The sequence below is a fragment of the Monodelphis domestica genome, chromosome 7 (assembly GCF_027887165.1).
Source record: "Monodelphis domestica isolate mMonDom1 chromosome 7, mMonDom1.pri, whole genome shotgun sequence".
NCBI lineage: Eukaryota > Metazoa > Chordata > Mammalia > Didelphimorphia > Didelphidae > Monodelphis > Monodelphis domestica.
In genome coordinates, this window is record NC_077233.1 from 231,153,404 (window position 1) to 231,214,351 (window position 60,948).

A 60,948-nucleotide genomic window follows, 5' to 3' on the forward strand; every position below is an offset into this window, starting at 1 on the left:
ATTAGAAGGGAAGGAAGTCCCTGTTTCTCCTAGTCAAGCAAAGCTTCATGAAGCCACTGGGCAAAAGGAATCTCTTTTTTCCCTCCTTGACTTTCTTATGGAATTTGTGGGTAAGAGTGGGGGTATTCTGAGTTCCTATTCTTAGGTCTTCCATTCTCTCAGATGAGACCTCTGCCCTCTGTGCATCAATTTGATCCTCTATAAAATAAGAGGGTTGGACTAGATCTTTTATGTCTTTTCTAGATCCAAATTTTGGTTCTACCATTGACCAATTCTGAGGCTAAGGGCATATATTGTTTCTGAATCTTAGGTTCATTGTGTGTAAAAATGAGGTGGCCTGACCTCACAGGGTTGTGTCAGGAATTCATTTTATGAACTTTAGAGTGTTATGTAAATGTTGGGTTTCAATGTGTAGTCCCATAGAATTTCTGAATACACTGAGAATTTAAGAGACTTGTCCAGGGTCAAACAGACATTATGTATGCGATTTGATTGGAACTCAGGTCTTTTCCAATTCTAGCCAGTTCTCTATCTCTAACCATTTCAATAGTAAATTAATTAATGCAGAGAAATGGCATATTTGCTAGGAGACTAGGATTATGAGTGTAAATTCTGGACCTGAAAGTCAAATTTCAACTTCATGGAGTCCTTTAATCGTAGATTCTTTACTTTTGTTCTCCTCCTCCTCCTCCTCTCCTCCTCCTTCTCCTCCTCTTCTTCCTCCTCCTTCTCCTGCTCCTCCTTCTCCTCCTATTTCTCCTTCTCTTCTTTCTCTTCCTTCTCTCTCCCTCCCTCCCTTTGTCTCTCTCCCTGTCTCTCTGTCTCTGTCTGTCTGTCTGTCTGTGTCTCTCTCTCTCATTTGTCCTAATAACAAGTTTAAGATAAAAGGACAATGGCTAGGCAAATAGGAAACTTGCCCAGGGTCATACCACTAGGAGATAATTGAGGCTAGGTCTGCCTGATTCCAGGTCTGGTGCTCTATCCACTGTACTATCTAGCTGCCCTAGTTCTTCTCTTTATTGCTTATATTATTTTGATTAAATCCCTTAACATGCTCGGACCTCAATGTTCTCTTTTGTAATATAAATAGGTTGGACTAGATGCTTCCTAAGATCTCTTTAATTTATAAATTATGTGTTGTTAAGATCTCCAGTTTCATTGGGTCTCTGTTCATTTGCTTAGTGACCACTACTTTAAGAAAATCCATGCTACAAAATTACACACTTAACCTCTCACAATATGTGGTTCTGTTCATGTTCAAGTACTCAAAGACAGTTATCATGTCCTTTTTCTTCCTGGTATTCACATTCTAGGCCACATATTCCTTCCTTTTCCATCAGAATTCATCTGGCATTGAATCCATTTTTTTTTGTCATTCTCCTCTGGACACAATCCAGGTAGATTGCACAGTAGATAGAACCCAGGGATGTGGAGTCAGAAAGACCTGAGTTAAAAGTCCAGTTTCAGACGCTTACTAACTATGTGATCCTAGATAGGTCACTTAATCTCTGGTTCCCTCAGTTTCCTCATCTGTAAAATGGGGATGACAATAGCCCCTACATTCTAGGATTATTGTAAGGATGAGATGAGATGATCATTGTAAAGCACTTAGCGCAGTGCCTGGCACATAGTAAGTAATATGTAAATGTTTGGAATTATTATCATTGACCCCCTATTACTTAATGCTAGTCATCTATGTGCTACTGAACTAATGCTCCTTATATGTGCTATGTATGAATGAATGAAAAATCATGCACGAGGTGCTTATTATAGGATAAACTTGGTTTTGTGTTAGGGTTACAAAAAGAAGAGTGTGACAGTCCCCAATCTCAAGGATCTCAGATTCTAATTGGGGGTAGAATGCACATGGGGTGGAGAGGAATAATCAACTTTTGCTCTTATGAAAAGGAATCCACCACCTTCTAAGGCAGCTCACCCCCAGTTTTTTTTTAATTTAAATTTAAATTTCTAAATTTTCCTTCTTTTACCCCAGTTTTAGATAGCTTTAATTATTTGTAAATCTTTCATTACATTGAGCTAATATCACCTAAATGATCATCGTTTTCTGCATCATTGATGTTTACAGACATCATTTACTGTGCTCTCTTTTTCATGAAGTGTAAGTTGGACCAATATTTGAAAGAGACTCTTTCCTGAACTTCCTGTACCCTGACTGACTTCTATGGGCCTTACCTTCCCCTGTTCCATAAAGATGATGTATGAGGATGGAGAGGTGGAGATGGTGTCTCCCAGCAAGAATCAGAGAAATGGCAAAAAAAAAACCAATAAAGATAGGAAAGAAAGTGAGTAGATGGGTTTGCAGCTCTGGCTGGGGCAAGGCAGAGTAAGAATGATGATTCCTTATATATATATATATATATATATTTGTACAGAAATGTGACCTTTCCAAAGAATTTTTACATTCCTTATATCATTGAACCAAGATTGACATTAACCATGTAAAGTAGACTGGGAAAAGATTATTTTATTCACTTAAAAGATGAGGAAACTAACTCTAATATTCAGATTCTTTCCACTGTGCCAAAATGAGATAGAGAAGGATAATCAATCTTTTTCTTTTTAATGAAGAGATCATTAGATTTGGAATTAGATGATTTGGGTTCAAATCTCAACTCCTCTACTTATTGTTGGTATGACTTCAGTTTGATATGTCGACCTCACTTTCCCATAAATAAAAATGAGTGGATTGGACTAGATGCTTTCTAAGATGTCTTCCAGCTATAATTTTTTTCCCTTTTAAACACTATTTTATTTGGTAATTTTCAAATGTTATTCCTTGGAAACAAAGATCATTTTCTTTTCCTCCCCCCTCCCACCACCTCTCCCATAGACGATGCGCAATTCTACTGGGTATCACATGTGTCCTTGATTCAAACCCATTTCCATGTTGTTGGTATTTGCATTAGGGTGTTTATTTAGAGTCTCTCCTCAATCATGTACCCTCAACCCCTGTAGTCAAGCAGTTGCTTTTCCTCGGTGTTTTTACTCCCACAATTTGTCCTCTGCTTGTGGATAGTGTTTTTTCTCCTAGAACCCTGCAGAATGTCCAGGGACATTGTATTGACACTAATGGAGAAGTACATTACGTTCAGTTATACCACAGTGTTTTAGTCTCTGTGTACAATGTTTTCCTGGTTCTGCTCCTTTCGCTCTGCATCACTTCCTGGGGGTTGTTCCAGTCTCCATGGAATTCCTCCACTTTATTATTCCTTTGAGCACAATAGTATTCTATCACCAACATATGCCACAATTTGTTCATCCATTCCCCAATTGAAGGGCATCCTCTCATTTTCCAATTTTTTTGCCACCAAAAAGAGCGCAGCTATGGATATTCTTGTACAGGTCTTTTTCCTTATTATCTCTTTGGGGTACAAACCTTGCAGTGCTATGGCTGGATCAAAGGACAGACAGTCTTTTATCACCCTTTGGGCATAGTTCCAGATTGCTCTCCAGAATGGTTGGTTCAATTCACAACGCCACCAGTAATGGATTAATGTCCCGACTTTGCCACATCCCCTCTAGCATTCATTACTTTCCTTTGCTGTCATGTTAGCCAATCTGCTAGGTGTGAGGTGATACCTCAGAGTTGTTTTGATTTGCATCTCTCTGATTATCAGAGATTTAGAGCACTTTTTCATGTGCTTATTAATAGTTTTGATTTCTTTATCTGAAAACTGCCTGTTCGTGTCCCTTGCCCATTTATCAGTTGGGGAATGGCTTGATTTTTTGTTCAATTGAATTACCTCTTCATAAATTTGAGTAATTAAACCTTTGTCAGAGGTTTTTGATATGAAGATTGTTTTCCAATTTGTTGCTTCCCTTCTCATTTTGGTTGCATTGGTTTTGTTTGTACAAAACCTTTTTAATTTAATGTAATCAAAATTGTTTATTTTACATTTTGTGACTCTTTCTATGTCTTGCTTGGTTTTAAAGTCTTTCCCTTCCCAAAGGTCTGACATGTATACTATTCTGTGTTCACCTAATTTACTTATAGTTTCCTTCTTTATGTTCAAGTCATTCACTCATTTTGAATTTATCTTGGTGTAGGGTGTGAGGTGTTGATCCAAACCTAATCTTTCCCACACTGTCTTCCAGTTTTCCCAGAAGTTTTTGTCAAATAGTGGGTTTTTGCCCCAAAACCTGGGGTCTTTGGGATTGTCATAGATTGTCTTGCTGAGGTCACTTACCCCAAGTCTATTCCACTGATCCTCCTTTCTGTCTCTTAGCCAGTACCAAATTGTTTTGATGAGTACTGCTTTATAATAGAGTTTGAGATCTGGGACTGCAAGGCCACCTTCCTTTGTATTTTTTTCATTATTTCCCTGGATATCCTTGATCCTTTATTCTTCCAAATGAACTTTGTTATGGTTTTTTCTAAATCAGTAAAAAAATTTTTTGGAAGTTCAATGGGTATAGCACTAAATAGATAAAAAGTTTGGGTAGGATGGTCATTTTTATTATATTGGCTTGTCCTACCCATGAGCAGTTACTGTTTTTCCAATGGCTCAAGTCTAGTTTTAGTTGTGTGGAAAGTGTTTTGTAGTTGTGTTCATATAGAACCTGTGTTTTTGTCTTGGGAGATAGATTCCTAGGTATTTTATTTTGTCTAGGGTGATTTTAAATGGGATTTCTCTTTCTAATTCTTGCTGCTGAGCTGTGTTGGAGATATATAGGAATGCTGATGACTTATGTTGGTTTATTTTGTATCCTGCAACTTTGCTAAAGATGTTGATAATTTCGACTAGCTTTTTTGTTGATTCTCTAGGATTCTTTAAGTAGACCATCATATTATCTGCAAAGAGCAATAACTTGGTCTCCTCCTTGCCTATTTTAATGCCTTCAATTTCTTTTTCTTCTCTAATTGCTACTGCTAGTGTTTCTAGTACAATGTCAAATAGTAGAGGTGATAATGGGCATCCTTGTTTCACTCCTGATCTTATTGGGGATGCATCTAGTTTATCCCCATTGCAGATGATATTAGCTGATGGTTTTAGATATATGCTTATCTGGGATTGGATTTAGGATTTTGGGGGAGGCCATAATTCACTGATTTGTAGAGGGTAAAGGTCAGTTCTAGGCTACATTGTTGTTGTCGTTTCTTAATATGTTTTTCTTCTTTTGTTTTTGTTGTTCTGGTCAGTAGTCTATTTTCATAGAAGTGCTAGTGCATAAGCAGCATCCAAGTCAGAGCCAGTCATAGGCTCCTCTGGAGGCATGGTTCATATTTTACTTCTGACATATGCCTTTTGAGGAAGTCAGCATGGTATAATGGATTAATTATGGAGTTGAAGTTAAGAAGACCTAAATTCGAACCTTGCCACATAACTATGAGCAAGTCACATAGCCTCTCAGCCTTAATTTTGTCATCTATATAAGGAGAATATTGCACTAAGTGGCCTCTAAGCTCTCGTCTAGCTTTTAATTCATGGTTCTCTTTTCCCTCTTTTAAAGCAGATAGGCTCAAGCATAGAGAGAATTTTGAAACTAGATTCTGAAGCAAATGATTCCCTTGGCTTCTTGATTATTAGGGGTGTAATGCACAATGATGGGTATGGAATCTCACCTGGGATTGTTGATTTTGGAATTCCCTATGGACTGTGATGAAGGCACTTTTGAAAGAATTTTTGCACAATGCTGGAGGCTCTTTTAGGAATGCAAACTCTAGAGAACCTTTTTGGAGAGAAGAATGAAGCTTATTATTTTTGTGTTCTGATTGAAACCCTGGAGTCTTTCCAATTCATCCTAGAAATGCCTGGAAAGGGAAGGAAATTAGTTATGAAATCCTTTACTTTGGACTAGAAACCACAGATACATGAAGTCCATCATAAAGAAGATAGGATGGAATGTGGAATATATACAAGTTGCTGAAGAAGGAGATTCTATCTTTTATTTTTTAGGCTGGCCCCATGGGTCAGGCTGTTGACATTCAAGCAGTTCAGTGAAACCAACTCCTGACAATTAGCATTTATTTTCAGAGGATCCTATCCCTATACCTGACAAAGGAAGCTTAGATACTTTGGCTAGAATGTGTCACAGATATTATACAGAAGCAGATAGGTAGTACGCTGACTACAGTTCTGGATTTGGAGTGAGGAAAATCTGAATTCAAATTCTACCTCAGATATTTACTGGCTATATGATCCTGAGCAAGTCATTTAATACCTTTCAGCTTTTATTTTCTCATCCATGAATGGTGTTAACAATAATATCTACCTAGCAGCGTTGTTGTGAGGATCTGATGAAATAGTATGTAAAAATGTTTTTGTCTATTTGGTTTTGACTCTTATTTAGGGTTTTCTTGTCAAAGTTACTAGTTTTCCATTTCCTTCTCCAGTTCATTTTACAGAGGAGGAAACTGAGTCAAACAGGGTCCTGATTTGCTTCAGCTAGTAAGTGTCTGAGGCTGGATTTGAACTCAGGTTTTCCTAACTCCAGGCTCAGTGTTATGTCCCTTTCACCATCTATCTGTCCCATTTGTAAAATGCTTTGCAAACCATGGAATTTTCTATGTGTTACCTAGTAATTGATTCCTAGAGAAATCAACCTGAGATAGTCTATACACTTTGAATATCTAATGTACTGAGATTTTAAGACTTGAATGTTCAGGAATTTTGTGGTACTCGTTGCTATATAAAGTTCTGAACTGACTCATGAGGAGGGAGAGAAGCTCTTCGGCTTTTCTCTAAGGTTGGAGAGTGTAAAAATGAAGATTTTGAACCCTAGACTTCAATCCCCAGGAGTCCTTGGTATTTCCCAGAATTCCCTATAATCTCACCTGAGTCCCTACATTGGCGAGATCACAATTGGTATTTAACTGGCAGTAATGCCTCCCACGTGCTCTTCTCTTCCTTCCTTGCAATGATGTAGCAAGAATAATGGTAAGCGAAGTGCAGAAGTGCGGGGATTTTAAATGGGCTAATCAGCCATGGGCACGTGGTTTTTATTTTGAATCCTTATTCCTTGACTATTAATTATCCTTAACAAACCTCATAAAATATAATATTTTTATTATTAGAGACATAATTTAATTTTTAAAAGAGATGAGCCCCCACTGGAATACTTTGGTCCTTCCTATGTGTCTCATATAGTCCACACATAGGAAGGATCAAAGTATTCCAGTGGGGGCGTTGGGGAGAAGACTTTCATGTGGGATCACTCCCCCTGGGGACTTTGGGAAGCCTGGTGAAGGCGATTGCCCCTCCCTCAGAAAAAAATATTGTTAAGTTCATAAAATGAAGTTGCAGAGCAAAAGAGGAGAGAATGGTTTCCATAGAGTAGCACTGCCATGGAAGGATGACAATTATGGGAGGAGAACTGATGCCAATGGGGAATAGCATAGGTGTGCAGCCCCCGTTGTCTCTAGCTTTTTGGGTATGCTGGTGGCTCAGAGGTGAAGCAGGATGCTAACTCTGATTCCAGGTCCAAAGCCACTCAAGGTTCAATCTTACATAAAATTTTTATCCAAAGAACTGACAGGACATTAAGAAAGAGACTGATCTGTCTCTAATGGGGTAGGGCAGTGAGATAGTCTAGACCACTGAAAGGAGGGGTTTCTCTAAATTGCCTAATTAGGAATGATAAATGAAAGTCTGGGATCTGGGAAACTTAACTCTGATTGTGCTGCAGTGGAAAAGCTGTTGGGATGAAGGGACACCAAGTCTCCAGGTCAGTTAAGTGCTAGCATATGTATGTCCTGGAGGCTGGGGCTAATTCTGCTGAACTAGCTGAACTAGCTAATAAAAATACTTAGACTATAAAGGAAGAGGAAGCTAGGTGACTTAGCAGATTGAGAACCAAGCCTAGAGATGGGGGTCCTAGGTTTGAATCTGATTTGGGGGCTATGTGACTATGGGCAAGTCACTTATCCCCAGTTGCCTATCTCTTACCTCTCTTCTGTCTTGGAACCAATACCCAGAATTGATTTTGAGATGGAAAGTAAGGGTTAAAAAATGAATTTTAAAGGAAAGTGATTGAATTGAGATAAAGATGTAACTTACCTTTTCTCTCTCCAAGTTCATGAATGCTTTGAAATCTCTTCATAGACTCTTTAGGGATCTGTGGATCCCAGGTTAAGAACCTCAGTCCTAGAGAGACTAGGAGCTTGGATTAAGGCTGTACACTTCTGAAACCTCACAAAAAGAGCACAGCAGAAGAGATGAGGCAGTGAAGGACAGCCCTGGAACCTATTTTCTTCCTGACCCCCTTTCCCCTAGAGCCCCTGAAGTCAAGTTAATGAAGAATCAGTTACCATACCCTGGAATGTGCTAGGAACTGATAACACCCCAGCCCCAGGAGTCCCTGTCACCCACCCTCTAGGAACTCATAACAACCCTAACTGATAAGGACCCTAGCCCCAGGAGTTCCTGTTCACTCCCTCCACCCCAGGAATTCCTGTGCACTCCCCCTACCACAAAAGTATATGAAAAGCCTGCAAGGGCCAGCTATTTTTAGAGTGCAGAGCCCAAACTGCAGTTTGTTTAATAAACTCCTTCCCATGTGTTACATTGTTGGTCTTTGTTTCATCCTTGGGATCGATAACCAGGCACTTCATATGGGGGGTCGTTCTGGGATCCCATGAAGGAAACGGAGTATGACCCACAGAGGGAGGTGTAAAGGAGAGAATTTATAAGGCATGCTTGCAAAGGACATCATCTGTCAGTCAAATGAGAATTCCATTTTTGGAATGTTACTGGGAAAGCAGTTGGAGCCAAGTCACTGGGGCAACTAGAGACTATGGGATCCGGAACACGTCACATCTCAGTGAAGGACAATAGGGTCTGGTGAGTAGTCCCTAGAGGCGTTGAATGACTGTGCGGAGAATGTTGTGTGAGAGTGAGGGGGTAATGTCTCCTGAGTCATTGACATATGGCTAAGTGGCTGACCACTGGTCACTGGCCTGGGGGTTGTACGGGACCTCCTATTGCCAAGCCGGATTCATTCAGGAGAACTGCCCACCTATTTCTGAGTGTGGACCGGGAAATTACACAGTTTCTATTTACCACAAGGGGATTAGATAGGTTGGAAATCCTGGGAAGTGTGTGGATGAAGTCTGTGACACCCTGCGTCCTTCTCCCTTGAATAGGCTGTGGGAAGGATCCCTCAGACTCAACTCCCTTAAGCAGGGTATTCTGACCAGTTGATTTTAGTTGACTTTATTTGGGGTGGTTAGAGGCCCCCCAGTTGGAATTCAGGGTGGTTAGAGGCCCCATGGTTGGAACTTGGGGTGGTTAGAGGCCCTTGTTGGAAGTAGGAAACCCAGTGGATGCACTGTAGGAAGGGGGTGTTGCCCCGGGGGAAGTCTGGCCACACTGCTATGCTTTTGGGACCACTCACCCCTAACTCCTTGGAGTGAGTAGAGGAGCACATCCGACCCAGCATTCATATTTGTTGTGTCTGTCTTGGCTGTCCAGTCCATCACATATTTCCCTGTCTGCTTTTGTCTTCACCACCTTTACGTACAGCCTACTAACTCCTTTCATTCTACAGGACATTATGGGACAGGGAGAGTCCACTCCAGAGGTTCACTCTGCTTTCCCTCATGACTACCCATTTCTCTGTCTTCAAGGTGAGGGCCCACAATCTCATTGGCTATTTTCTTCCAGTGACCTTTATAATTGGGAAAAATTGGTTCTAAATAACTTGAAAAAAAAACACCTAATTTTTTTTTAATGCTGAATGACCATGTTACACCTTCGATAAGCAAGAGGCATGGCCTATCTATGGCACCCTAAATTGTAATACCATCCTCTATGTGGGTAGTGGCTGTGTTGGACTTCTCCCTTTTCAGTCTGGGAAGCCTCAGGTGTGGAGTGGCTACCAAGCCTAGGGTCCGAGCCAGATAGGGACTAGCCAACCCACTTAAGACAAAGGGAAAAGCATGCTCACAGGCCCTTTCTGTTGGGAAGAGACCAAATCTAAGCAGCCTGAGCAAAAATTCAATTTGGTGTTTTTGTTCATTTGTTTGTTTCCTCTCTTGTTGCATAGCTGTGCAACATCAAAAAAAAATGAGGAAATTTGCTTTTTGATACCCTAAATTCTAACACCAGGTGGCAATTGGACATATTTTGAAGGAAAGAGGGCATAGTATGGACAGAAGCTCCTTACCTTTTAGTTTTATCTCCCCCCCCCCCCCGAGGCTCCCAGTTCTCCAAACTCTACTCTTTGTTTGAATTTTAAGGCAAGGGCCTACTGAGAAATCCAGGCAGAGATGATAAAAAAAGGGAAAACCGGGAAAATATCAGTTCATTGATCATATCTGCCTTCCTCCTCTGCTGCAAGGAGGAAGAGGGTTGATTCTGAATAGAAAGACAACTGGTGAGACACCCCTACTTTTGGTATGTTTCTGTTTATCGTTGTCTTTGTCACAGTCTTGTCTCTATGTATTCTTAAATTGGACACTCACAAAAAGGAAAATGGGGGAGTTGCAAGATTGAACTTCCCACAATCAAAAATCCTCAGCAGAGGACAATAGCAAATATCTATTCAATGATTTCTTCCTCTTTATTCCTTTGGATGGGCCCCCGAAGGAGAGAAAAAGAGAAAAATTCAGAGCAGAAAAGGGAGATTTTTACTCCACAGTTAGAGGCACTTTTCACTTAAGATTAATTCTAAGGGTTGATGAATGCAACTTGGGAGGATTGCTAATGATTTTGATGTAGTACAAATGTAATTTCACATATTGTGGTAACTGTTTGTCAGTTAAATGTGAAATGTTAGCCAAATTTTATTGAGCACAACAAAACTCATGATTTGGACTTTGTTTTGTTAGATCTTGCAATGCATAGTGGTTTCAGTGAATTTAAGAATTGTTTAAATATTACTAATAGTCAGCCTGACACAGAGAGTGAATGTTTTATTTTATAAGGACAGAAATTGTACTGGCTACTCTATAGATGTAAAAAGTCATCCAAAAAAGTTATGATGTTGAGAAGAACTTATTCTAGAATTTAAACTTGGGATTTCTTAAAATCAGATGTTATTTTAATGTATGTGCTGTCAGAACTAGCAACAAGAAATTATATGACACACAAGTAGGTTTTAAAGTGGTTAATCTGTGCATGGAGTTTAATAATACAAGTACTAAGAGTTTAGTCTTTTGCAAAAGAGGGAATCTCTAAACGGTGTTGTCTTTGACTAAGGTTATATGAATTTTTTTAAAAAATGTGCACAATGTATACGAAGGAATTTGTGATCTAGAAATGAACATCTATTCAGATACAAATGTATGTAATGATGAGTTAATACAAAATATGTATGCATTTGTACTATGAAGAGAATTAAGTTTTCCACCTAAATAGGTTAAGAGTATATGATATACAAACTGTATGTCCTTAACAAGACAAATTTGACCAGCCCTGAAATCAAGAAGGGCTTGTCATGAGGATTGAATAGGATTAAATATAATTCAATATAGTACCTTTCCTCTACTTAAAATAATGGTAAAGAGGAGAAGCCAGAAGAAATAAGAGTAATGGATAGATATACTATTTAATACTATGAATTCTAGTGTGAAATAGATACAACAAATTTTAAATTGGAATAATGTAGATGGAATTTAATCAGGTATGTAGCAATGTTTTGAGCTAAAAGAAAAGTAAACTGGAGGTTCTATTCTACTTTAGACAGAGGTTTGAGAGGAGTACAGGTAAATGCTTTGCACTTCAGTTTGGTTACACACTGAAAGATTGCTAAAGGACTTAATCAAAGTTATTTGGAAGTTGTGGAGTTCAAACTAAAATCCACTGAGAGTAAATTATTATGAAGGGGGTTTGATACATTCAAAATTTTAAATTGTACTAAGCTCACTTGTTAAAGAAGGATGGGACAAGGTTTTTATGTAATAAAACCCAAATCAAGCCAAGCAGCCTTAGGATAAATTGCTCAGAAGCTATTAATCCCTTCCTTGCACACAGGAAGGAGAAATAAGTGCTTATAATTTTTCCACACTGATACTTAGGGACTGAAATAGAGACCTCAAAGAGTTGAGTACCACTGTGTGGTAGAACTTAAAGATGAGTATATTTTAAGTGTATATGTAAGAGGTTTTAAGATGCTCAAGCAAGCAAACATTGCCAGCCCTATCTGACCAAGAAGCTTGTTTGAAGCTGTAGAATCTTAATGCAAACATTTCATGTCCAGAATGATAAAATGAGTTGAATGATATGTAATTGATAAGTTACCTCACATGAACTTTGGAAATATGTTGGTTGATATTTTGATTACATTTTGATCTGTATAGAGATATATGTTGTAAACAGTAGCCAAGGAGTGGGTAGGATGTTAAAAATGGCATATATGGGAAAAATGCTTGCTCAGAATTTTATGATTGTTATGTGACTTGCTGCTAAAATGATCAAAAACTTATAATTGATGAGCACTGTGCTAAAGATGCAGTGGTTCAATGATGTAATCCTTTAAATCAGAATTCTTTGGGGTTACCAATTAGCAATTGAAGTGATACCAATGGAATATTTGTTTGACTTATAATGGTAAAAGCAAGTCAGAGAAAGTGGAGAAGGTATGTTGGATTTGAATTTGGAAGAAAGGGACATTGATCTAAAGTCCATAATGCTTGAGTATGCAGATTTGTGAAGGAAGAATGGAAGTCTTGCTCTGCTTTTTAAACAGAGGGTTTTGAATGAAGAGAGAGAGAAAGAGAGGGGGGGAGGGAGGAGACACATAGGGAGGTGAAAGAGAACAGATAGATGCTCTACTCTTATAATTGGATGCTTGACCTAGGGATAATTTCTAAAATTAATGTATGTGTTGTTGGAAAATCACATATGATTCTTTGACTTCTCTGGACAGTTAATCTGAAGTGATTTCTGTATGGCCTTGTCTTAGTCTTTCAGATGGCCTAGGTCCAAGAGATGATACAGCCCTGATTCATATTACTATGGAGCTACTCAATTCAGCACTCATGTTCTTTATTTCAGGTTTTGTGACCAAAGTGTGATATGTAAATTATTGTCAAAATACATAAGAATAATTGAGTGATAAGCCTTGTAGGGATGTGAAAGACTTCTTTGAGGGTATGGAAATTTGTTTCTGGACTGAGAAGCTGACTGAAGATAAGCAGAACTTTTCTCAGCTGAAATGGGTAAGATTTGTCTTTTAAGGCAAAGAGGCTTCTGGAATCCAATGGTGATGAAGTACTCTAAGGAGAAAGTCTTAGGATGGTTGGAGAAAGCAACTCAAGGCTCACCTTGGACGGGACTTTCCTGACCATCTAGGCTGCTAATCCTTGAGTGAAATAATAATGGCATGAGCCAGTGACAGCCTTGGCTTGTACATGAAGCCACTCACTGTGTCCTTTGGGACATGAGGAAATATTTTCCTTGTCTGCCTTTTCCTCTGTGATAAATTCCCCAAATCAGCACATGATGCAAATTGTAAAATTAAAGTTTAAATTTCCTCAAAAACCTATTAGATTAATAATTGAAAATTGTTAGGGAACATACTTTGAGAAGTAGGTGAAGTTTATTAATAGATGGCTTGTATTTGTAGACTTAATTTACCACAGTTGAATTTTGGATTTTGAGCTTGGAAATATAGCTCAAAGCTTTCTTGAATTTTTCCCCAGAATCTGGGGTAAAGAAATTAATCTGTAAAATATTGTTACTCAAGTGTTTATAGATGTTTGTAGTTAATGTGTACTTTGCAAAAGAATATTCTTTAACAGAAACATCACATACCAACACTACAAACAACTCAGGAATCCAATTTCCTAAAGGTATCTATTTATTCCTGTCAGAACATGATTTCTGAAGAAGTCTGGTGGCTGAGATACCCAAATGCAAATGTGTAATATCAATTACTATCGTACTAATTTTCTCTGTTTCTATCTGGTGTTCTAGTTTTTGCCTCAGTTCTGGTTTCTACACTTCTAACTTAGGGGCTGCCTCTCCCCCTTAGAACCTGTCTGCCAATTGGGGGAAGCAGTTGCTGGACATCCTTCAGATCTCCAAGCAGGTCCCCACCTACCTAAGACCCAGGCATTCATTGAGGACACACCCCTAAAGACCCTGTGTCCATAGCCTTTCCCTCCCTGTTCAAGTTTTGGCTACTCCTCTATGGGATATGTGGACTTTGCATTTGTAACCTTGTCACTTCTCTAGTTGCTTCTATGGTAAAAGAAGTTCTGGGAGTCACCCAGATGCCACTGCAACCTTGGCAAACACTCCAGCCTACCTCTCTCCTGAAAATAGGCAGGGACAGCTCTGCAACCAGCTCTGAAGAAGCTAGAGAAGACTGAGACCATCACCCCTTTTCCCTTAGATATTTGGAGAGGGGGGAGATGACATGGGCATTGCACCCCCAGAAACTTGGGCAAACTATTGTCAGGGGGGTTCCTTTTCTCCCTTACATCCTTGTGACTCCAAGCCTAAAACATCTAATGACCCCTATAGGACCCTGAGATGATTGTACTCCTTTGATCCTCCTTTAGATTTAAGGTGGACAGAGAGATGTATCTCCAGGATACACCTGGATTCTATCAGGCTATATCTCACACATCTGTCTGTTCCCTAAAACCAAAGAATCTTTTATGAGGCTCATTCCCTATGTCTCCAGGCAGACCCCAGTCAGATGACCATACCCCTGACCAAATGCCCGAGGGTTTACTATTCTAGGTATAGGAAGGGGAACCTCCAGCCTTGCTGGAAAGGACCCTATGTTGTTCTTTGCTTTTATGCTGATCATGCAGGGCTAATTTGCCTAGTAACCTTTGTCAAGGATCACATTAATACTGTCCAGCTATGTTCCTTCACCAGCAATATCAAACTCTGACTCCTACCGAATTCCCTTATGAGGATATGGTAGCATGAGGAAGATTCTTCATGTACAGCAGAAGAAGTGGGGAATGAAGGACCATCCCTGGAACCTATTTTCTCCCTGACCCTCTTTCCCCTAGAGACCCTGAAGTCAAGTTAATGAAGAACCAGTTACCATACACTGGAATGAGCTAGGAACTGATAACATCCCAGCCCCAGGAGTTCCTGTTCACTCCCTCCACCCCAGGAATTCCTGTGCACTCCCTACCACAAAAGTGTATACAAAGCCTGCAACCCCCAGACTCAGGGCCAGCTATTTTTAGAGTGCTGAGCCCAAACTGCAGTTTGTTTAATAAACTCCCCTCTGTGTGTTACATTGTTGGTCTTTGTTCCATCCTTGGGATTGATAACCAGGCACTTCAGCAGTATTTTGTTTCAAGTGCAGACAAGATAAACATCTGCGTGCTGAGTATTGTTTGTGAAGAGAATCCACCATTAGTTTTCCTGAAGCTGAAATTCTTCAGATCAGTGTCAGAATATGGGAATGGGGTTAGGGACAGGGGCTGTTCCAGACCCCAAAGGCATTAATTTCTGTCCTTCATCTCCAACCTTTCTTAGTTCTTTTGCACTTGGATTTATAGAACCTTGTGCAAGAGTAACATTGAGAACTGAAGATGCGAAACTTCCTGTTCTCAGTAATGAAATTGTGGCAGGTGAAAGATGAAATGATTGAAGAAACAAAAGTTTGAGCTTCCAAGCATAACAACTTATTTAGCAATATATACCAATTGAATGTCTCGAGGAGGCGGAGTCAAGATGGCAGCTTAGAAGCAGCAAAAGTTCAGACCTCTGAAAAACCTTCCTTACTGATCACAAACTGAATGCTCCTAGGGGACTGAAATTCAAACTTAACAACAGGACACAGGCAGGGAACCCTCCTTCTAGACTCAAATCAAAAGGTATGCCCCCCAAAAACTGGAATCCAAGAACACTTGTGTCTAAGGTGAAGGCAGAAGGAAGGTCCCAGGACCCCTCCCCGCCAACCCAGAGCACTTAAACCCCAGCAGCAGTGGGAACCTCAGGGCCAGCAAAGGTACTGTTCTGAAGGGTGCACCTTGAAAGCAACCTGGGCCAGGCTCGGGATGTCCAACACAGACGGCAGGGAAGCAGCAGGAGAGAGACGGGGGTGGGGGGGAGCCTGCAGCCATGTGGCTGGGTCCTTCCATCAGAGTCTCACCAGAGGTTTTTGCCTCGGGGCACATCCAGACCAACCCAGTTGAACATAATCCCATCAGAGGTCCTCAGAGCTCAGGGACGCCAGGACCCCTCTCCCTTAGAATACAGGGCCTCCTGAAAGGACAGGAACCTTGGGACGGGCAAAGGCACTGGGGTACCTTGTGGACAGTGCTGTCCCAGGCTCAGAGCATGGAAGTAAGGCAGTGGAGAAGCAGCTGGAGAGAAGTGAGAGCAGTAACACCCAAAATGCCGGCAGGCAGGGGAGGGCAGACCCTGGGCAGATCAGGAGTGAAACAAGGATGCTCATTATCACCTCTATTATTTATCATTGTACTAGAAACCCTAGCAGTAGCAATTAGAGAAGAAAAAGAAATTGAAGGTATTAAAATAGGCAATGAGGAGACCAAGCTATCATACTTTGCGGATGATATGATGGTCTACTTAAAGAATCCTAGAGAATCAACAAAAAAGCTAGTCAAAATTATCAACATCTTTAGTAAAGTTGCAGGATACAAAATAAACCCACATAAGTTTTCAGCATTCCTATATATCTCCAACACATCTCAGCAGCAAGAATTAGAAAGAGAAATCCTATTGAAAATCACCTTAGACAAAATAAAATAATTAGGAATCTATCTCCCGAGACAAACACAGGTACTATATGAACACGACTACAAAACACTTTCCACACAACTAAAACTAGACTTGAACAATTGGAAAAATATTAACTGCTCATGGGTAGAACAAGCCAATATAATAAAAATGACCATCCTACCCAAACTGATCTATTTAGTGTAATACCCATTGAACTTCCAATTTTTTTTTTTACTGAATTAGAAGAAAACATAACAGAGTTCATTTGGAAGGACAAAGGATCAATTATATCCAGGGAAATCATGGATAAAAAAATACAAAGGAAGGTGGCCTTGCAGTCCCAGATCTCAAACTATACTATAAAGCAGTGGTCATCAAAACAATTTGATACTGGCTAAGAGACAGAAAGGAGGATCAGTGGAATAGACTTGGGGTAAATGACCTCAGCAAGACAGTCTATGACAAAACCAAAGACCCCAGCTTTTGGGACAAAAATCCATTATTTGATAAAAACTGCTGGTATAATTAGAAGAAAGTGTGGGAGAGACTAGCTCTGGATCAACACTGTATACCCTACACCAGGATAAACTCAGAATGGGTGAATGACCTGAACATAAAGAAGGAAATTATAAGTAAATTAGGTGAAAACAGAATAGTATACATGTCAGACCTTTGGGAAAGTAAAGACTTTAAAACCAAGCAAGACATAGAGTCACAAAATGTAAAATAAACAAATTTGATTACATCAAATTAAAAAGTTTTTGTACAAACAAAACCAATATAACCAAAATGAGAAAGGAAGCAACAAATTGGGAAATAATCTTCATAACAAAAACCTCTGTTAAAGGTCTAATTACTCAAATTTATAAAGAGCTAAATCAATTGTACAAAAAAATCAAGCCATTCTCCAAATGTTAAATGGGCAAGGGACATGAATAGGCAGTTTTCAGCCAAAGAAATCAATACCATTAATAAGCACATGAAAAAGTATTCAAAATCTCTTATAATCAGAAAGATGCAAATCAAAAGAACTCTGAGGTATCACCTCACACCCAGCAGACTGGCTAACATGACAGTGAAGAAAAGTAATGAATGCTGGAGGGGATGTGGCAAAGTAGGGGTATTAATTCATTGCTGGTGGAGTTGTGAATTGATCCAACCATTCTGGAGGGCAATTTGGTACTATTCCCAAAGGGCAATAAGAGTATCTGCCCTTTGATCCAGTCATAGCACTGGTGGGTTTGTACCCCAAAGAGATAATAAGTAAAAAGACTTGTACAAGAATATTCATAGCTGCACTCTTTGTGGTGGCCAAAAATTGGAAAATGAGGGGATGCCCTTCAAGTGGCGAATGGCTGAACAAATTGTGGTATATGTTGGTGATGGAATACTATTGTGCTAAAAGGAACAATAAAGTAGAAGAATTCCATGGAGACTGTAGGATCTCCAGGAAGTGATGCAGAAGTGAGAGGAGTAGAATCAGGAAAACATTGTACAGAGAGACTGATATACTGTGGTACAATTGAAAGTAATGGACTTCTCCATTAGTCTCAATGCAATGTCCCTGAACAACCTGCAAGGACCAAGGAGAAAAAAACACTACCCACAAGCAGAGGACAAAAGGCGTGAGTAAAAACAAGGAGGAAGGACAACAGCTTGACTACAGGGGTGGAGGGGATATGAAGGAGGAGAGACTCTGAATGAACACCCTACTAAGGAAACCAATAGCATGGAAATAGGCTATGGTTGAGGAAGCATGTGATACCCAGAGGAATTGTTCATCGCCAATGGGAGTGGTGGGGAGAGGGTGGGAAGGGAAAAAAAAAGGTGATCTTTGTTTCTAAAGAATAATGCTGGAAAATGACCAAATAAAATAAATGCTTAAAAAAAGAAAAAGAAATACATACCAATTGTATAACATCCTGGGGCCAGGCTTTCCTCAACTTTGGCATCAGACCTTGAATACAGGAGGAGACAGACTTTTATGCAATAAAAACAATCAAATAAAATTAATTAATTAAAAGACAACAATTAACCAGGACACCAAATTAGTAATTTACCTTTGGTCTTAGAATCAATACTGTGTATTGGTTCCTAGGCAGAAGAGCCACAAGGGGTAGGCAATGTGGGTTAAATGACTTGCCTGGGAAGTGCCTGAGGTCAAATTTGAACCCAGGCCCTCCCATCTCTAGGCTTGGCTCTCAATCCATTGAGCGACCCAGCTGCCCCCAGTAAACTGATTTCTAATTGGAAATTGGGAATGGGAGAGCTAATAGGTGTAATTCTCTGAATTCAGAAAAAGAGATCTCCCTCATTATTTGAATTTAATCAAAGGAATATGGAAATAATAACTAATTGAAAAGTATGGGATCAGTCAAAAGACATGTGTATTGGAGGGATTATTATAGTGAGCAATTATCAGTGACTATGGAATTTATGAAATACATAGGATAGATCCAAGTACTCCAGGGTGGAGTTGGAGGATGGGATTTTTTAATATTCCATGATAAGGAAGTATAGAAGTCACAAGAAGACAGTTAAGTAAGCTAGTTTTATTGAGGAGAGATACTCACCAAATGAATGGTAGCCAGAGAAAATGATATAAATAGGTTCTTTGGGCTTCTTGATGAAATTAAGCATCCTCCTCAGACCCTGGAGGAACTGGAGCACTTTTCCCTAAACTTATAAAGTTTGATGGATTATTGTAGGGTCTTTTATCTGTGTCTAGCAGGACTAGGCATTGGATGAAGGGATAGGAAAGCCTAGATCTAGGGACTGGTGTAAATTCATGCTAGTTTGGGGCAGAGAATGGGGAAGGTGGATAAGGGTGTGGAAAAATATTTCTGGTAATTTGAGGGTAGTTGATATTCAAACTCCATGAAGTCAGGAGTAGGCACTTTAAGGCCATTATTGGTGGTCTTCTGATAGGGTGATTCAGCTTTCCTCTTAAGGTCTTTTGGAGCTTCTGTAGGTATCTTTCATTACTGGTTTGTGAAGGCTACAAAAGTTCTTACATTGAGTTAGATATTTAACATGAAGGATCCAGGAGATTGGACAGCAGTCCAGAGTCCACCAGCCAAGCTGTAGAATAATTGCCAAAGTGTTGTTGAGCCAAGTAGAATGTGGAAGCTATGACTCTTTGTCCTGGCACATAGTAAGCACTATAGTTAACTTTTATTATTCATTATCATTACTTTGAGCCACAAGGAACCCATTTCACCTGGTCATGTGGAGCCCATTTCACCTAGAAATGGACTGGAAAAAGACGAAGATATGTCTCGATCTATATAGCCTGACTCTGTCTATGTTTCTGGGATTCACCATATTGATATTGTCAATTTCCTGGTGGAGAATGGAAATTGGTCTCTTTGGGGAAGAGGAAGGAAGACAGTCCTCTTATCTTGCTAAAGGGAGGGCAGGGGCTGGTCCTAGTTCTACTCTTTAAATCTTATAATCAATGTGCATTATATTCAAATGTTTACTAGAGGAAGGCTGCTTATAGGGGGATGGTTAGGAGGGAGTTTCTTACATTGGAAGGAACATGGACTTCTAGGACTTGAATTCAAATATTGATTCATATATATTATCTGAGTGAATTTGGCAGTCACTTCATGTCCATTTTTTGTTAAGTGAGAGGTTGAACTAGAATGCCTCTGAATTTCCTTCTAGCTCTATAAGTCCAATTTCTATATTGAGAATGTAAGAGAGGCAGAGAAAGAGAGATAATCTGGGCAGGGGCAAATAGATGCCATGAAGAGATTATTAGAGAGCAGTCCTTTGGAGCCTGAAGGTGGTCTCAATGCCAGGATCAGAGGAGTTCAGGCACTTCAAATAACACTTGGTTTACCTTTATAAACAAACTGCATTGGGCACATAATGGTGACCTATTAAGAAAAGGAGTCCGATATGCCCAGGAGAGCAAATTCTTGAATCATGTTAAAGATATTATTAATTCCTATTTATTTAATAAATTATTTAATTTTGTTTGAAATTTATTGAAACAGTTTATTCTGTTACCAGATGCCAATTTATTATGAGATTAAAAAAACATATACCCCCAAACCATCCCCTTACAAAATAGTTTCATAAATAATTATTTTGCTAATAATAAATAGGAAGTAAGGCTATAGTCTTAAATTTTGCTAGTGTTCTAAAATTGATCATTACACTTACATTTCTGTTTTTTCCTTTTTAAAAATTGATATCTTGATTTTACATCCCACTCATTTCTAAATATAGCTCTCCCTCTTCCCTCACTGTCATGGAACTATTAATTTGCTTAGCATTTTTTTTTTTGGTCTTTGTACTATTGACTAAAGTTGCTTTGGTCACTACATATTCTACTTTGGGTTCAAATTTCTTCACTCTTCATGACCTTATGCTAGGCAGTTATTGGAATCAATCAGTCAATAAGCATTTAAGTCCCTGGCATTGTTCTGGGCATTGAAGATACTAAGTGAAATGGTACCTGCCATTGAGGATCTTACAACCTATTAAAAGGTGATAACACACCTCCAGATAGGTATATACACAGTACTGGGGGAAGAGGCTAACATCTAGAGGGATCAGGAAATGGCACTCCAACTGAGCCTTGAAAAAAGCTAGACCTTCTCTGTTATTTTGATCTGAATTCTGATTCCATCTACTACCTACATACTAGTTCAAGCTCTCTGGGGTCAACAAAATAATTTCTCATCTGTCTTCTATATGACAATCCTTCAGATATTATAAGACAATTGATCGTATTCCCCTTTTAAGTTTTATCTCAGTCAATAAACATTTATTAGGCACCTACTAGATGTCAGATGTTATGTATTAAGCGTCTGCTATGAACCAGGCATTGTATTAAGTGTTCAAGACACAAAGAGAGGCAAAAGTCAGCCCTTGCTTTCAAAGAGCCCATGATCTAATGGGGGAGAAATTATCACTAGGTTAAACATCCCTGGAATAAAGGACCTAGACACAAATCTCAAAGCTGTCATTTACTCCCTGTGTGAATTAGAGCAAGTTACTTATCTTCTCTTTATTAAGTTATTTCAGGGATGAATTTTATGTAATTACCCCAATCAATTCCCTTTAAACCTGGATTCTTATTACTCTTTGTAATTATGACTTGTTTTGGGGAAGTTAGGTGACTTAGAGAATAGAGAGAACCAGGTCTGGAGATAGGAGGTCCCGGGTTCAAATGTGGACCCAGACACTTCCTAGTTGGGTGACCCTGGGCAAATCACTTAACTCCAATTGCTTAGTCTTTACCACTTTTCTGCCTTGGAACTGCTGCTTACTATTGATTTTAAAACAAAAGGTAAGGTTTTAAAAAATTATGACTTGCTTCTATTATCACTGAACTAATCCAAGATTCTCTCTATTTCATTCTTTGTACTTATGTAAATTTATTTCTTTTATCTCCAGGGTTTAGCACAATGCCTGCCAAGTAGGGGGTCACTTAAGTACTCATTAACTAGTTTATTTGTTTGCTTTCTGGGCTTCCAGACAAAATACACAACATTTGTTTCACAAGCTTCAAGGAGCCATCTAGAGTGAAATCTTTTTTTCATCTTCTTAGAGAATCTTGACCATTTCAAAATCAATCAGAATACACACACACACACACACACACACACAGAGTAGTGCCAAAATGGTATGAGTTATTTTTTTTCCTGAGAAATAGCATTGTTTATTATCAGGACATGTGAACTATTAACAAAGAATGGGTCCTTGCAAAAAGTGCTCAGGGCATCCTGGCTCTGTCTTATAGGACTCTGTGTCCTCTTTCTGATTATCCTGATAGTTCATCCTTTGGACTTACCCGGGCAGTCCCAATTGGTGGATATTTGGAAAGAGGAGCTGGACATAGAGATCTCAAGACCTCTCTCATTACTTCATCACTTGGAGAGTCTTTCTCCAAATAAGGGAAACATCAGTCCCACCCTGCTCTCAAATAGGCAAAAGTCCACCAGCTACAGAAATGGGACCTATTTTTGCCCTTCTTTGGCAAGCTAAAAAATTGAATGTCAGGGAGTTTTTACAGCTGAGCCTAATCTTAAAGCCTGAAAGATTTCAGCCTGACCTTGGAAGGTCAAGCTGCTTGGGGGAAAATGAATAATTTCCTATAGAAATATTACTAATAAATGATACAATTCAATTTTAATTTTCCTCATACACACATGCTGTTAAAATCAGACTTCAACCTAGAGCTGTTCTTTGAAATAAATGGCTGCTTCTGCTTTTCCTCCTCTGCTCATTTCAAACCTCTTACTTTCAATCACCTCATTTATCTGTCTGTCTCTGTCTTTTTCTAATTTATGATGAAGAAATTGAAACTCAGAGACAGGAAATAATTTGCCCAAAGCCTCACTAGGTTATGAAATAGCAAAGATTAGGGCTATCAATCAGTCTACTAGCAAGCATTTATTAAATGCTTATTATTTGCTAAGTACTGTGATAGGTATTGGGGAAACCAAGAAAAAAAATGGAACAGTCTCTTCAATGAAGCAATTTACATTCTGTTAGGGGGAGAAATTATTTACATACACAAGAATATATAAAATATAGACATAAGTATAAGATATTTTGGAGTGGGGAGGAAGGGAGATTTTTCCCAGCAGTTGCTGGGGTAATGAAATGCTTTATATGGAAAATGATGCTTTGACTGAACTCTAAAGGAACCTAAGAACTCTAAGAGATAAAGGTGAGGAGGGAGCGCATTCCAGACATTAGGGACAACCAGTGCAACGGGATGGAGATGGATGATAGTTCTCTTTATGTGAGAAGCAGGAAGAAGGTTTGTTTGGCTGGATCACAGAGTAAGTGAAGGTAAGTAAAATATAATAATTTTTAGATTTTAATTTTAGAATTTAATTTTTAGAAATTTTAGAATTTTAGAAATTTAGAATTTAGAAAGGTACAGCTAGAGGGCACAAAGGAGAGAGTGCTGGACCTGGAGTCAGGAAGACTCATTGTCCCAGGTTCAAATCTGGCCTCAGGCACTAACTAGCTATGTGACCCATGGCAACTCATTCTATCCTGTATGCCTCAATTTCTTCATCTATAAACTGAGCTGGAGAAAGAAATGACAAACCCTCCAGTGTCTTTGCCAAAAAAAAACACCCAAATGGAGTTATAAAGAATTAGACATGACTGAACAACAGAGAAAGATAGCTATGTCAGAGTGGAACCTGTCTTACTTTTCTGAACCCAGGAAAGTGATCTTTCTATATTCTGCATCATTTTCAGAACTATAGTTATAGAAGCTCAGAGTTTGGGAAGATGGTGGGATGAAAAATTTACTAAGTACCCTATTACATGGCAGACACATGGCAGCTATGTACTTCAAAAATATATGATCTTCATGACAGCTCTGGTAGGTAAATGCTGTTATGAGCTCCACTTTACAAATGAGGAAATTAGACGAATAGCCATCGAGTGATTTGCTCAAGATCATACACATAGTAAGTATCTTCGAGTTTGTAAATGATCTTAGATTTTCATGACTGTAGGCTTACCACTCTTTTCACTGAGCACATGACTCCCAGAGCTGGGAGAAATCAAAAGGTGAGCTAGTCCAATCCATATTTGACCAAGAGTTCAACATAAAACATTCTAAATAATTGGTCATCTAACCTTCAGTTTATTAAAAGTTGATAACTTTTCCTTAGGGAGCACCAACCACCTCTCAAGTCAGCACATTCCATTTGGGGGAAGCTCTAATTGTTCAAAAGTTCACATGTTTTTCCTTGCATCAATGCCCAAGTTATTCTATTTGCAGTTTCGCCTTGTAGTAAGTAGTTCTGGCCTTTGAGGTGAAGCAGAATGATTTTAGTTCCCTTTCCACATGACTGCCCTCCAAATACTTGAAGATAGCTTTTGTAACTCCTCCCAAGTCTTCTCTTCTGCACACCAAATAGCCCCTTTTCCTTCAATCACTTTATTTATTTATCATCATTTATTCATTCATTCATTCATTCATTCGTTTGTTTATTTATTTATTTATTATTGTGAAGTTGACTTCACTAACACTAAAAGAAATTCCTCAGTGAATATTTGACTAAATTTATCTTTGTGGTACATATTCTCTCTTTTTAAAATACTATTCTTTATTTCTTCTGCGAATTCTTCACTAGCAAAAGCAATATATCTCTTCTTTCACAACACAATGGACATGGAAATATTTATTATATGATCATATTTGTACAACCAATATCAAATTATCTGCCTTCTTGGACTGGGTGGAGGAGTGAGAAAGAGAGAGAGAATATGTATCACAAAATATCAGAAAATGAATGTTAAAAATTGTATCAATATGTAATCTGGAAAAATAAAAAGTTATTGTAAAAAATTATAATTATCATATTATGATCTCCATGGTGTAATGGACAAAGTATTAGATTTGGAGTTTGTAAAGCCTGGGTTTGAATTCTGCCTCCATTACTTTACTGGTTGTGTGTCCCTGGGCAAATCATTTATACCCTTTGAGCTTTAGTTTCTTCATCTCTAAAGTAGAGAGTATAATAGAACTTACTTCACAAGATGTGAAGGTTTTCAAGAAGGATTAGAACCTCTGGTGTGAGGGCTTGCTGAGTCCTTTGCAGGACTGCTCATCCAACTTTGGTGTCTATCTTTCACTCAACCCTCACCTGAGGCTCCAAAAAGCTGTAGCATTCCTAGTGGCCACACTCTAGTAAAGCCTTCTCAGCAGATGGGCCAAACCAGGTTCAGGGATACATATTCTTTAAGCAAAAACCAGCAGCTTTGGATCAGAGGCACTGATGAATCAAAGAAAGTAAGAGGAAGAAAAAACCTAGATATTGTCTAGTGTAACCAACCTATAAAAAATTAGCTTTTCTCTTAATATCACTTTCCTTTTTGAATATGTACATCTGCCCTTCTCACTCAAAGAACATTCATTATAACAACAAAAAAGGAAGAAGAAATAAAAACAGATTAATAGAAGTAACCAATATATTAATTGAATTTGACAATGGGAGGCCTTAGGTATAGTACATACCTAAAATCTCTAATTATTTCACAAAAGAAGGAAGGGAAATGTTTTTCTTATTTCTCTTCTGGGCCCAAATTTGGTTATTATAATTAAATAGTGTTCAGGTTTATTTTTGTTTTTAGTTTTTACATTTATGCTATTGGATCAGTGTGTAGACTGTTTTCATAAAACTTTTGTTGTTTGGTTGATTGTCATATTTGACTTTTTGTGATCTCATTTGGGGTTTTATTGGCAAAGATACTAGAGTGGTTTGCCATTTTCTTTTCTGTCTCCTTTTATAGATGAGGAAACTGAGGCAAACAAGGTTCAATGACTTGCCCAGGGTCCCATGCTAGTAAGTGACCGAGGCCAGATTTGAACTTGGAAAGATAAGTCTTCCTGATTCCAGGTCCAGCATTCTATCCACTGTGCCACCCAGCTGCTATAGCTATATTATAGATTATATTATAGGATATATAAAGAATATGGGCAGCATGTTGATTTGGTGGACATATATGTATGTGTATGCAAAATTCTCTGTTTGGCATTCAAGGCACTTACAACATAGCTTCCTCCCCAAACTTTTCCAATCTTCTCATACCTTATACCCTCTTCTTTCCTCAAACATTTTGACCCAGTGCCACTGCCCTTCTTGTTGTTCCCCAAACAAGATAATCCATTTCTTGGCTTTGATCATTTTCACTGACTGTACTCATGGCCTAAAATGCATCTGCCTTTCCTGGCTTGGTTTCCTTTAAGTTCTGGCTAAAATCTCATCTTCTACAGAAAGTCTTTTCTCATTCTTTTTCAGTCTAATGCCCTCACTCTGTCGACTGTTTTCTTTTTATCTTGTAGTTAACTAATTTGTACATAATTGTTTGGATGTTGTCTCCCCAATCAGATTATGAGCTGCTGGAGGACTGGTTTTTTTTTTTTTTTGTAACCACAGTACATAACACAGTGCCTGGCACATAGTAGCACAAGCTTTTTGACTGGCTAACTGAAGATTATAGTCTACAAAAATAAGATGAGAAAATATTGACTTTTTATTTATTTTATACAATATTGTACTAAAGATCCAAGCTTTTGGGAGAAAAATCTCACTATTAGACAAAAACTGCTGGGAAAATTGGAAAATAGTATGGTAAAAGCTGGGCAAAGACCAACATCTTGTACTATATGTCAAGAGAAAGCCATAATGGATACATGATTTAGAAAGAAAGGGTGATGCCATAAACAAATTAGGGGAGACAAGACAGACTTATGGATAAAGACATAGAGAACACAAAGAGATGTAAAATGGATAATGATGATTACAACAAACAAAACCAAGATTAGAAGGAAAATAAAGGAAAAAATTCTATGGTAAATACCTTTGACAAAGGTCTCCTTTCTCAAATATATAGAGAGCTGAGTCAAATTTACAAGAATATCAGTCATTCTCCAATTGATAAATGGTCAAAGGATATGAACAAGAAGTTCTCAGATAAGTTAAAACTTTTTATAGCCATATGAAAAAAAATGCTCCAAATTACCACTGATCAGAGAAATGCAAATTAAAAGAACTCTGAGATATCACTACAGTTCCAGGGTTTTACCAAAATAGGCTCCAGTGGATATGGTACTCAGGATATTTGATGACTACTGGTCTAGTCTGTTACATTTACCTAGTATCTAATGATTTTATCCAGTATCTAATATTTTATGTAATATCTAATTTTGATGATTGCTGCTAGAAAATATAGTCTGAGGCCTAGATGTATTATCTCCCCTTAATTCTTTCATTTTCCCCATGATTTCCCTTATTTTCTCTTTTCTTTCTCCAAATGAATTTTGTAATTATTTTGTCCATTTCAGAAAATTATTCCTTTGGAGGAAACAATTAATGGTGGGGAAAATCTTTGCAGCAAATTTCTCTGATAAAAAGGGAATTGTTTCAAAAAAGTAAGAAATAGAGTCATTTCCCAACGAACAGGTTGTCAAAATACAGAAACAAGCAGTTTTAAAAGCAATATACCAAATTATAAATAGCCATATGCAAAAATGCTCCAAATCACTAAATAAACAGGAAAATGCAAATGAAAGCAATTCTAAGATTCCATTTCACACTCATCAGATTAGCAAAAATGATTAAAAAAAGAAAAATAGCACATATTGGAGAGACTGTAGGAAAAAAGGCACATTGAAGCACTCAGTTCATGGAACTATGAATTGGTTTAGCCATCTTAGAAAGCAGTTTTGATTTATGTCCAAAAATTCATGAAAAAGGATATATCCTTTGCCAAGTGGTACCACTACTAGGATTATACCTCAAAGAGATAAAAGAAAGAAGAAACAAAACCATATATGCAATAATATTTATAACAGTTCTTTTTGTAGTGATAAAGATCTGGAAACTAAGGCATTTCCTGCAACTATTATGGTATATGATAATAGTAGCTCATATTTATATCACAGGCACTGAGCTAAACACTTGACAAATAGTATCTCTTTGACCTTTACAACAACCCTTCAAATAGGTGCTATTGTTTCCCCTATTTTATAATTCAGGAAACTGAGGTTAAGTGACTTGCCCAAGGTATCAAAGCTAGTAAATCTCAGAGATTAGTTATGAACTCAGGTCTTCCTGATCCACCTAGCTGCTGTATGACTATAATGGAATACCAATGTGATATAAGAAATTGTAAAAGGGATAGTTGCAGAGAAATTTTGGAAGCCTTTCATGAGCTGACAAAGAATGAAGAGAACATTCTATTGTATTAATCTTTTATTGCATTTTGTGGTCTGTGAGTACCCCAATAAATTATGTCCCTGAACTTGAGACAATAGTCTAGTCTATGATAGGCTTATACCAGAATAGGGGCTGAGAAAGGAAAAGGACCCTGCTCTTTTTGGGGACAGACAACCACATTGTGCAATATCACTGGGATCTGAGGAGGTCCTAGGTCCTCGTTGGTTGCTTCCATTCATCTTTTCGCAGCTTGGCCCGTTGGATTTTTCCAGTGACTGTCTTGGGAAGTGTTGAAACAAACTCCACCTGTTTGGGAAAGATGACACATGTTTTTCTTTCTTTTTTTAAACCCTTACCTTCTGTCTTAGAATTGAAACCAAGTATTGGTTCCAAGATAGAAGAGCGGTAAGGGCTAGGCAGTTGATGATTTGCCCAGGATCACCCATGGTTTTCTATGTGTATGTATATCTTTCTCACATGACTAGTTTGGTGGGAAAAGCTGTTGTGCATAGGTCTAGAGCTGAAAATTTAAGTGTCTTCATGCACTAGACATTTATAGAAGGCAGGGACTCAGTCTAAATAACTAACTCCCTTTGACAGAGAGCTCCCCACAATGTCATATGTTACCAGCAGATTATGAAAATAATTTTTGATAAGATGGATGAAAAGAGAGCCTAGGATTTGATATAAAAGCTCAAGGTGCCTGGGGTTTAAGATATCCATGAAAAGATTGGTATATCTAATAAAGTAAATTCTTGTGAGACAGGACTTTGTTATTCCATCAAATCATACATTAAGCAATACTGGGAATCAGGTCTTATCTCCCAAATGTGTGGTGATGTATATTGAATCTGTCTAAACAGAAGAGTGATTGGTTGGAATCAAGGGCAGTCATGGGCCATCGTCCTTACTGTCCAATAGACCTAGGACAGTGTAATCAGTCACTTATCAGTCTCTCTTTCTGGATAGTTCAGGAGAGTTTGTGGGTCAAAGATACTGACTCCTAGAAAGGTAAGAATGGTGATGTGATATCAGGGGTTTGAGGTGAAAATGGCTTTCTTCTATAAACTCAGAGAAGCCTCACCTTTCTGGGGTACTTGTAGGGGGCAGTTGTAGCTTTCACATGCTTCTGTAGTTCTCTAATGAGCTCTTCCTGGTCATGGGATTTGAACTTAGGATCCAGTACTACAAATGCCTTTACCACCTACAGGAAGAGCATAAAGTAAAAAGAGTTTATTGTTGTTAAACACAAAAGTAAAACATACCACTGAAAGTATTCATCATCTTGATTAGTATTAATACCCCTCCACTGGCATCATTACCACCATCAGCACTATCATCAAAATAACTTGCCATTATCATGACCACCATCATTGCAATGTCCACTACTATCACCATAATCACCATCCATTGTTACTAACAAGACTATCATCATCATGATCACCATAAGTACCATCACCACCATGGCTGTAATTATCATGAATTCCATATTAACCACCAGCCATGACTCGCAGCATCCTGACCATCATAAGTGCCACCATACCACTATTTTCATCACCATTATCCTCAATCGCCACCATGAGTTGTCTTCATCATGATTCTCTTCTTCATGATTCTCTGTCAGCAGCAGTAATAATATTACTACCACCACCACTGCCTTCATCATCATCACCATCAGGACTGCTATCATTACCAGCTCCATCAATGCTATCACTACTACCAGTGAAAGTGAAGGTAGCCATCAGGAGTAGGCAGGCAGGGTTCAAATGCTTTTAGAGGGATAAACATCCCCAAGGCCAGCTTATACGTCAGACCAGTAAGAACAGCATTATTCTGTAATGTAGGGGAAATAGTTGGGAGAAAATTGAATGAAGGAGTTTAGACAAAGACTAATGCATACTGATTGCATATTTCATTGGGAGATTCCTACATCAATGGGATTATAAGTCTGGTCCAAAAAATGCTCTAGGTAGAGCTTCCCTTGGAATGAGAAAATGAAATATATTAGTCAGGAGAGTCTTTTCCCCTTTTTTCTTTTTTTCATCCCCTTTCCCCTGCTTGTTTCATCCTTCTCCCACTTTCCTTGGCATATTTACTTGCTAAGCTGGAACTCTTCCATGTCTTTTGTTATAGATTTTCCTTGTAAATTGCAGAAGCTCATAGTTGGAATATTTCTCAGAGACCCTTTTGGTCAGCCCCTAACTGCACAAGACTTTCTATAGTATATTTGTCAGGTAACTGTCTGGTCTTGGAGGTTTCAAGAAAGAAGAAATCTCCTATGCCTGAGACAGTCTATACCACATTTTCAGAGAATTTTAATTAAGAAGATTGTTCTAAAATCACAGCTAAATTTGCTTCTTACAACTTCTGTTTACTCCTCTTGGGGTCAAAGAGCAGCAAGTTTAGCTCTTTCTATAAAGGATAACCCTTCAAATATATGAAGACTATTTTATGGGGGGGTACTACAGTGAGAAATACTGAATATACTATCAGACATTAGTTTTGGTATACTGTTTTTCCTTCTTTATTTTTAATCTTTGTTATAATAGATATTTCCCTGGTAGGGGAGAGATGAGGGATATATTTAGTTTGTTCAATTTCCTTCTCTGAGATTGGGCTATTTAAATTCACTATTTTTCATCCTGTTAATCCGGGCATTTATGTTTTGTAAATATTCATCTATTTCATTTAAGTTGTTAGTTTTATTGGTACATATCTGAGCAAAGCAGTTTCTAGTAATTTTCTTTATTCCTTCTTCATTATTTGTAGGTTCTTTTTCATTTTTGATACTAGTAATTTAGCTTTTTTCTTTTAAAAACAAAATTAGCTAATGGTTTCTTTAACTCTAAACACCAGCTTCTAATCTTATTTATTGCCTTTTTTTTTTTCAATTTTATGAATCTCATCTTGATATATTAGGAAATACAGCTGGGTCTCAATCAGTGCAAACAATAAATTCCCCTGAAGTGGTTACATTATTTGAATTCATATTTATCCATTGGGTTGGAGCCAATTATCATCTTTTACAAAACTATAACTTTGCATGAATAATATAAATTCAAATATATGTGACTACTACTTGAATGGATTCATTATTCACACTTATGGGATCAAGCTAAATAGGATATTAAGAATAAAAGATGTCAATAAAAATAAGATTAAAAGAAAATACTTGAAGACTGCTCTTTTTCTCTGCTTGCCTTTCCTAATTAGTATTCTTCTTTCTGGTCTCTCTCCCTTCATTCTGACTCTATCTATCTTTCCTGTGCTGAATCGGAGAGACCCAATATCCTTTATTAGGATCTGTGACCATTCATTATGATTCTCATTATTGCAAAAGATTGCTTGCACATGGACATTTTCTGAAATCTGACCCACTTAATTCCATGCATATATATTAAGTTGTTCTGGGATCAAGCTGCCCCCCCTTTTGTGATTCTGCTCCCTTACATTACCCATGGGTAGGAAACATGTCCTTTATTTTGTTGCCCACTCCCTCTCTGGCTTCCATACAGGATTCATCACCTTGATATGCAATGATCTGCCCTTTGCAGCCTCAGACAAACAGATACTGCTGTGGTCCACCCTTCATGCCCAGTTGCAGCCTGCCTCTCACCTCTCCTTGGTTGGCATCTGGGCTGCTGATCACTGCTGACTCTGCCACAGCTGGGTGCTCATTCAAGGCATTTTCTACCTCTGAGGGGCCTATTCGATACCTGAAAGAGGAAATGGGTTTTCAGTCTTCTTTCATTAAAGAGAAAAGAAGCCACATCTACCATAGTTTCTTTCAGACCCTCTTTTCTTACCCATTTCCAAAGTGTCATTTGCTTTAGAACAACCTTTTCACTGCCTAGAGTTTCCAAAGAATTTAAGTAAGAAAATGTTTTATATTGCTGTGCTCCAGAGAAATATCATCAGTGAGACCCTACCTGCTGGTGGGCTACTGGTTGCTATATCTTATTTGACAGACCCATATGGAAAAAGGAAATATTGAGAAGTCATGCAGTCCAGTCAATTGCCAACGGGCTTTCACTCTTTGTGAAGATTGTCAGCAAAAAGACTTTCTAAAACTCCTTTTGATCATTCATCCTAGTAGTGTTCCCATAATCCTCCCCACCAAGGAGCTCTTTTTGCATGTGTGTGTGTGTGTGTGTGTGTGTGTGTGTGTGTGCTATATTTTACTCCATCTCACTTTAGGTTGAGTTTATTTCTGTCCTTTGTGGGGACAGTGAAAGTTCTTCTTCCTTAAACAAAGACTCTTCAAAGAACCATTTTGAGTTTAGGTCGCCATTTAGGGCCACATTCATTTAATAATCCATAATTTACTAATCCTTCTTTGGGGTTTAGGACAATTACACAATCTCAGAAAACTCTGGAGATAGAAGGATACTTAAGGATCTTCTAATCAGACTGTCTTATGTTATAGGCAGAGAAACCAAGGCAAAAGGGAATTGGTTGTGCCCAAGGCTAAAGGTAGTTAATGACAGTATCAGACTAGAACCCAGATCTCTAGTCTCCAAGACCAGTGCTTTCTGCAACATACTCAGTTTTTCCTAATTCTTCACCTTTTCTCCAATCTAAATCAATCCTTTAGTGAATTTACATCTATAAACAGGTTGAATGCCTGTGATTTTCATGGTCCATCCCTTATGTTGATGACCCTTGCTCCTTTCTTTGGGGTGAAGGGTATAAATCTGTGATTTTGTCAGTGTGGAGAGCTCCCCTTTGAAGAAACTTGTACTCATTCAGCTCAGCAACCATTCTGCAGTTCATAATTATAAAGTGTTACATGGGACATAGAGAGGTTAAGTGACTGACCAAGGTAATACAATTAGTGTGTGTCAGAGGTCTTAAACCTAGCTCTTCTGAACTACGTCAGCTCTACTTTTCCACATTCCCTTCTTATTGCAAATGAAAAAATGTTATTTAAAAAAAAACTTCTTACTTTAGGTTCAAATCTGGCCTCAGACACTTCCCAGCTGTGTGACCTTGGGCAAGTCACTTGACCCCCATTGCCTAGTCCTTACCACTCTTCTGCCTTGGAACTCCAAGAAGGAAGGTGAGGGTTTAAAAACAAACAAACAAACAAAAAACTTCTTACTTTCTGTCTTAATATCAAGTCTAAGACAGAAGAGTAGCAAAGGTTGGGCAATCAGGGTTAAGTGATTTGCCCAGGGTCAAATAGCTAGGAAGTGTCTGACACCAGATTTGAACCCAGGATCTTATGTTTTCAAACCTCTGGCACTCCATCTATTGTGCTACCTAGCCTCTCCCAAAACATGTGTATACACACACACACACACACACACACACTCACACACAAATATTTTAAGTGAGCTTAAACTGTGTCGCCATATCAGAGAGCCAGTGTCAAAAAAGATGAACATGAATAAAATCTTTCAACCTCTTTTCATATTGGATTTATTTTTTAAATGAGCAATTTAAGTGCACTGGCAGACTAAAATCCACTGGATTACATAGTATTCTAGGTTAACTGCTTTAGATTATATAATGGCAAGTTTAAAGATCCACCTGAATTCCTGAGGGCACAAGAGGTTCAGGACCTAATGGTTAGAAAACAAAAACTAGTCTGAGATCTTTAATGGCACATTTTTGCCTTCAGATCTCATTGCCCCAACCAAACTCATTTTCCCTGAAGTACCACCTGTTCAATCACATTCTGAAACCCCAAATCTCCTTTCCCCCATTTGACAAAACCAAACCTCACCCCCTTGAATTGATGATGTCATCAGCTCTTCCAATATACTGGAAATTCCCATCTTTGTCCATGATTCCAAGGTCCCCCATGCGCCAGAAATTCCCTAGGGTATTGGCAGCTGTTTTCTCAGCATTGTCCTGGTGATCATAGGATGATATATAACTATGGGAAAAGGTTAGTGTGCCAGAAGAAGCTATAGCCAAGGTTGACTACCACAGCCTGTATACAACTTTTCCTTCCCTCAAGTCAATGGTTTGAAATGGAGTAAAGTCTCAAGGATTCATTATTCATACCTGGGTACTATAGGTCATTAAATCAATCAAACAATAAACATTTGCTAAGCACCTACTATGTGAAAGGTATTGACACTGTTAGGCAATACAAAGACAACCCGCCACCCTCAGCAATCAGTTCCTGCCCTCTACCAATTAATCAATTAATCAACAAGCTAGGGAAATAGAAGCAGAACCAAAATAATGCTCACCCTAAACTAATTAAGAAATCAGCAAGTATTAATTAAACATTTACTATGGTTCAGGAACTCTTCTAGGTGTTGGGAATACAAAGAAAAATTGGAATATTCCCTACCCTCAATGAATTTACTCACTCTGAAGATAGGTTTGTAGTGTTGATTCTCACCTCAAGAGCTCATGTTCTCCAGAGTAAGTATTCTTTAATTATCTCCATCCATTCTCTAATTTCCAGGATCCTCCTTGATCTGATACTATTAATATTTGCTTGGCATGATCTCATTTATCTAAAGTGTCAGTGGGTTATAATTAGAGGCATGCTGAAGCCAGTTGTGGCTTGAGGGAGGTAGTTGTTAAACTTTCAGTATGAGCATTGACAGCTTGGAAATTGGCAAATGCCATGAATTGGTCTGGGAGATGAGAAGACTTTGAGGATTACTGAATTTTGATCCAATAGACAGAGTTCTCCTAGGTGGAATGGGTGGCAAAAGTAAATGCCAGTCCTTGAGAATTCCTATCTTGTACTAGTTGAGTATTCCTCATTTTTTTCCTGAAATTTCCTGAAGGTCAAAAAGGGGGCTAGATGAGTTATCTACTTGGGTCACCTAAGCACTGAATCCAAGGCCCAAGGGAGCTAGTCCACCTTTCCTTCCTAGGTCTGTTGGGCTCAGGAGGGCATGATACCTTCATACATCTCCCTATTTTTTTTGTATAAGCCCCAAAGGGACAGGGTGACTAAAGATGCCTTACCACATAACCAGAGAAGAAGCCAACAGGTTTGATGGGTTTGATTTTGATACCAATTTCTCCTTTTGTGCCAGGAGGCAGAACATTACCGTTATCATCAATAATCTGGAAAAAGAGGTTCATAGAAAAAAATGTGAATGTCATACAAAGGAACTACCCTCCCCATGCTTCCTTTGTATGTGAGTAAGAGACAAGGTTTTGGAAAGTGACCTTAAAATGTTTTTGCATTTACATTGTAAGATTAGATAAACTTTCCAAACCCTTTTCCTATTAGGAAAATTGAGTGATCTGTAGCTACATAGAGCAAAATTTATCAGATTATCCAAAGAGAACTGACCATAAGTAGGGTGCTGAAACAGTTAATCTCTTAATGTTCTATTTTTGTTATGGAGCCCATGAAAAGAAGAGCTCCAGCATTCAAACTGGACCCAAGGACAAAAGAAGCAACAAACCTGGACAGTATAATTTGGCACTGCCTTTCCCATGAAGCCAGGCTTGCCTTCCTTTGAGCTATACCTGCAAGTAATGCCCTGTGAAAATCATAGTGAAATGAGACAATGAAATTAAGGAGCTACATGAGGGGTTGTTGACATAATAGCCCAGCAAAAGAGACCCTCTTTTGGTTATTAAAGCAAGGGATTTGGGGAAGGTTTTTAGGAAGGGTAACAGATGATAACAACAATAAATATATAATAGGGTATATTTAATTTACTTTTTTCTTTTCATATTAATTTTTCTTAAAAAATCCAGAATGGATCAAAAGAACAATTGTCAAGGAAGTAGGTACCCAAAGCAAAGGCAAGGTGGAGAAAACAGGATGCTTTAGGCAAGTTGAAGAGTCTCATTAATCACCTTGTTTCAAAACGAATAGTTCTAGATAAAGCAAAGTAGATCCATCTCTTTCAGTCTAGTTTCTCCTTCCCTAGCAGCTGGTCCTGCATAGGCTATGGATAAAGAAGTCTACCAGTCACAGATCAGTACTTGGCTAACTAGACAGACCTATACTTACTGAATCTTTTAAGGACTAGGGTCCCCTACCCTCAATTTTGTGACATGGTTTTGTTTTACTCCTTGGAATTACAGTCACTGCGGCAGACAACTGTGTCAAGCTTTTAAAATGATCAGTGAATCTCCCCCCTTTACATGCAGCTGGAAAATAAAGATAGGCTGGGGATGAAGGTATATTTAATTTAAAAGGGCATTAGGAGGGGATTAGGAGTGTCTACTAATAATGATAACCCACCCAAGTAATAAATATAAAATAAAAAAATAATATATATATATATAATATAAACTATAATATATATTTAAATATAAAATAAACTTAACTAAACTAAACTACAGATTACTAAGGGGTTATCAATTTCCACAGGGCCAGATTCTCACAAACTCCAGACAGCAGGATCAAGTTGTAGTGTCCTCACAAGGTCCAAAAGGGGAGAAAGTTCTCACCATTCACAATGTCCACCACAGTGAAGGGGAACACTCACTCAACCTTTTGAGAACCCAAAAGTCCTTGGCAGCTCCTCAATTGGTTCTTCAGAGAGACCACTAGGCCCACTTTCAAATCTGACTAGCTTCAGAGAGAGAGATTTTCAACTGCCTTAGAATCCTGACCCAGCCAAGTCTGTGGAATCTTGATCTTGCACACTGCTAGCCTGCATTGCTATGCCCTGATAGAAATCCTTCCCTACATGGTCCATGTACACTTGTGCAGTTGGTGAAGCCTGTATCTCCTACTTCACTACCCTTTGCCCCTGGTATCTTACACTGTTCCCCATCCTTCTTCCCTCAGCTGTTCTATATTATCCCGTTCATTTAAATTAACCTCTGGCTGCATCAGTTTCCTCAATTTTAAATGGGGATCATAATAGCATCATGCCTGGCAGTCCACCCTCCCTCCCTCCGTTCCTTCCTCCCTCCTTCCCTCCCTCCCTCCTTCCCTCCCTCCCTCCCTCCCTCCCTCCCTCCCTCCCTTCCTTCCTTCCTTCCTTCCTTCCTTCCTTCCTTCCTTCCTTCCTTCCTTCCTTCCTTCCTTCCTTCCTTCCTTCCTTCCTTCCTTTCTTCCTTCCTTCCTTCCTTCCTTCCTTCCTTCCTTCCTTCCTTCCTTCTTTCCTTCCTTCCTTCCTTCCTTCCTTCCTTCCTTCCTTCCTTCCTTCCTTCCTTCCTTCCTTCCTTCCTTCCTTCCTTCCTTCCTTCCTTCCTTCCTTCCTTCCTTCCTTCCTTCCTTCCTTCCTTCCTTCCTTCCCATTCCTTAATTCTTTGCCACCACAAAAAGAGCTGCTATAAATAATTTTTGTACATATAGGTCCTCTTCCTTTTTTGGGGGGGGGAGTCTTTTGGAGATATAGACTGAGTAATACTATTGATAGATCAAAGGGAATAATACATAGCTTGATCAGCCTTGGGGCTTAGTTCTAAATTGCTGTCCAGAATAGTTTGATCGGTTCACAACTCCACCAGCTGTGCATTAGTGTTCCAATTTTCCTCCTTCAACATTTGTCATTCTCCTCTTTTGTCACATCAGCAAATTTGATAGATGTAAAATGGTACATTTAATTTTTCTCCCTTTTTTCCCTAAATGGAAATGTTTTGTATGATTTCATATGTATAATTGATATAATTTTGCTTTTGTTCTCAATGGATAGAGGAGAAGGTTAGAGTCAGGAAGAGAATTTGTAATTCAAAATTAAAAAAATAAATGTTGAAAATAAATGATTTAATGAATGAATTAAAAATGTGCACAAAGCAAATACTTGTTCAATAAACAACAATAGGGAATATCTTTCAGAAAATTAGACTGCAAACACTTTATTGCACAGAGACTGAAAACCTTTTTTTTTTTTAAAGCTGATAAATTTACAACTGCGAGTACTACCAAGTAATCTTGGATAAAAGAAACCATGAGAAATATCTCCATCTCAACCACATTCAAGCTAATTGCTTGATTTTGGTTCAAATATTTCCCCAGGGCAGACATAGCTGATGATTTAGGATTTCAGAAAATACAAGTGTATGCATGTTCTAGAAATTTTGAAAACAAGTTTTCAAAACTACTCTTGGGTCATGCTGCCTTTAGCTAGAGGTGAAAGTACGTACAGTTTCTGTTTGTCCATAGATTTCCTTGATATTTAGCCCAGTCTGCATCCTCCACTTTTGCAGAGTTTCAGGAAGGAGTGTCTCTCCAGCGCTGAGGCAGGAATGAAGACTTTGGAATTTGAACCTGAACAAAAAAAGAAAACAAACAAACTGTCCTGAGCTCTTATGGAAAATTCTTTTGGGGAACAAAATTGTCCTGAGCCCCTAAAACCACATCAAGAACAAGTTCTTGTCCCAGGACCTATGGTAGGAATGGATAGAGGTTAGGGCTACAAGTTTCTCCAGGCAAGACAGGGAGTTGGTGGTAGTTGGGACTTGAGATATTAGAAGAGTGAGAAATTTGGTCTTTGGAGAGATTTGGGGTTTTCACTGAATTGGGACCCAGGACTGTTTTGGGCTCAGATATGTAGCGTTGAAAGGGACAGTCCTCTTCTCTGCCTTCTATGATACTTATATGCTCAGTGTTCTATTCGATTATAAAAAGAACTTTGGATTAGGAGTCAGAGGACCTGAGTTCCATTTCTAGTGCTAATTACCAACTATATAACCCTGGGAAAATCATTTAACCTCTGTGCGCTTCTATTCTCTTATCTCTCATAAGGAGTAAGAAGGCTTGAGGGGAGCCTAAAGGGCGTCACTAGGAACCTAGAGGCTCAGAACACTCTGAATACTAGTGCAAACATTATATATGTATGCTATTGGCAACCATGGGGAAGCATGGAATGAGGGGGCAGAATTTGCTTTGGAAAAAATAAAATGGATAGCTTGTATTTGGGGCAGCTTCATATTCCTCCTATGCCCTCTCTTTCTCTCTGTCCCCAAGGTTTCTTGTGTCTTCATACTTCTAGCATCTCCTTTCCCCACTGTGGGGAGCCATCATACCCCTGCTGCCCAGCAGAGTCACAGTCTAGGGAAATGGAGACTGCGAAGCATCCCCCAGACAATAAGGCACCCACAGAACCCCCTCTATATGACTTCTCTACCTAACTTCTCTTACTAATGGAATTGTTATGATTATTGTTATCTCCCCAATACAAGAGAAATAATATGAGAGCAAATACTTATAAGGTTAACACATATATGTCCTACTTTAACTCCCTTAGAATAGTATCCCCAAAAGATTACATTCACAGAATTAAAACCCAAAGATCACAACCCATTACCCCTCCTTTCTTTCTCTTAGCAGAGGTACATTCAGAGGCCCCACACACATTGCAAGCCAAGCATGACCGATACATGACAATCATTCTTCTGAAACACAAGTTAGACACAGGTTTTTTGGTAGGTGAAGAAAATTCTCAGCAGCAGGGGGAGTAGTTGGGAACCCTTCACATCCCACCAGCTAGCCATGGAGAATCCAAGGACCTCTATTCAAACCCCAGCTTTGCCACTTGATACCAAAATGATTTTAGGTCACATAATATCTCTTGTCTTCATTTTACTCATCTATAAAATGAGGATATTGGACTAGATGGTATTTCTGGAGTCCTTCCTAACTCTAAATCTATGATCCACTGAAAATAGGAGTAATGATGATGATACTGATAAACATTTGTATAGGGCTTTAAGCCTAGCAATGTATTTTGCAAATATTAGAACAACCATGTGAGCTATTTGCTATTATCATCCCCATTTTATAGCTGAAGAAACCCAGAGAGCTGTGCAAGGTCCTACAGAGAGTAAGAATTCAGGCCTTTCTGATTCTAAGTTTAGCACTCTATCCACCATTGCCTCCTGACAGTCATTAGGGTTTATATGCGCACACAAAATCAATCCTATTCCTTCAACCAACAGCCATTTTAAATCAGAATAAAGTGCCATTTAGGAAATAAGTGCCCCATTTGCTTCATCTGCATCCCTACTACAGTGGTAGAATTCATTCCAGGAAAGATACATTTCTCTGAGGAAGGGCAAGGCTGAGGACAGGTTAATGACCTAGGAGAAATCTTGCCCACCTGGAGGCAATGACTGACTTTACCTGGTGAGGTCTTGGTTTAGAAGCATCCGGTATAACATAGGAGGAGCCAACATGACATTGACGGGATATTTGCAGAGAGTCTGGTGAATAAGAGCAGAAAGATGGCTCCAATATTGAACGTTGAGTCAATTTTCAAACTAATATTAGATTTCTGATATGGGTGATTTTGATATTGCAGACCTAGAAAGCTGGTCCCTAAATGATACCCGTGTTCTAATATGAAGCTCCAGATGGGGAGTAATATTTCTTAGAAGCCTTTTAGTTTGATCCTCTTATTTTACAGAAGAGTTTCTGAGGCCCTGAGAGATTGAGTTACCTAAGGTTCCAAAATAAGCAATAGAATCCCATGATTCCAAATTCTGTGTTCTTTGCATTGAAGCACGCTGTCTCTCTGTCTGGCTCATTACATATTTTTATTTTATTGGGGTCTGCCTTCTCCCTGGTAGCATGAGGGACCAGAGGGAAAGTTCAGCAAGGCCAATCATTGACAAACAAGGGAAGTCACATGTTTGTCTTTGATGGCCTCCTTTTTTTCCCCTTCAGATCCTCTTTCCCTCCTTCTGGGGTTCCCCAATGAGCCACCCCATCAGGTTCCTGAATAGTTTTCAATGAATCTAACTTAGGAAGTGACTGATGATAGTCTAGGGTGATGCTTATCTGAGGCATGTAGGTATATGCATTTCAGTAGGGTACTCTGGACCAAAGAGCTTTTAAGAGATAAAAGAGCAAGTTTTTAATTGTAGGGTTCTAGGCTCGGGGACTGGGGTAGAAAAAAAGGAAATTATTAATCTTACATTTAGAGCTGGAAGGGACTGTACGGAAGACATTTGATCAACCTCCTCATTTCTGTTGTTGTTGTTCAAGCATGTCAGACTCTTCCTGACTCTCCATGGGATTTTCTTGGCAAGTATACTAGTTTGCTATTTTCTTCTCCAGTGGATCCTTTTGTAAGGCTATTAGAGATTAATGGAATTGCCCAGCTAGGAAGAGTATGAGGCCAAATTTGAACTCAGGTCTTCCTGACTCCAAGCCCAATAATCTATCCCCTGAGTCACCTCACTGCCTCCTTGGCTTGCAGAGGTTAAGTGACTTGCCCAAGGTCACAGAGCTAAGAAGTGTCATGAGTCATTTTTATGGATGTAAAAACTTGAGGACCAGAAAAGCTAAATGATGTGCCCAGAATCTCATAGGTGGTAATGGCACAATTTGGAGCTGAGTCCTACAACACCAAACCAGATGCTTTGTTTACTACTTCTCTCAGGTCAGAGGAATTTTCCTGAAAGTTTCTGTCCAATACAAGTGAGGTTACTTACTCCTCCTCTGTGTCAGGCTGGCTATAACTACATAGTTACTGAGTGAAAGAGTAACTACCTCTTTCCCTGGGGATGGGGGGGGAGGGGGGAGAAACACATTTTCCAGTCAGTTCCCACTTGTGTCAGAGCAAGGGAGGAGGGGTATGCAGGAATGTGAAGGGCATCAAGCTCACAGTAATGTGCTGAGAATCTTATAAATATCCAGTTGGGTGTGACTATGCCCTCAAAGAGGCAACTGAGTGGTGTAAGTGGATAGAGTGCCAAATCTGGAGTCAGGAAGACCTAAGTTCAAATCTGACCTCAGATACTTACTAGTTGTAGCACTCTTGGCAAGTCACTTAACTAACTCTGCCTCAGTTTCCTTATTTGTAAAATAGACTGGAGAAGGAAATGGCAAACTACTCCAGTATCTTTGCCCAGAAAAGCCCAAAAGGGGTCATAAAGAGCCAGACATGAAGAGTCAAACAACACTGAAAAACAAATGAACAACAAAAATGTACTTAAAATCTAGAAAAGACTAGAGAAGTTCAGTAGACCAATTTCGAGGAGAAAGCTACAACAACGGTGGCATCTATTTCTCTTTTTCACTCTTCCCTCCATCAAGGAAAGATTTCAGAAAAGGAAAATAAATTGTACTCCCAGAGGATAAGGAACTCTTCATTCTTTGCTCCCCTGGAATGCAGAATGCTGCAGAGGGTAGTATTTATATCTGAAAATAAATCTCAGAAAAAAATTGAGAGCTATCTAATGACTCAACATACTAATTGCTCTTCCTTTCATTTGGGTTGTGTCCATTTCCTGGTAAATGAGCTCTCAAGCATTTATAGAATTAGACCCAAAGTGACTAGGTGAGTTGGTAGCTCTCATTAAAAGATGCCATAATCTACTGGAAATAATACTGGAAGATTGCTGAACCTGGAAGTTTAGAGTTGAGTTCCTGTCACTGGCCTTAGACAAGTCACAGCCTCTCTGGATCTCAATAGGGCAGACTTGATAGTCAGTCTTTTTAGTTCTAGACCTAAAATCCCATGTCAATGACTCCAGACACCTGAGATCCATAACTACTTTAGGAGTGGTTTCCCTCACCAAAGGTTGTATATAAATGTCAGCCAGCCTATTTGACGGTTTATCTTGACTAACAAATGAAATAATGTATGGAAAAGTGCTTCAAAAAAGTAAAAGTGCTTTATGCAAGCCTGGAAAGGTCATAGCCCCACTTGACACAGCATTTGTGACATTCATGAGAAACTTTGAAATGTGTTAGAGGTGGGGAAATACTAAAGGATTTTTTAGAAAGAGAATTTGGGCAGATTGTCACATGGCAGAGCCATAGGCAGTAAGGAAGAGCATCTGGGGTGTGCCAGAACTTTAAGATTAATGCCAACGAAACAACAGGTCATGCCTCAATGTGTCCCTTGTGGCTTCAACAGAATCTGAAGTCAGTAGGATCAGAAGTCTAGCCCCCTAGAACAAATTCTAGGTTCCTAGATGAAAATAAGATGACCTACTCTAGGAAGAGACATCAATGAGTGTTTCTGAGTCAGGACTCAGTGATTCTACCTATTGGCTTCTTATGAGTATCAGGGTTTTTATTTAGATTTTAGTTTAGATTCATACTTGCTATCCCACATACACGGGGTCCAATCTTACATTGACGATAATCATTGGGTCATTCCTTGGCAATTGATGGATAAATGAGCATGCTCCAGATGTCCAAGGTTCCAGAAATGTCCCCAATAGGTTGAGGATCCAACCTGTATCCAATATGCTCCAAATTGTTTCTGAGACTTGTACATCAGAATAACTCCTATTAAAGCAAAAAACCCAAAAAAACTTGTGTTTGTATGCTTCTGTATGAGGTGCCAAAATGTGATTGAATGTACATATATATGTGGGGAAGTGGCTTATGACTTGTGGGGGGCTAGTGAGGTGTGAAGTCAGTAGAGGCATCGGGAAGGATGTGATTCATTCACTTGGAACTAGAGCAGATAAGGATCTAGAATCCATGAATATTCTCATATCATCTGCAAAGAGTGATAGTTTAGTTTCCTCAATGCCTACTTTAATCCCTTCAATTTCTTTTTCTTTTCTAATTGCTACCACTAGCATTTCTAGTACCATATTAGATAATAGAGGTGATAATGGGCATCCTTGCTTTATTCCTGATCTTATTGGGAAGGCTTCTAATTTATCCCCATTGCAGATGATGCTTGCTGATGGTTTTAAATACATACTGTTTATTATTTTTTAGGAAAGGCCCTTCTATTTCTATACTTTCTAGTGTTTTCAATAGGAATGAGTATTAATCATGTGATTTCTGTTGATTTGCTTGTTGACATGGTCAATCATGTGGATGGTTTTCCTAATATTGAACCATCCTTGCATTCCTGGTATAAATCCTACCTAATCATGGTGGATGACCCTTCTGATCATTTGCTGGAGTCTTTTTGCTATTATCCTATTTAAGGTTTTTGCATCTATATTCATTAAGGAGATTGGTCTGAAGTTTTCCTTCTCTGTTTTTGACCTGCCTGACTTTGGAATTAGTACCATATTTGTTTCATAAAATGAATTTGGTAGATCTCCCTCTTTGCTTATTATGTCAAATACTTTGTATAGTATTGGGATTAGTTGATCTTTAAATGTTTGATAGAATTCACTTGTGAATCCATCTGGTCCTGGGGATTTTTTTCTTAGGGAGTTCCTTGATGGCTTGTTCAATTTCTTTTTCTAAGATGGGATTGTTTAGATTTTCAAAATGCAGTTATTATGCTGTGAGACATCTATACCCCTTTGAGAAGGGCAGCCTGGCACATAACCTCCCAGCAGTAGTCCTAGGTTGGGTACTTCATCATCAGCAGACTTTTCATGTGGTCAATAGGACATAGGTAAGTGAGAAAAGAACATTGATAAGAACAGCATCATGTGGGGCTTTGAAATCATTCATATTTGTAAAGTTTTACCTTCACATAGTTCATAGTACCCTAGTTCTGCCATTAACTAGCTCGGTGACCATAGTCTAGTTCCTCTAACTAAACCTCAGTTTCCTCATTTGTAAAATGAGAATAATAATCTCTATTCTATCTACCTCATAGAGTTAGACTTAAATGAGACAAATCAGTTTGAAACATTAAAAGCACTCTACAAATGAAAGATAGTCTTATTTCAGGAGGCTCGCTTTGAATGTTCATTAATTAAATGGGTGAACCATGATTTTTTCCTCATACTGGGATGAAGGACCATAAATTTAGAGAATATATGAACTGGAAGGTTTTCTCAGATTTTCATGTTTCCTATTATCCCACAGTGGGGAGGGAAGGATCGATCATGTTTTTATCTCTGAAAGGGGCCATACTCTTACTTCAGAGTATCAAACAGAGTATCAGAGCTGTAAGGAAGTTTAGAAGTCAAGTCCAAACTCCTTATTTTATAGATAAGGAAACTGAGGCTGAGAGGAAAAGTGACTTATATTAGGTACATAGATAATAAGTCAGAGAGCCAGCATTCAAACTCTGGCCCAGTATTTTTAAAGCTAAGTTACAATTTCCACTGTGTTCAATTTCAAATCTATTTCTACACTGCCTTGCAATCCTTGGGAGTAAGAACATGAACTGCTTCTGACTTGAGTCCTAAAGGGGGTAATAGGACAGTACTGACTTATCTCTCTGTAATTAATCTTTTTCTTTCTCTGTGACTGATCTCTGTCTTTGATCTCTTTCTTTAAAAATGTTATGTCATCTTATTTAAGCAACTAGGGATAGGGGAGAATGGGATGTAATAGTGGTGGGGAAATTCTCTTCCCTTTTTACTAAAGATAAAAGAAAGGGAATAGGGAGGATTTAGATGAGACCAGCAGAAGAACTTTGGAATCAGCTAGCTAGGTGATACAGTGGATAGAGTATCTGGAGTCAGGAAGACCTGAGCTCAATTCCAGCCTCAGACATTTGCCAGCTGTGTGACCTTGAGCAAGTCATTTAATTTTAGTTTCCTTATCTGTAAAATGAGGATAGTAATAGCACCATCTCCTGGGGTTGTTGTGAAGATCAAATGAGATAATAATTGTAAAGCACTTAGCACAGTGCCTGGGACATAGTTATATAAATGTTACTATTAGTGATATCTCTGAGAGACATAGAATGTTTTCTTCAAAGAGATTTCAGCAATAAATCAATAAACATTTATTAAATACTTGCTATGTGCCAGGCACTATGCCAAACAAAGTTAGTAGTCTTTCTGGGAGGTGCTGCAATTCAGCCTTGCCTAAAAGATAAGGGGACATGTTTAATTGATGTGGAGAAACACACCCAAGTTTGTAGCGGGGTCTTGCCCCAGGAATGGGAGACTCAAACTCTGTTCAGTAGAGAAGTAAGAAAAGAATTTTATTTGAAGAGGTTTAAGATGGTATAATAGCCAAATAGCTGGTGGAATAGTCTGGGGGCTAATCAGGTTGCCTTAGGGCGGATGGATAAGCCCAGGGGCTAGTAGAGTAGCCTCTTTGGAGTTGATAGTATGGAGGAACAACTCTTTTGTAGAGTGGCAGCTTCCACACCCTGTGGATAAGGGTTGGCATATTTATTAGGGTTCTGGTAGCTTTGCATCTCCCTTTCCAAACACAGGTGGAGGTATGTGTTGGGGTTTGTTGCCACAGGGCATAAGGACATGCATAAGATTGGAGGATTCTTCTGGAATGCCAGAGTCCCCAGTGTGCATTCCAGAGTCTCCAATGTGCAGGTTCCATGCTCCTCTATTGTCCACCTTGTCGTCATTGGTCAATGCAGGAGAGGTCTTACTGCCCTTCTAGAATGAGTGCATGGGGACAGGGGTGGGGTGGGATGCGGTACACTGGAGGACCACTATAGGTTATTGATTATTTCTAAGAACAATACATGTAATTAATAAAACAGAGTAGGTACAAAGCTGATGCCAAGTATAGAATGTTGAAGGTTTGGTACACAGAGTGGGTAATTGGCCAATCTTCAATTCATGTCTGACTAAATGCTGAAACTACAGGTTTTGCAGTTGATGTTTAAACAGTGCGAACGAGTGAGAAATGCAGGATTTCAGAGTATGAAGGTCCCGTTCCTATTATTGTCCCTTACTGCCCACTGCCAGCCCACATCACAATGCTATCTGGAAGTCTCTTTGAGATCCTCTTTTATGGTAAAGAAGTCTCCTTACCTGGCATCCATCAGGGCTTTGAAACCCAAGCTCCCATGGGAATGCTCAGCCATCTTGGGGTTGCCGGTGGTCCCACTGGTGAAATATATGGTCATTGCTTCTTCACCCCCAGTCTTTGTACAGTTATGTGCAGTGGGGGCTTCTCTGAAAGAAAAATCCATGTATGCTCAGCTCCCAAGTAGAGCTCCAGAAATCAATTTGTCTGATCTACTTTTTCTTCTGAAATGAAGCCCCTTGGCAAATACTAGGGACCTTAGGTGGCTCTAAGCTGTCAATTTTGAAAGTTCTCTGGTTTCTAAGCTTTGGCTTGGACAACAAGGATGCTTCACTAAGGTCAAATAAATGTTCATTCAGAGACAAGAAGAGGTTGTGTGTAGACAAGTGTTAACATTAGCAGGTATTCTGACCCTTGCGTGGTAAGGATCTGCATCCACTTCTTTGATTTTCAAACTGGGATCAGCAACTCTGTTGTCTTATTTTGCTGCTTCCATCCCAAACTGTAAATGCTAAGAGTTGCTAGGCAAGAATCCCTATGAAAATGGTTTCTTAAAACGACCATCTGTTTTATGGAAAGTAAATCCAGGTTGTAGAATTCCATATTCTATAAGGGAAGGAAGGAGAAATAGCCCCCCACTTCCTGTACTTTCAGACATGCTCTTTGCTAAAATCAAACTGCAGAAAATTATTCTTCAGTCATTTTTATCTCACCGTTCAGTGACTTTCTCCTCCTTTGTATACTCTCCCCTTGTCCTATAGGGCAACTAACATACTTGAATTGCTTTGAGCTTCCTGTTCAGACTTGACACTTTTGGATATATCCCTGACCATGAGATCCTCTTTCTTTTCTCTTTTTACTTGTGTGCCACATTCTGGATGTTACTATCCCCATGTAACTTCCATGTTGGTAAAAAATTCAATCAGTTCATTTCTTTAATGGGCTTTCTTTCTTAAAAAAGGGTTGTATTTCAAAACAAAGTAATAAAAACAGTAATAAAATAAAGTAATAAATGGCAGAATTGCAGGGTTGTAGCAAGGAGGTTAGTGTCCTTCCCTTCAATCACACAAAAAAATCAGCACTATTTACTCTAAAAGCAAGACCTGTTGTCATCTTTGAGAGGAAGGTTAAATTAAGTCTAAGGAAAGCTGTTAGCATAGAGGGCTTCTCCTTCAAGAACACAGGTTTAAGGGTTATTGAGTGAATAAGATCCAGACATTCACCTTAGTAGTGCTCTGAAATCCATCCATCCATCACGCCTATTTTCTGACACGAGAAGTTTGACTTTTAGAGCAGGGCAATCAGATGCCACTGCATCCACAGTGGGAGCCAAAGCCTCATTGGTTATGATACATTTGGCCTTTGAGGTCTTTAGCCGGTAGAGAATGTCTTTTGTCACCAGCAGAGGGGTCCCAGGAATGAACACAAGTCCTGGAAGAAGCAAGCGATTTTTGATTTGTTCATTGAACAATTCATTCAATAATTCAATAAATACTAATTAAATGTCTAATGTTTGGGGGGTAGGGCACAAATAACATTAAGATGTGGACCCTATTCTCAGGACCTTTCAGTCTTCTAGAAGAGGTCATAATACAAAAAAAAGACTGATAAGAATATAAGTGCAAATACATCTACAAAGTACAAAGTGTAAAAAGGTGCCAAGCACAAGGTACTTTGTAAAAAGTGTTAATACGTATCCTTAAAAAAAGAATTAAAATTAATTCAGAATAGAGATAATTCCCTCTTCTGTTATGAATTAGACTAAATGACCTCTGAGGTTCCTTCCAATTCTGAAATCAGTTAACTCTCTAATTTTATGAAGTCACTTTTGACTCATCAGATTGAGTGAGAGTAATGGAGATTTATCTTTCCCGGTAGCACCAGATGTTATCCTTTTTGGGCAATAGGAAGAGATCAAGTTATCCAGAGTCCTCTTCTCTTCATAGAACATGGTGAGAAAATCCCTAGGATACCAGACAAAATTAGTATAGGATCAGACCACTGTGAATCCCTCCTCTGGGTCACCTTTTCTCCCCCAAAACAAACATAAATGGTATTCTCAGCTCACTATGCTAATGTCCAGTTGTTTCTCTGGGAACCCAGTGTCTACAACTAGCAGTTTGCCTACTAAAAACTTTCCTGGTACTTCAGTAAGTGTTGCCTAAAGGTAACATTGTGAATGGAAGGATTGAATATTTCTTTGATGCTCTCCTATTCCCTATTTTGGTCCTGTCATCCCAGAGATTATACCTTCTTATCTCAATGCTTATCCTTGATATTTCCCCAAATCTCACAGTCACTGGGCTTGTTATATCATTTGGAAGCAAATTCCCATGAAAAGTGCAAGCTGATATCACTTTAAAATATAATCTCTCATGGGAGGGAGCAGGGGAGGGAAAGAACATGAATCTTGTAACCATGGAAAATTATTCTAAATTAATTAATTAAATAAAAATTTCCAAATTAAAATGAAATAAAATAAAACAATTAAAATAAAATCTCTCCAAAATCTAATGGAATTAAAATAAAGGACTCTGAGGACTGAAAAAAATTAAAGACATTAAAGAATGAATCTTTAATGGTAGAATTTCAGACAGACAATGGAAGATAGTTTTTGCTTTTTTTTTTGTTTGTTTGTTTGCTTTTGGCAGGAGCCTCTTGGCTGTCTCATTGGAAAACATCTGATAAATTCGTTGACTTTGAATGTTACCTTTGTATATTTGTTCATCTTTTAAAAGAAATCACTGATAAATTTTGTTTTGACATATTGCAAAAACTCCTGGCATAATTCCAAAAGACTGTACCCAAAATATATTGTCCCTGAAAACAGTTAAGTAAAACAGCATAAAAGAGTGATTGTGTCTGATGGTATTTGCAACCTTACATTTTAACAATTTTCCATTTCTCAAAAGGATGGGCAGATGTTTACTTTATAAGTAAGTGCCAGTTTAATTGCCATTTAAAATTTTCTTCACTTACATTGTTGCGGTAGTCTTGTAGATTGTTCACTTGGTTCTGTTTTGTTCACTATGTATCCCATATTTGGATTCTGATTTGTCATGCTTCACGGTACAGTAATATTTTATCTCACTGATACGCTGCAATTTGTGCAGCCATTCTCCAAATGTTGGATTCATTTTGTTCCCAGTGTTTTGCTATTTTAAAATGATACTGCAATGAATGTTTTCATATAGATAGGCCTTTTCTTTTCTTTTTTCCCTATAGACTTTTTAAAGGTATAAACCTAATAGTGAGATTAAGTCAAAGAATATGAATAATTTATGCACTTATATGATTTTAAAATGTTTTCTTTTTTTTTAAACCCTTACCTTTCATCTTAGAATCAATACTATGTTCTAAGACAGAAGAGTGGAAAGGGCTAGCCAATGGGGGTTAAGTGACTTGCCCAGGGTCACGTAGCTAAGAAGTATCTGAAGGCACATTTGATCCCAGGACTTCCTGTTTCTATGCCTGGCACTCAATCCACTGAATCACCTAGCTGTCTGTCCCCTATTATTTTTCAATAGTTGGACAGTTACACTAGCACCAAATTAACATGTCTATCTTCCTATATCTTATGAACCCCAAATTTCTGCATGTTTTGTCAACTTTTCCAATTTGATGAGTGATACTTCATGTTGTCTTAATTTTTATTTCTTTGATCATAGGATGGGCAATGTAGACAGCGAACTAGCTTGAAAACAAGGAAAATTTTGGTTCAGCTCTTGTCTCTGACACTTACTACCACTTTTATCCTGGGCAAGTCACTGTAAGAATTGTAAGTTTTCTAGGCAACTCTCAAAGATAGTCAGTTGCAAAGAAAGTACCAATCTGTATCAGTGGAAGAAATTTCCTCACTGGGGAGCTCCCCCTACCAATGAAATCACTGGTCTTGTCCTTTTCCCTTCCTTGATTAGTAGTATTGAGCTCGTGAGTTCATAATTTGAGTTTGTTCATATTGTTCAACTATTGGGTATTGCTGAACAACCCTATTAATTATCTATTAATATGTATCAATTCCCAATAGATGTTGGATGTGAGATTTTTATCAGAGTTTTCTGAAAATATTGTCTCCAGTCTATGTCTTTTCTTTTTATTCCAGTACCTGGATTTATTTTGTGCAAAAAATTTTAATTTTTAGATAAGTGGTTTATTATCTTCATAATATTGTACATGTTTCAGTTAGTAACAGAATCATGCCTTATTTACAGTTTTGAAAGACAACTATTTTCTTTTAACTTTTGAATATTTGTATATTTTGTTAATTTTTCCATTTGAAATCTATTATGACATTACTTAAGATATCTATTTAAAATAGTTGCGATAAGATAATTAATGTTATTGTTATTTAAGATGCTGAACTAAACTTACATTTTGGCAAACTGCTATACAACTTACCCAGTTGCGTAAAGAGTTTTTTCACCTTTTCTTGCATTTATCAAAGGCTAGGCTCATATTTCCTTTTATATCTTACCTATTTAATCTATTCCCCTAATCTATTTTTATTTTCTTCTATGGTATTTGTAATTGTTGGTTTATAATATAATTAAACATAATAATAACAATAATGATAATTTCCTGCTAAGACAATGCCATTTATTTCTACCTTTTTTATTGTTTCCCCAGGTAACTTTGGCCTTTTGTTCCTCTTTATGAATTTTAGAGATTTTTTTTTGTCCTAAAAAGTATGCCCTCAGTAATTTGTTTCATATAATATAAATTTAGATTAATTTATAAACTAACATACTTTTGCTACATTGATATGCTTTAGTCCTGAACAACGAATATCTCAATTTATTTAGGCCTTATTAATGTCTGCAAAAATTATTTTTTAATTGGATTGTATAAGTACTTTGTGTATCTTGGTAGTAGTAATAACAACTAATATTTGTATAGCTTTTTAAGGTTTACCAAAGGCTTCATAAATATTATCTCATTTTATCCTCACAATATCCTTGGGAAGTAGGTGTTATTATTGTCCTCATTTTACAGATGAAGAAACTGAGTTCAAGTGACTTGTCTAGGGTCATATAACCAGTTAATGGTCTTCTACAATCTTTTGTTGGAGATCAATGACAAAAGGTTTTTGTTTTTGTTTTGCTATAGATGCGGCTGTGAGGAAGACAAGGGACAACAATAAGGATAGCCTGAATAGTCTCATCAAGAGCTAGCTTGAATTGAGAGCCAAGCCTAGAGATGGGAGGTCCTGGGTTCAAATCTGTATCAGACACTTCCTAACTGTGTGATCCTGGGCAAGTAAGTCACTTAACTCCTGTTGCCTAGTCCTTACCACTCTTCTGCCTTGGAACCAATACAAAATTTTAGCTCTAAGATGGAAGGTAAGGGAGAGAGAGAGAGACAGACAGACAGAGACAGACAGACAGAGACAGAGAGAGAGACAGAGAGACACAGAGAGAGAGAGACAGAGAGAGGCAGAGGAGAGAGAGAGACAGAGAGAGACAGAGAGATAAACAGAGAGAGAGAGAGAGAGAGAGAGAGAGAGAGAGAGAGAGAGAGAGAGAGAGAGAGAGAGAGCTGTCCCAATGCAATAGATCCAGAATGAGCAAGAAATCTACTGGCAATTTTTGATGCAAAAATAAAGCTTCCCAGTTGCTTCTAATATTGAGGGATGAGAAATGTGAAAGGTAAGGTGGTGAGGTGTAGATTCATTTTTGTTTTAAACAAAAGAGCTGGAACCTTGGTGTACTTAAGTTTAAATATCTTGGATCTAAGCTTTATTACTGACCTGCTCGAATGCAACCTACAACTGCCAGCCACCACTCAGGAATCCGGGGCAGGATCACAATCACACGGTCTCCTTGCTGCAGGCCACAGGCATCTGAGAGAACATTGGCTGCCTGGCGGGTGAGGTCGCCTAACTCTTGGTAATTCCACTTCATCTCATCTCCTTCACCACTCACCCACCACAGAGCTGGAGTCAAGGCTTTCTTGCCCTCCTGATGAAAAAGAAAACCTAATGATGTCATATGCACAGAGACTGGCCATCATTTGGGCTAGGGTGTACTATTATGGTCTTTAAGAGTGTAATGGTTAGATACTTAAATGGCAACATGAGTTATCAATCCTTGGGCAGCATTTGCATACATAAACATGCACATATGTGTATATATTTACATGTGTGTGTGTGTGTGTGTATCGCTTGAACCATTTGGAAAAGAGGGTTCCCATCCAGCCTGTGGACTCTAAGGGTGACTGGGTCCAAGGGATCTGAATCCAGAATGGGTTTACATGACTCATGTCAACATGAATATCATTATAATACTGTGATCTTATTTTAATGTTTCCTTCAAGATATTGTTTGGTCTGTGGATGCTTCCTGGTCCCCCCTAAACCTCTTGGGATCTATTTCTCCTCCTTACAGGGTCTATTTGTCCATGAGAGAACATCATTTATCACCACATCAAAGTAGTAGCCAGGATCAGTATTGAACAGGAAAAAATAAAGAATCCTAGAGCAGAGCATCAGAGCTAAAGAAATCTTATAGATGAGCTGGTCTATCCTGCTTCATTTAGAGGAAACTGAAGCCCAAAGAGAGGAACAAACTTAACCAAGATCACACAGTGGCCAAGCCAGGTCTAGACTCTATATTTCTTAACTCCCATGCTGCTACTCCCCCATTCCCCCCACCCCCACCCCGTTCATGGATGTAGGTAGGTTAGGGAAACCAAATCACCAAGTCTGGTGCATCTCATTTATATTTACCTATCTCAATGATGGCAAATCTATGGCATGGGTGCCAAAGATGGCACACAGTGGTCTCTGTGAGTACATGTACTGCTTCCCCCCTCCCCCACCCCAGAGTTTGTTATTAGAAAGGCAGAGGGACTTGGGTGGAGCTGCTCCCCTCTCCTTCTCTAATGTCTAATGACATTTTTTTCACTTCATCTGCCCCTCTTCCCAGTAGCCCAATGGGAGTGCATAGGGGGTAAGGTGAGTAACTCACAGGTGGCAGAGCTGGAGGGGAGCAGAGCACTCAGGCCACTCCCCTATCCCTCTCCACTATGCCTAAGGACATTCCTCACTTCACCCACCTCTCCACCCAGCAGCCCAATGGGAACACTTTCTCTGTCCCCTCTGTAAGGTAAGAGGGAGGGTCAGAGTGTGCACACTTTCTCTGGGAGGAAGGACATGCAATCTTTAAAAGATTTGCCATCACTGACCTACTCTGACCATTGCAATGAAGATGCTAGGTTGAACAACTAGGATATTCTGATGCCTTAATTAGGCACTGTAGGTGGTACCATGGAGAGAGCACCAGTCTTGGGAGTCAGAAAGATTTGAGTCCAAATCTCACCTCAGACATTTCCTAGCTATGTGACTCTAGGCAAGTCACTTAAATCCACCCAGCTTCAGCTTCTTCATCTGTAAAATGGGGATAACAATAGCACCTACCTCACATGATTGTGAGGATTTAATGAAATAATGCATGTAAAGTATTTTTCAAACCTTAAGGTAGATAAATCCTAGCTATCAGTTATTAGGGGAAGCATTCTCTGAGTAGCTCTCCAGGAGGCCAAGGGTAGAGAAGTTTAGATCTATCTTCTGGAACTGAGAAAGCTTTCTTCAGGGATATTGTAGGGTTGCGGAGGTGGAGGGAGGAAGAATAGATTCTGATCTAGTAAATGCTTTATCTCTCTAGGTGGGCTTTCATATCCTTTAGCGTGTGTTGGATGTAAACCCTGCAAAAACCTATCTCCTATTTGCCCTCCTGTTGGGTTCTGCTTTAGTTGTGATTGACTATTTCATCTACCCTTTCCTCCCAAGATAAGCCTGAGGGAAATGATCCACTACCCCTCTTCCTACTTTTGCTCTGTAGAGATAGGCTGGAGCACAGAGAGGAATGGATTTAACCAAAGTCACCCAGGGTTCAAGCCAAGACTAATACTTAAGTTTCTTAACTCCCTGCTCCCCACTCCCCATGTTATTGTACTTTATTGTAATTAGGCTATCTCCCCCTGTCTCTGCCCTATGGAGACAACCCTCCCCCCTCCCAGGAAATGAAGAAATGAGGTCAGGGCATCTGAGTTGGGTGCAGGATGGAATGGAAAGGGGGTTGCAATCTGATTTCAATCCTAGTATGCTGGTCACAGGAAAGTCTCCCATTGCTTTCCACAGAGCAGGAAACAGATGAGATTAATTGGTTCTTGGGGAAATTCTGATTTAAGAAAGACTTCATGGAGAAAGTAGGTGGGAGATCTGGAGAGAGGAACAAGGAAGATGGAATAGGGATGGTTGAAGCTACAACTGCCCACACCCAGGAAGTGGCAGGCAGAGTATGCGTTGTGGGGTTCTATGTGTTGTGTTCTGTGTTCAGATGGGAGTGGAACAAGAGTTCCCACTCTTCTGGGAGACATTTTGATTCTTGTTTATCCAGGTTCCACTTCCCACAAATTAAACAGTGCAAAATCAAGAGTCTAGTTCTTGCTTTCCAGTTTTCCCCAGTTCTGACACCCCCAGTCCCTAGACATCTCTATCACCTTTTCCATTTGAGCCCAGTGATCCAGCACATCATTTGCAAAGTTAAACTTCTCAGGAATTTCTGGATTTCTTGCTCCCAAGATGTCCTGTTGGACCATGCGCCTGGGCTGGAGGTGCAGTGGACAACAGGACTGGCAGGAGGCCCATAGTGATCTATACCGGTGGAATCTGAGCAGTGCCTGCATGCTGGGTTCAAGACAGTCGTAATGGCCTCACGAAGATACAGCAAACCTTTGAACTTAATTTCCAGATTCTGCCAGAGCTCTGCTGGAGGGAGAAATGGAAGAAAGGATGATGACTCCTCCTTCTTGGTAATACATCTTAACTCAACCTCTGGTCTCCAGGTGTACCTGAGGGAAACCAGCCTCCTTCACTTCTGCCATTATACCTTGGTTGCATGCCCAGATGTTTAAGAAGAAGTGGGGCAGGGGCTGGGGCTGGGACTCCCTCTGGATGTATGAATCTTAATCCTCAATGAGTAGGCTGATTGCTCTTTTGCCTTGGAACCAATACTTGCCATTGATTCTAAGACAGAAAGTAAGGGTCAAACCCCCCACAAATTAAGCACCTTCTTTATACTATAATAAAAAGGCCTGAGATGAATTTCTTGAGCTCATAACAATTTTGAGGAAAACCAGTTTCTTCCTGCCTTATGAGATGCATATGCTCACTTGCTTTGTGTATGTTTGCAAGAGACTCTTTGTCCATTTTGTGGCCTCCTTTCTCCTCTCTAGTATGCATTTTATTATTATTGACATTACTTTTATTACATTATTTTAAATAGTTATTATTTTATTATTACTTTGGTGCTTCTTGTCATATTCAAGCAGAGAAGAGAAGACTTCAAACTTGTCTAAATGGGGAGCTGTGTGCTCTAATGGAAATCACACTGGCCCTACAATTCCAGGACGTAGGTTCAAATCTTGCTTCTGATACTACCTGTGTGACTGCAGTTTCTTCCTCTAGAATAAGGGAGAGGGTTAGATTAGATCATCTTTGGGGTTTCTTTGCACCCTAAATCTCAGATCTTGTCATCTTTGGGAGGACTTCTGAGAGGAGGTGCTTAACAGCACCTCTTACCCTGCTGACAGTCTATAAATGATTGCTGATTGAACAGTTACAGAAAAAAGGGGGTAAAAGCAGGTCAACAAATCTCTTAGATTAATATTAGTTTATTATTACCCTTCAGACTCAAAAGGTCGTAGAAGGCCAGATCAAAGATTCAATGAGTTGAGTAATCTTTCTGGGATTTTGTTGTTGAATAATTCCTTCTGGGAAGGGGAGCTTGGAAGGTGAGGGTTTAAAAAAAATGGAAGGTAAGGATTAAAAAAAGATGAAGAAAATAAAATAAATTGAACATGTCAAATTTGCAACAAATAGGAAATAAAGAAAATTAGCTGAAATTGTTATGCCCAATTGTATTCTAGCAAAACTGAGATGTTATCTGGGATTAATTTAACAGCGTTCCACATATCCAATGTAGTATGATGGAAGGAACACCGAGTTCCAAGTCAGAAGACTGGTGTTCAAATCCTATTTCTGTCAATCATTTCCTGTGCATTATTTAATATTCCCAGGCCTCAGTTTCTTCATTTGTAAAATGAGAGGTCCAGGCAAAGTGAAATGCCTATTTCTGCTTTAAATCTATGACTTTTTGGTCCTTAACTTCTTTACTAATTCCATAAAGTCTCTATCAGTCATGATTTTGCCCAGAATTTTAAAATTAAAACATTCATATTTTTATTTGTTAAATAAATATTTTAAAGATTTATATTTTTATTTTTATTAAATGCTTATGTTTTATTAAACATTTTTATTATTTAATTATTATTTTGCATTAAACATTTATATTTTTAGCTTTTATTGGTTCTTAACAGGATAGTAAGTAGTGGAATGGGGCGGGCAGACTGGGAGAAGGACAGGTAAGTGTAAATAAGTTTAGCATTTGCTACTTCTTACTACTCACAAAAAAAAATTGGGGGATTGATTTTATTGCTATGAATCTCTGATGCAGATGGGATTCTTACACATCAGAGTGGTTGGTCATCAACTTGTAGTTAGCCTTTCAGGGTGGAGTGTCTTGGCATTCCATTAGCCTTGTTCTTGAGTAGGAACACAGTTTATGGGGGAACCAGTCCCTGAAGCCTTTAATGATGGATTAGACTCACCAGAGCTTGTATGATGCAAACCATAGTCTTTTAGAACCCAAGATCTGGGGGCACCTATGTGGCCCAATAGATTGTGAGTCAGGCCTGAAGACAGGAGGTCCTGGGTTCAAATTTGGCCTCAGACACTTCCTACTTTGGAGACCCTGGGCAAGTCCCTTAACCTCCATTGTCTCTATCCTTTGCCACTCTTTTACCACTCTTCTGTTTTGGAACGAATACACAGTATTGATTCTAAGTTAGAAGGCAAAAGTTTTAAAATTTAAATAAAATTTTAAAAGGACCCAAAGTCCATGCTACAATCAGAAATCAGAGTAGGACTTTGGAAACAGAGCATGTCAGAGCAGGAAGAGACTCTAGCAATCATCTAGTGCATCCCTTTCTTTCTACAGAGGAAGAAATGGAGGCCTAGAGATGTGGCCTGACTTGTCCAAGGCTACCCAACTAGTGTCAAGGCCAGGCCTGAAATCCAGATTTTCCAAGTCCCAAGCCCAATCCTTACCAATGGGGTAAAGGAGTCACAGGACTTGGATTCAAGTCCCTCCTTCAAAATACATGGGCTCTATGACCTTGGACAAATCACATGCGGTCTGGGCCTTGGTTTTGTCATCTATAAAGTCAGGAAATTGGACTAGATGGTCTCTGAGTTCTCTTCCCACTCTAGATCCACGGTCTTCTATCCCTTTCCAGAGCCCTACCGTATTCCAAGCTCAATAGCATCATTGTTACTCTTAGTAGAAGTATATCTATATATAATCTTTACAGTTATCAGTACCTTCATGCCTCTTTTCTTGTTTGATCTTTACAATAGCCCTCAGAGGTAAGAAGGACCTGCTGCCTGTGGGTTTATTTGTTTATCTTTAGTTAAGCTTGTGACTTCATTGTTAGGGGGTCCTCCGTCTTATGACCCACCTGAGACATTGAGAACTTAAAAGATTTTCCCAACCGGAGTCAGAAAGACTCCCCTTCATGAGTTCAAATCCTGCCTCAGACACTTACTGGGAAAGACACTTAACCTTTTTTGCCTCAGTTTCCTCATTTGTCAAATGAGGAAATGGCGTACCATTCCATTATTTTGGCCCAGAAAACCTTAGATGGGGACAAGAAGAGTTGGGCATGACTGGAACGATTGAACAACAAGAATGAACCATCCAACAAATCCTGATTAAATACCTACTCTAGGAGGCAGAGTGGTATAGTGGACAGGGAGCAGACTGGCCTATTTTCAAAACCTGCCTCTGATGTATATTGATTGTATAACCCTAGTTAAATCATTTAACTTCTTAATGATCTAGACCAGAGGTATCAAATTTAAGGCCTGCAACATTCCCTAGAGGGTGAACTAGATTAAAATGTAATTGGGACAGTTAGATTGCACAATAGATAGAGTGCCAGGACTGGAGCTGGGTGGATCCGGGTTCAAATTTGACCTCAGACACTTCCTGGCTGTGTGATCCTGGGTAAGTCATTTTAACCCCAATTGCCTGGCCTTTACTATTCATGTCAATTCTAAGACTGAAGATAAGAATTAAAAAAAATTAAATTGGGAAAGATTTAATGAAGTAAATAAAAATACAGTCAAATGTAGATAACATTGCATTTTAAAACAATGTGCAAGTTACAGAGATTCTTATTACTGGCCTTGTTTCTATTTGAAGTTGAGACCACTGCTTTTGGTAACTAATACTCTAAGAAAAAGACCTTCATTGGTAGTAGAAATTCCCTATATCAAGGAAATCACAGGTTCTGCTCCTATCCCTGTGCACATGCTGTTCATACCTTCCTTAAGTGTCTAGAGGATTCTGTGAACTCTTTATTTAGATATTAAGAATTGGAAGAAGTGTTAGAAGTTATGAAATTCCATCTACAATAGCACTTGCCAAAATTCATCCAGCCTTTCCTTGGACTTACCTAGTGCCAGAGAACTTACATCCTTTCTTAAGGTGCCATGGTTGGAGAGCTGGGCTTGATCTCAAGTTCCTGAGTCTTCCATCTTTTGTACTAATTTGGCCCTTCAGAGTAATGAAGGCCAAGCTTTTTCCTTTCTATAACTCTCTGGCTATTTGGAAGCAATATTTAAGTCCTTAGCCAGAGGCACTGTTCCCCATTTATTCCACCAGGGAAAGTTTTTTATTATTGTAGGGATTGGTGTGCAGGGAGCTGTTTGGGTCCAAAGTACTGAATTGTAAGGGAGGGAAGGTAGAAGGCAGTGTTGAAAATTCTGGTTAGAAAAAGGAATGGAGTGGTGATAGAGCAGGGATAGGCATAGAGAAAGGATGTAGAAAGATGCCAAAGACAAAGAGTATTGCTTGCATTTTTATTTATTTATTTATTTGCTTAGGACAACCCCAACTCTGGCTGATAACACACCCTCCCTCTAAACCTAGGAAGGAGGCATTAACTTTTAAGGGCGCTCAGAGTTCCTTGGGTTGAAGCATATGGGAGAAGTCATTTGGCATCCATTTTTTCAGTCTTCTAGGCATCAATATCACATGAGGTGTAATGTCTTAAATTCTACCGCCAAGGACATTCTAAGCATTGTGGTAGAGGCATGGAGAGAGAGAGAGGACATTCCCTTTGGAATCTTCTTCTTGATTGACAGGTGAGGTCCCAAGCTTGTTTTCTTGCATCTTGGCTTACAAGTCCTCTCTCTCTCCATGCCGCTACCAAAGCATCCTTATCTTAGTCACACTTCCAGCTTCTCAGCCAGGGATTTCTACCTAATGTTAAAATGGAATCCTTTTTATAGTCAAAGCCTGCTAAATAGAAACAATCTTTTCAATAGGTCTTTCATAGCCTAAATCCTCATGGTGAGCCCTCTGGCCTTGGAAGGTCCAGTTGTCCATCTCCCCATCTCTTCTCACTTCCCAACCAAAACTTTCTGTGACCTCACTTACCTCCGATGGGAGGGCAGGGTGAACGTCATCTTGCAGAAGGAAATCTGGAACCTTTGGGATAGAAGGAAGGAGATGCTGGACTTTAGCTTTGTGGTTCAGCTCGGGACCTTAAGTAATGGGTTTCTCTGCTTTGGAAACAGAGACTGTTGATTGCAAGGAGAAGAATTTTCTGCAAGACTGGCACTTCCAAAGATTCTATGCCACAGCACAAGTCAGAGCTCTGAAGTTTCTGAGGGGAAGGGTCAAGTGCAAGAACCTTTCTTAAGGGCCACCAATAGCTCAAATGCTCCTCCCCTTGCCTTTAATTCTCTCAGGAGCCTATCAGAACAACCCACAGTTGCTCTTTTTCTAGTATGTGGTGCTAGCTGTGTGTGTGTGTAATATTAATTTTTAACCCCTTCATACCCCTCAGTATGGTATAACTTGGATACTTCTCTTAAGAATGCCCCCCATATATATATATATATATATATATATATATATATATATATATATAATGAAAAAATGGACACTTTGGAGAAGAAATTAGAAAGGAAGGGGAGTGAGCTTACCATT

General features: G+C 38.9%; 1 protein-coding gene across 2 annotated transcripts; it reads right to left on the bottom strand.

The window, feature by feature from the left end:
- Positions 1 to 26,625: 26,625 nt before the first annotated feature.
- Positions 26,626 to 60,655, bottom strand: LOC100026277 (acyl-coenzyme A synthetase ACSM2B, mitochondrial). Of its 2 annotated transcripts, none has more exons than XM_001376911.4 (14): positions 60,394 to 60,655; positions 55,331 to 55,595; positions 52,579 to 52,789; positions 48,056 to 48,263; positions 46,838 to 46,981; positions 43,310 to 43,466; positions 40,347 to 40,426; positions 38,369 to 38,492; positions 35,722 to 35,799; positions 35,273 to 35,374; positions 34,062 to 34,189; positions 31,950 to 32,049; positions 29,418 to 29,537; positions 26,626 to 28,639 (listed from the first exon to the last, which is right to left on the bottom strand). In XM_001376911.4, exons 2-14 carry the CDS (start codon positions 55,514 to 55,516, stop codon positions 28,544 to 28,546), a joined length of 1,734 nt encoding a protein of 577 aa, XP_001376948.3. In that variant the 5' UTR covers positions 55,517 to 55,595; positions 60,394 to 60,655; the 3' UTR covers positions 26,626 to 28,543. The 2 variants fall into 2 exon arrangements, with proteins under 2 accessions (XP_001376948.3, XP_007498254.2); XM_007498192.2 differs by having other exon boundaries at positions 55,331 to 55,598.
- Positions 60,656 to 60,948: the final 293 nt, after the last annotated feature.

Bases quoted from the DNA above. Each gene is read 5' to 3' on its own strand.
- LOC100026277 (XM_001376911.4), bottom strand. From the start codon at position 55,516: ATGCAGGCACTGCTCAGATTCCACCGGTATAGATCACTATGGGCCTCC. The intron at 35,800-38,368 runs GTACGTACTTTC...TGATTTTCACAG, and splicing joins TCTATGGACAAACAGAAACT to GGCATTACTTGCAGGTATAG. The intron at 32,050-34,061 runs GTGAGGTTTGGT...TTCCTCTTTCAG, and splicing joins GACATCATCAATTCAAGGGG to GTATCGAATAGGCCCCTCAG.